Source organism: Acomys minous, assembly GCF_964271855.1.
Source record: "Acomys minous genome assembly, chromosome: 13".
Lineage (NCBI taxonomy): Eukaryota > Metazoa > Chordata > Mammalia > Rodentia > Muridae > Acomys > Acomys minous.
Window position 1 is genome coordinate 24004997 of NC_140495.1, and position 70084 is coordinate 24075080.

At 49.1% G+C, this 70084-nt stretch overlaps 4 protein-coding genes across 4 annotated transcripts; all 4 read right to left on the bottom strand.

Annotated features, from left to right (window-relative positions):
- Positions 1-13645: 13645 nt before the first annotated feature.
- LOC311580799 (proline-rich protein 23A3-like) lies at positions 13646-14446 on the bottom strand (the record flags this gene model as incomplete). The annotated part of the gene is made up of 1 exon (XM_084752514.1): positions 13646-14446. One exon carries the CDS (start codon positions 14444-14446, stop codon positions 13646-13648), a length of 801 nt encoding a protein of 266 aa, XP_084608640.1.
- A 32713-nt stretch (positions 14447-47159) lies between these two features.
- Positions 47160-47960, bottom strand: LOC311580800 (proline-rich protein 23A3-like; the record flags this gene model as incomplete). The annotated part of the gene is made up of 1 exon (XM_084752515.1): positions 47160-47960. One exon carries the CDS (start codon positions 47958-47960, stop codon positions 47160-47162), a length of 801 nt encoding a protein of 266 aa, XP_084608641.1.
- A 10205-nt stretch (positions 47961-58165) lies between these two features.
- LOC311580801 (proline-rich protein 23A3-like) lies at positions 58166-58966 on the bottom strand (the record flags this gene model as incomplete). The annotated part of the gene is made up of 1 exon (XM_084752516.1): positions 58166-58966. The coding sequence occupies one exon, from the start codon at positions 58964-58966 to the stop codon at positions 58166-58168; it is 801 nt and encodes a 266-aa protein (XP_084608642.1).
- Positions 58967-63772: 4806 nt separating this feature from the next.
- LOC311580802 (proline-rich protein 23A3-like) lies at positions 63773-64573 on the bottom strand (the record flags this gene model as incomplete). Its single annotated transcript, XM_084752517.1, has 1 exon — positions 63773-64573. One exon carries the CDS (start codon positions 64571-64573, stop codon positions 63773-63775), a length of 801 nt encoding a protein of 266 aa, XP_084608643.1.
- Positions 64574-70084: the final 5511 nt, after the last annotated feature.

The following is a 70084-nucleotide window of genomic DNA, read 5'->3' on the forward strand; positions in this document are numbered from 1 at the left end:
TGGAGGCCAGCAGAGGGCGTCGGATCTGCTGCAGCTGGGGCAGCAGGCAGCTTTGGAAGAGCAGTACAGGCTCTGCAGGGCTCTGCTTTTCTCATGCCCTAATTAATTTATTTCTCATTAGTGATTGTATCTCCTCCTTTATATCACGGGTTCAGTGTGGTCCTGTGCTAAGCTCTGGGCCCTGTGAGTGCTGGGATTAAAGGCTTCTCCACACTACATAGTTCCTAAGGAGTGGCTGTGTCCTGTAGATCTCCTCCACACAGACACAGCACACAGTCTCATACACTGAAACAACACACAGATTGAAACAGACAACACACACAATGAAAAATAACAACCACTACACACACAATCTGAAACTGGTTTCCTGCCCTCATCTACTTTGATGTATAAATTGTATTAAGTTATGAGTGAGACTGAATGTCCAAAGTTAGCTTGGTAAAGTCATGTAAAAAATGAGAAATGAAACTGTTCTGTTCCCTCCGCACCTCAGTAGACACAGTGTCTTTGTGGAACAGCCCTGGCTGTGTGGAACTCACTATGTAGATTAGGGTGGCCTAGAACTCAGAGATCTGCCTGCCTCTGCCTTTAGAATGCTGGGATTAATGTCATACACTAGCAGGCCTGGCCAGAGAGTTTTTGTGTTTGTTTTTGTTTTGTTTGTTTGTTTGGATTTTGGACACAAGATTTTTCTGTGTAGCCTTGGCTGCCCTAGACCAGGCTGGCCTAAAACTCACAGTGATCTGCCTGCCTCTGCCTCCCTAGTGCTGGGAGTAAAGGCATGTGCCACCATGCCTGGCTCAAGCTTGATTTCAGAGAGATTGCTCTCTTAAGCCTTTCATGTGCTGGGAACAAAGTCCAGAGTGGGTGGCCCAGATTATTTTCTTAAGAAATTTTCTCTTGTATTTTGTTGTATTTCTTTTTGTTTTTTTGAAATGGAGTTTTTTCTGTGTAGACCTGGCTGTCCTGGAATTCTCTCTGCGGACTAGGCTAGCTTCCATCTAGGAGATCTGCCTGTTTCTGCCTCCCAGGGCTGGGATTAAAGGCATGTGACAACACCCCAGACTTCCTAAAAAAACCCACAATATCAAAAAAAAAAAACCCCACACATTAATCACTTTTCAGCCTCATCCTTGCCCCTCCTTGTTGTCCTGTAAGTCCCACCTGTAGGCCCCGCCCCATTTATTTCTGAATTAATGGGATTAAGGAGGCCATCAGGTGTCCCAACTCAAGTCTAGTAACTAAATGTATCCTCTCCCACAGAGGCCTGTGAAGGCTGCCCAGGTAGCAGATAGGGATGCAAAGGCAGGCAGCACAGAGACAGCCCCTACTCCATCGTTAGAGGACAGGAGTGTTGACCAAGCTGCCCACATGCTACCTATGTGTAGGGCATCTATGTCTAGCCCATGTATGGTCTTTGGGTGGTGATTCAGTCTGTGTGAGGCCCCATGGGCCCAGATCCGTTGACTCTGTCCTCTTGTGGTGTCCTTGATTCCTCTGGCTCCCCCTGTCCTTCCTCCCACCTCTCCTCTAAACTACAGAGCTTGCCCTAGGGTTTGGCCTTGGGTCTCTGCCCCTGTTTCAGTGAGTTGCTAGAGGAAGCCTCTCAGAAGACACTTAGGCTCCTGTGGTCCAGCATAGTGACAGCTAGGCCTCTAATTGGGTCATTTCCACCCTGTGATCCTGTCATACCTTAAAGCATGTGCACCTGGAAAGGTTTCCCACTCTGCCGCAGAGTAGAAGTGTGAAGAAAACAGAATTATTTCACATGGTTAAGTCTTTCAAGGAATATTTTATTTAGAGTGAACAATTGACTCAAGGTCAGTGCACACGGGAAACAATTGTATCCTGATGTTAAGAGCACAAAACACAATTGTATCTTGATGTTAAGAGTACAAAACAATGTAGACTAAGACTCATGGAGCACTTTCCATGAGTCCAGTGGTAACAAGTCACTCTGTGAACTGAAGTCACAAGGGAATGCACATCCCAGTGCGTGGCTACAACAGTTGAGTTCTGCACCAAGTCCCATTCACATGAGGAGACTGAGCAGAGAAGAGCAATCCAGCAGGTCAAGAGAGGGCTGAGGAGAAGCTAAGAATCTACTTTTATACCTTCAGTGGTGGGACTCATCTTCTCCCACTGTGGTATCTCTAAGTTCACCTGGAGAGCACCTGGAACCCTCCAGAAGGACCAAGCCATGGGCAGGTCCTCATCCAGTCAAGGGAAAACACAAGAGACACTGGCAGCTTAGCAAACCCAGTGGTTCCTTGGGTTGGGAGAAAAGGGACACTGACAACTTCTACAGGGAACCGCCAAGACAAATGATGGCGCTCTAAAGTCTTTTGTTTTCACTTTTCTTTGTGTTCAGATGAAGCAGGAGATTTGTGTCTTCTGTCTTTCAAAGTCAGATTGTAAGGTCTAAGGTGAGCTCTAGTGTCTCCACTCTTCCTGAAGTCCTTGTCTTCTCCCAGGCATAGGGTGCAGCACGGAGCCTTGGATGCACCTTGGTGAGGTTGCTGGGTGCCTGGAGGAGCTCTGTCAATCCCATAGGGCAGCCAGGTCAGCAAGTGTCCAAGGTGCTGTGTTGGACCAGCAGTCTGTGGTTTTCTAGAAGAGGCGCCTCTGGGCCTTGCAGGGAGGGCGTGAAGGTCTCTGAGTGTCGTCAAGGGGCTGTGCTTGAGGCTCAGGAGGAGATGGAGGGAGAGGCTGCAGTGGAGAGCTGGGGAGAGGCCACAACGTGCTGCTATGGAGGCTCCAGATGGAGGAGGGAGCGTATCTCTGTGCACTAGGAGAGGCTGAAGGAGGCCAGGAACCTGGAGCTTGGCCCGGAAACAGAGGGCTAGACACCCCGGAATAGGTGAGAAGGAGCCCCAGGACCAGGCCAGTTGGAGCATTCATCCATGGCATGAGGAATCCTTCCTGGGAGTCTTGGTGTGGGTTAGAGGCGTTATCCAAGCACTCACTGTGTGATCCAGAGGCGTTCAAGGGGCCTGGCTGGATGAGGAAGACATGGTGGTGGGGCATGTTCATGAGAGCGGCCCCCTGGGGTCCAGCAGGCAAGAAACCTGGCTGTCCAGGATGGATGGAGGCCTGGAGAGCCTCTGGGATCAGCAGGATGTTGTGTCCTTGGAACGATGCTTGCAGGACCGTGGTGCGCTGAGGCTGGAGCAGCAGGCCCATGTTTTCCAGGTGTGGTTCAAAATTGTAACCAGCAGGCAGGACCATCCCGGAGCTGGGCTCTTGGTTGGCAGGCCGCTCAGGGGCTCCCAGGACTGGCTGTGCCGGGGGCTGAGGGCGCGCGGGCTCCTGGAGACGAGGGCGCTTGGCATGGCTGGGGCCTGGTGCCTGAGGTGCCCCCCAGGACGCCCTGTACTCCTCGGCACTTTGGCAGCAGGGCCACACTCTCCTCATGTTGGGGGTTCGCAGGGCCTGGAACAAGGCGAGGTGGAGGCTATAGACTTGTGAGCTCCAGTTCTTCCTTCAGGGACAGCTGTAGTTTGCCTTCTGCAAGAGAATCTGTGGACTCTCTGAGAAGGAGTGATGTGCTCTACGTTCTGGCCTGTTCTGGCGTCAGAGAGGACCTGACCTCTTTATATATAAGCCCGGCTTCGAAGACACTCCCTTCTGCTGGGCAGCGGGGCAGGAGGATAGGGTGTGCCGCTGTGTGTGAATGTGAGGGCGATTGTGTGGTAAAAGTGTTGGGCATTTTGATAACGGAGAGAAGAAATCCACCCTTGGATGTCCCTGTAGTTTTTCTTGCCTTTATTTTTGGCATCACACACAAAAAAGAACCTTTCGTACCACCCCCTACCACATTCTCATGACTTCTTTGGCCCTCCCCCATCCTGACAAGCTCTTCATGAGCAAAAGTCCATGGAAATGGAGATTCACAGAGTGAAACTTCAGGTGTCCCTTCGGGGCAAGCTTACCGTATTATCCAGACTATAAGAAGTGCTTTTTCCTTTGAAAAGTGTGTGTGAGTGTGTGTGTGTATGGGGAGGGAGTGACTTTGGTGCCCCATGTGGTCAGAGGCTGGTTTTCTACTATAAAAACTGGGTGGGTCTAATGGTCAAGTGCCCCTTCTTTTTTGTTTTGTTTTGTTTTCGAGACAGGTTTTCTCTGTGTTGCCTTGACTATTGTGAACTCGATCTGGAAACCAGGCTACCCTCGAACTCACAGCAATCTGCTTGGCTCTGCCTGGAATTAGAGTGCTGGGATTTAATCAATAGTCCTGGGATTAAAGACATGTACCACCCCGCCCTTTGGTCAGGTGTGTCTTAAGGTGTGAAATATGGTACTTTTTAAAGATAGTATCTATATTTTTCTTGTGTTGCTTGCGTTGTGTTTTTTAAATATTTTTTCTGATACATACATATATATATATACACACAGATATATATTTGTTTGTTTTTTGTTTTTAGAGACAGTGTTTCTCTGTGTCCTTGGCTGCTCTAGAGTTACTCTGTAGACCAGGTGGCCTCAAACTGGTTGCAATCTACAAGCCTCTGCCTCCCAAGTGCTGGGATTAAAGGCTTGTCTCACCACACCTGGTTTGTTTGCTTGTTTATTTGTTTTTTTAGACAGGATTTCTCTGTGGAGTTTTGTCAGGGCTAGAGTCATTTTGTAGAGGATGCTGGCCTGGAACTCACAGTGATATGGCTGCCTCTGCCTCCCAACAGCTGAGAATAGAGGAATGAGCCACCACACCTGGCTGAGACTTGATTTTGTATGCAATCAAAAGAGTCTCCATGTTATTTCAAGGTTTTGGAAAGCATTTGGTTCTTAGGCCCATATTTGGTAATGGGGGTTTGTGCCTGTGACTACAGGTCACTTGGAGGCCAGCAGAGGGCTTCGGATCTGCTGCAGCTGGGGCAGCAGGCAGCTTTGGAAGAGCAGTAAGGGCTCTGCAGGGCTCTGCTTTTCTCATGCCCTAATTACTTTATTTCTTAGTAGTGATTGTATCTGCTCCTTTATATCATGGCTTCAGTGTGGTTCTGTGATATAGATGTAGACCATGGAATGGTTCAATGAAGCTGTTGTGTGGTGTCCACCAGGGAAGCCTGCTGCTCCTCAGGGTGAAGCTGAAAGGCGTCTTTATAAGGTAGTCCTTGACTCTCCTGGGTCTCCAGGATCCCAGTCCAGCCTCCATCCGCTGTCAGAGAGGCTCTGAAGCACAGAAGCCATGTGTTGGGCTGACAAACTTCAGGCAACCATCTCATTCAGGCAGAGGGTGAACTGCTGAAGCCAACACGCAGGGTCAGTCCATGTAGACACTTTGCCAGAACAATAGACTCTGAGAGATTAGGTCTCTGTTTCAGTTGTAGGTCCTGCTGCTGTCTGCTTGTTGAGGTTTGCAGCTTGACTGGCACTTCCATCATGGAGTCGGTTGTGCTAAGCTCTGGGCCCTGTCACAAAGCTGGTTATCCTACTTGTCCCCTCCCATGCCAACATGTGGTGGGGAAAAGATTGAAAATGTCTTTTAGGAATTCTGAGGCATACACAGCAGAATTCTCTGTTCCAAGCCAGGTCTCCTTTGGTTGCTCTGGCCTGCCTGGACCTCACTATGTGAGCAGATGGCCTTGAACTCACAATGTGGTTTTCAGCCTCTGGTCCTGTGAGTGCTGGGATTAAAGGCTTCTCCACACTACATAGTTCCTAAGGGGTGGCTGTGTCCTGTAGCTCTCCTCTACACAGAAACCTACACAATCTCACACACACTGACACAACACACACATTGAAACAGACAATACAATGAAAAATAACACCCACCACACACACAGTCTGAAACTGGTTTACCCCCTCATCTACTTTGATGTATAAATTGTATTAAGTTATGAGTGAGATTGAATGTCCAAGCTTAGCTTGGTAAAGTCATGTAAAAAGTAAGAAGTGAAACTGTTCAGTTCCCTCCGCACCTCAGTAGACACAGTCTCTTTGTGGAACAGCCCTGGCTGTGTGAAACTCACTATGTAGATTAGGGTGGCCTAGAACTCAGAGATCTGCCTGCCTCTGCCTTTAGAATGCTGGCATTAATGTCATACACTAGCAGGCCTGGCCAGAGAGTTTTTGTGTTTGTTTGTTTGCTTGGAATTTGGGGTAAGGATTTGTCTGTGTAGCCTTGTCTGCCCTAGAGTCACTTTGTAGACCAGGCTGGCCTAAAACTCACAGTGATCTGCCTGCCTCTGCCTCCCTAGTGCTGGGAGTAAAGGCATGTGCCACCATGCCTGGCTCAAGCTTGATTTCAGAGAGATTGCTCTCTTAAGCCTTTCATGTGCTGGGAACAAAGTCCAGAATGTCTGGGCAAAACTATTTTCTTTTTCTTTTTCTAAATTATTTTCTTGAGAAACTTTCTCTTGTATTTGTTTTTGTTTTTTGAGGCATGATTACTCTGTGTAGACCTGGCTGTCCTGGAATTCTCTCTGTGGACTAGGCTAGCTTCAGTCTCAGAGATCTGCCTGTGCCTGCCTCCCAGGTCTGGGATTAGAGGCATGTGACAACACCCCAGACTTCCTAATAAAAAAAACAAAACAAAACAAAACCAACAAATTAATTTAATCACTTTTCAGCCTCATCCTTGCCCCTCCTTCTTGTCCTGTAAGTCCCATGTTTGTGCCCCTCCCCCATTTATTTCTGTGTTTATGGGATTAAGGAGTCCATCAAGGTGTCCCAACCCACCCTATCAACTCAAGTCTAGCAGGACTCGATGTATCCTCTCCCACAGAGGCCTGAGAAGGCTGCCCAGGTAGCAGATAGGGATGCAAAGGCAGGCAGCACAGAGACAGCCCCTACTCCAATGGTTAGAGGACAGGAGTGTTGACCAAGCTGCCCACATGCTACCTATGTGTAGGGCATCTATGTCTAGCCCATGTATGGTCCTTGGGGGGTGATTCAGCCTGTGTGAGGCCCCATGGGCCCAGATCCGTTGACTCTCTTGTGGTGTCCTTGATTCCTCTGGCTCCCCCTGTCCTTCCTCCCACCTCTCCTCTGAACTACAGAGCTTGGCCTAGGATTTGGCTGTGAGTCTCTGCCCCTGTTCCAGTGAGTTGCTGGAGGAAGCCTCTCAGAAGACACTTAGGCTCCTGTGGTCCAGCATAGTGACAGTTAGGCCTCTAATTGGGTCATTTCCACCCTGTGATCATGTCATACCTTAAAACATGTGGACCTGGAAAGGTTTCCCACTCTGCCGCAGAGTAGAAGTGTGAAGAAAACAGAATTATTTCACATGGTTAAGTCTTTCAAGGAATATTTTATTTAGAGTGAACAATTGATTCAAGGTCAGTGCACAAGGGAAACTATTGTATCTTGATATTAACAGCACAAAACAATGTAGAATAAGAGTCAGGTGAGCCCTTTCCATGAGTCCAGTGGTAACATGTCACTCTGTGAACTGAAGTCACAAGGGAATGCACATCCCAGTGTGTGGCTGAAACAGTTGAGTTTTGCCCCAAGTCCCATTCACATGAGGAGACTGAGCAGGGAAGAGCAATCCAGCAGGTCAAGAGAGGGCTGAGGAGAAGCTAAGAATCTACTTTTCATCTTCAGGGCTGGGACCCACCTTCTCCCACTGTGGTATCTCTAAGTTCACCTGGAGAGCACCTGGAATCCTCCAGAAGGACCAAGCCATGGGCAGGTCTTCATCCAGTCAAGGGAAAACACAAGAGACCCTGGCAGCTTAACAAACCCAGTGGTTCCTTGGGTTGGGAGAAAAGGGACACTGACAACTTCTACAGGGACCCGCCAAGACAAATGATGGCGCCCTAAAGGGCTTTGTTCTCATTTTTCTTTGTGTTCAGATGAAGCAGGAGATTTGTGTCTTCTGTCTTTCAAAGTCAGATTGTAAGGTCTAAGGTGAGCTCTAGTGTCTCCACTCTTCCTGAAGTCCTTGTCTTCTCCCAGGCATAGCGTGCAGCACGGAGCCTTGGATGCACCTTGGTGAGGTTGCTGGGTGTCTGGAGGAGCTCTGTCAATCCCATAGGGCAGCCAGGTCAGCAAGGGTCCAAGGTGCTGTGTTGGACCAGCAGTCCATGGTTTCCTAGGAGAGGTGCCTCTGGGCCTGGCAGAGAGGGCATGAAGATCTCTGAGTGTCATCAAGGGTCTGTGCTTGGGTCTCAGGAGGTGATGGAGGGAGAGGCTGCAGTGGAGAGCTGGGGAGAGGACACAGCGTGCTGCTTTGGAGGCTCCAGATGGAGGAGGGAGCATATAGCAGTGCACTAGGGGAGGCTGAAGGAGGCCCCCGGATCTGGGGCGTGGCCCGGATACAGAGGGCTAGACACCCCGGAATAGGAGAGAAGGATCCCGGGACCAGGCCAGCTGGAACATTCATCCATGGCATGAGGAATCCTCCTTGAGGGTCTTGGTGTGGGTTAGAGGTGTTTCCCAAGCATCCGCTGTGGGATCCAGATGCACTCAAGGGTCCTGGCTGGATGAGGAAGACGTGGTGGTTGGGCATGTTCAGGGGGACGGCCCCCTGTGGTGGAGGAAAGAAACCTGGCTGTCCAGGATGGATGGAGGCCTGGAGGTCCTCTGGGATCAGCATGATGTTGTGTCCTTGGAACGACGCTTGCAGGACCGTGATGGGCTGAGGCTGAAGCAGGAGGCCGAAGTTTTTCAGGTGTGGTTCAAAATTGTAACCAGCAGGCAGGAACACTCCACAGCTGGGCTCTTGGCCTGGGGGCCGCTCTGGGGCTTCCCGGACTGGCTGTGCCTGGGGCTGAGGGCGCGCGGGCTCCTGGAGGCGGGGGCGCTTGGCATGGCTGGGGCCTGGACCCTGAGGTGCCCCCCAGGACGCCCTGTCCTCCTCGGTGCATGGGCAGCGGGGCCACACTCTCTTCTTGTTGGGGGTTCAGAGGGCCTGGAACAAGGCGAGGTGGAGGCTATAGACTTGTGAGCTCCAGTTCTTCCTTCAGGGACAGCTGTAGTTTGCCTTCTGCAAGAGAATCTGTGGACTCCCTGAGAAGGAGAGATGTGTTCCAGGTGACGGCCTGATCTGGCGTCAGAGAGGACCGGACCTCTTTATATAAGCCTGGCCTCCAAGACACTCCATTCCGCCATGCAGCGGGGCAGGAGGATAGGGTGTGCCGCTGTGTGTGAATGTGAGGGCGATTCTCTGCTAAAAGTGTTGGGCGTTTTGATAATGGAGAGAAGAAATCCACCCTTGGATGTCCCTGTAGTTTGTCTTCCCTTTATTTTGGCATCACACACAGAAGAGAACCTTTCATCCCACCCCTTACCACATTCTGATAACTTCTTTAGCCCTCCCCCACCCTGACATGCTGTTCAAGAGCAAAAGTCCATGGAAATGGAGATTCACAGAGTGAAACTTCAGGTGTCCCTTAGGGGCAAGCTTACCGTATTATCCAGACTATAAGACGTGCTTTGTCTTTTCAAAAGTGTGTGTGAGTCTGTGTGTATGTGGAGGGAGTGATTTTGGTGCCCCATGTGGTCAGAGGCTGGTTTTTTACTATAAAAACTGGGTGGGTCTAATGGTCAAGTGCTTCTTAATTTTTTGTTTTGTTGTTGTTGTTTTCTTTCCAAGACTGGGTTTCTCTGTGTTGCCTTGACTATTCTGAACTCCCTCTGTAGACCAGGCTACCATGGAACTCAGAGCAATCTACTTGGCTGTGACTGGAGTTAGAGTTCTGAGATTAAATCCCTAGTGCTGGGATTAAAGGCGTGTCCCACCCCGCCCTGTGGTCAGGTGTGTCTTAAGGTGTGAACCACCATAGATTTTAAAGATAGTATTTAAATATTTCTGGCGTTGCTTTGCTTGTGTTTTTTAAAATGTTTCTTTCTGATATATGTATTTATTTGTTTGTTTGTTTTTTGTTTTTTGAGATAAGGTTTCTCTGTGTAGCCTTAGCTGCTCTAGAGTTACTCTACAGACCAGGCTGGCCTCAAATTCATTGCAATCTACCAGCCTCTGCCTCCCACGTGCTGGGATGATAGGCTTGTGTCACCATGCCTGGGTAGTTCTTTGTTTGTTTGTTTGTTTTGTTTTTTAAAGATTTGTTTATTTTATTTATTTCATATGAGTGCTGTATCTGCAGAAGAGGGTATCAGATTATATTAGATGGTTATGAGCCAAGATATGGTTGCTGGGAATTGAACTCAGGACCTCTGGAAGAGCAGACTTCACTCTTAACCACTGAGCCATCTCTCCAGCCCCTGTTTTTCGTTTTTTTTTTTTTTTAAAGACAGGATTTCTCTGTGTAGTTTTGTCAGTGCTAAAGTCATTTCGTAGACCAGGCTGGACTGGAACTGACAGCGACAGACCTGCCACTGCCTCCCAAGAGATGGGATTAGAGGAATGTGCCACCATATCCGGCTGCTACTTGATTTTGTATGTAATCAAAGGGTCTCCATTTTATATCAAGGATTTGGCAAGCATTTGGTTCTTAGGCCCATATTTGGTAATGTGGGTATGTGCCTGTGAGTGCAGTGCACTCTGCGGCCCGCAGAGGGCTCCGGATCTGCTGCAGCTGGGGCAGCAGGCAGCTATGGAAGAGCAGGAAGGGCTCTGCAGGGCTCTGCTTTTCTCATGCCCTAATTACTTTATTTCTTAGTAGTGATTGTATCTGCTCCTTTTTATCACGGGTTCAGTGTGATCCTGTGATATAGATGTAGACCATGGAATGGTTCAATGAAGCTGTTGTGTGGTGTCCACCAGGGAAGCCTGCTGCTCCTCAGGGTGAAGATGAAAGGTGTCTTTATAAGGTAGTCCTTGACTCTCCTGGGTCTCCAGGATCCCAGTCCAGCCTCCATCCGCTGTCAGAGAGGCTCTGAAGCACAGAAGCCATGTGTTGGGCTGACAAACTTCAGGCAACCATCCCATTCAGGCAGAGGGTGAACTGCTGAAGCCAACACGCAGGGTCAGTCCATGTAGACACTTTCCCAGAACAATACACTCTGAGAGATTAGGTCTCTGTTTCAGTTGTAGGTCCTGCTGCTGTCTGCTTGTTGAGGTTTGCAGCTTGACTGGCACTTCCATCATGGAGTCGGTTGTGCTAAGCTCTGGGCCCTGTCACAAAGCTAGTTATCGTACTTGTCCCCTCCCATGCCAACATGTGGTGGGGAAAAGATTTAAAATGTCTTTTAGGAATTCTGAGGCATACACAGCAGAATTCACTGTTCCAAACGAGGTCTCCTTTGGTTGCTCTGGCCTGCCTGGACCTCACTATGTGAGCAGATGGCCTGAACTCACAATGTGGTGTTCAGCCTCTGGCCCTGTGAGTGCTGGGATTAAAGGCTTCTCCACACTACATAGTTCCTAAGGGGTGGCTGTGTCCTGTAGCTCTCCTCTACACAGAAACCCACACAATCTCACACACACACTGACACAACACACAGATCGAAACAGACAATACAATGAAAAATAACACCCACCACACACACAATCTGAAACTGGTTTACCCCCTCATCTACTTTGATGTATAAATTGTATTAAGTTATGAGTGAGATTGAATGTCCAAGCTTAGCTTGGTAAAGTCATGTAAAAAGTAAGAAGTGAAACTGTTCAGTTCCCTCCGCACCTCAGTAGACACAGTCTCTTTGTGGAACAGCCCTGGCTGTGTGGAACTCACTATGTAGATTAGGGTGGCCTAGAACTCAGAGATCTGCCTGCCTCTGCCTTTAGAATGCTGGCATTAATGTCATACACTAGCAGGCCTGGCAAGAGAGTTTTTGTGTTTGTTTGTTTGCTTGGAATTTGGATACAGGATTTGTCTGTGTAGACTTGTCTGCCCTAGAGTCACTTTGTAGACCAGGCTGGCCTAAAACTCACAGTGATCTGCCTGCCTCTGCCTCCCTAGTGCTGGGAGTAAAGGCATGTGCCACCATGCCTGGCTCAAGCTTGATTTCAGAGAGATTGCTCTCTTAAGCCTTTCATGTGCTGGGAACAAAGTCTAGAATGTCTGGGCAAAACTATTTTCTTTTTCTTTTTCTAAATTATTTTCTTGAGAAACTTTCTCTTGTATTTGTTTTTGTTTTTTGAGGCATGATTACTCTGTGTAGACCTGGCTGTCCTGGAATACTCTCTGTGGACTAGGCTAGCTTCAGTCTCAGAGATCTGCCTGAGTCTGCCTCCCAGGGCTGGGATTTGAGGCATGTGACAACACCCCAGACTTCCTAAAAAAAAAAAAAAAAACGAACAAATTAATTTAATCACTTTTCAGCCTCATCCTTGCCCCTCCTTCTTGTCCTCTAAGTCCCATGTTTGTGCCCCTCCCCCATTTATTTCTGTGCTTATGGGATTAAGGAGTCCATCAAGGTGTCCCAACCCACCCTATCAACTCAAGTCTAGCAGGACTCGATGTATCCTCTCCCACAGAGGCCTGAGAAGGCTGCCTAGCTAGGGGATAGGGATGCAAAGGCAGGCAGCACAGAGACAGCCCCTACTCCAATGGTTAGAGGACAGGAGTGTTGACCAAGCTGCCCACATGCTACCTATGTGTAGGGCATCTATGTCTAGCCCATGTATGGTCTTTGGGTGGTGACTCAGTCTGTGTGAGGCCCCATGGGCCCAGATCCGTTGACTCTGTCTTCTTGTGGTGTCCTTGATTCCTCTGGCTCCCCCTGTCCTTCCTCCCACCTCTCCTCTAAACTACAGAGCTTGGCCTAGGGTTTGGCCTTGGGTCTCTGCACCTGTTTCAGTGAGTTGCTAGAGGAAGCCTCTCAGAAGACACTTAGGCTCCTGTGGTCCAGCATAGTGACAGCTAGGCCTCTAATTGTGTCATTTCCACCCTGTGATCCTGCCATACCTTAAAACATGTGCACCTGGAAAGTTTTCCCACTCTGCCGCAGAGTAGAAGTGTGAAGAAAACAGAATTATTTCACATGGTTAAGTTTTTCAAGGAATATTTTATTTAGCGTGAACAATAGACTCAAGGTCAGGGCACACAGGAAACAATTGGATCCTGATGTTAAGAGCACAAAACAATGTAGAATAAGAGTCACATGAGCACTTTCCATGAGTCCAGTGGTAACAAGTCACTCTGTGAACTGAAGTCACAAGGGAATGCACATCCCAGTGCGTGGCTGAAACAGTTGAGTTCTGCACCAAGTCCCATTCACATGAGGAGACTGAGCAGGGAAGAGCAATCCAGCAGGTCAAGAGAGGGCTGAGGAGAAGCTAAGAATCTACTTTTATACCTTCAGTGGTGGGACTCATCTTCTCCCACTGTGGTATCTCTAAGTTCACCTGGAGAGCACCTGGAACCCTCCAGAAGGACCAAGCCATGGGCAGGTCCTCATCCAGTCAAGGGAAAACACAAGAGACACTGGCAGCTTAGCAAACCCAGTGGTTCCTTGGGTTGGGAGAAAAGGGACACTGACAACTTCTACAGGGAACCGCCAAGGCAAATGATAGCGCTCTAAAGTCTTTTGTTTTCACTTTTCTTTGTGTTCAGATGAAGCAGGAGATTTGTGTCTTCTGTCTTTCAAAGTCAGATTGTAAGGTCTAAGGTGAGCTCTAGTGTCTCCACTCTTCCTGAAGTCCTTGTCTTCTCCCAGGCATAGGGTGCAGCACGGAGCCTTGGATGCACCTTGGTGAGGTTGCTGGGTGTCTGGAGGAGCTCTGTCAATCCCATAGGGCAGCCAGGTCAGCAAGTGTCCAAGGTGCTGTGTTGGGCCAGCAGTCCATGGTTTTCTAGAAGAGGCGCCTCTGGGCCTTGCAGGGAGGGCGTGAAGGTCTCTGAGTGTCGTCAAGGGGCTGTGCTTGAGGCTCAGGAGGTGATGGAGGGAGAGGCTGCAGTGGAGAGCTGGGGAGAGGACACAGCATGCTGCTTTGGAAGCTCCAGATGGAGGAGGGAGCATATATCAGTGCACTAGGAGAGGCTAAAGGAGGCCCCGGATCTGGGGCGTGGCCCGGATACAGAGGGCTAGACACCCCGGAATAGGAGAGAAGGAGTCCCGGGACCAGGCCAGCTGGAACATTCATCCATGGCATGAGGAATCGTCCTTGAGGGTCTTGGTGTGGGTTAGAGGTGTTTCCCAAGCACCCGCTGTGGGATCCAGATGCACTCAAGGGTCCTGGCTGGATGAGGAAGACATGGTGGTGGGGCATGTTCAGGGGGACGGGCCCCTGTGGTGGAGGAAAGAAACCTGGCTGACCAGGATGGATGGAGGCCTGGAGGTCCTCTGGGATCAGCATGATGTTGTGTCCTTGGAACGAAGCTAGCAGGACCGTGATGGGCTGAGGCTGAAGCAGGAGGCCGAAGTTTTCCAGGTGTGGTTCAAAATTGTAACCAGCAGGCAGGAACACTCCACAGCTGGGCTCTTGGCCGGGGTGCCGCTCTGGGGCTTCCCGGACTGGCTGTGCCTGGGGCTGAGGGCGCGCGGGCTCCTGGAGACGGGGGCGCTTGGCATGGCTGGGGCCTGGACCCTGAGGTGCCCCCCAGGACGCCCTGTCCTCCTCGGTGCATGGGCAGCGGGGCCACACTCTCTTCATGTTGGGGGTTCAGAGGGCCTGGAACAAGGCGAGGTGGAGGCTATAGACTTGTGAGCTCCAGTTCTTCCTTCAGGGACAGCTGTAGTTTGCCTTCTGCAAGAGAATCTGTAGACTCTCTGAGAAGGAGAGATGTGCTCCAGGTGACGGCCTGATCTGGCGTCAGAGAGGACCGGACCTCTTTATATAAGCCTGGCCTCCAAGACACTCCCTTCCGCCATGCAGCGGGGCAGGAGGATAGGGTGTGCCGCTGTGTGTGAATGTGAGGGCGATTGTGTCATAAAAGTGTTGGGTGTTTTGATAATGGAGAGAAGAAATCCACCCTTGGATATCCATGTAGTTTGTCTTCCCTTTATTTTGGCATCACACACAGAAGAGAACCTTTCATCCCACCCCTTACCACATTCTCATGACTTCTTTGGCCCTCCCCCACCCTGACAAGCTGTTCATGAGCAAAAGTCCATGGAAATGGAGATTCACAGAGTGAAACTTCAGGTGTCCCTTAGGGGCAAGCTTACCGTATTATCCAGACTATAAGAAGTGCTTTTTCCTTTGAAAAGTGTGTGTGAGTCTGTGTGTATGGGGAGGGAGTGATTTTGGTGCCCCATGTGGTCAGAGGCTGGTTTTTTACTATACAAACTTGGTGGGTCTAATGGTCAAGTGCTTCTTATTTTTTTGTTTTGTTGTTGTTGTTTTCTTTCTGAGACTGGGTTTCCCTGTGTTGCCTTGACTATTCTGAACTCGCTCTGTAGACCAGGCTACCATGGAACTCGCAGCAATCTACTTGGCTCTGACTAGAGTTAGAGTTCTGAGATTAAATTCCTAGTGCTGGGATTAAATCCCTAGTGCTGGGATTAAAGGGGTGTCCCACCCCGCCCCGTGGTCAGGTGTGTCTTAAGGTGTGAACCACCATAGATTTTAAAGATAATATTTAAATATTTTTTGTGTTGCTTTGCCTTGTGTTTTTTTTAAATGTTTCTTTCTGATATATGTATATATTTGTTTGTTTGTTTGTTTTTTGTTTTTTGAGATAAGGTTTCTCTGTGTAGCCTTAGCTGCTCTAGAGTTACTCTACAGACCAGGCTGGCCTCAAATTCATTGCAATCTACCAGCCTCTGCCTCCCACGTGCTGGGATGAAAGGCTTGTGTCGTCACCATGCCTGGCTAGTTCTTTGTTTGTATGTTTCATTTTTTGTTTTTGTTTTTTAAAGATTTGTTTATTTTATTTATTTCATATGAGTGCTTTACCAGCATAAGAGGGTATCAGATTACATTGAATGGTTATGAGCCAAGATATGGTTGCTGGGAATTGAACTCAGGACCTCTGGAAGAGGAGGCGTCACTCTTAACCACTGAGCCATCTGTCCAGCCCCTGTATTTCTTTTTCTTTTCTTTCTTTCTTTCTTTTTTTTTTTTTTTTTTTTTTTTTTTTAGACAGGATTTCTCTGTGTAGTTTTGTCAGTGCTAAAGTCATTTTGTAGACCAGGCTGGACTGGAACTGACAGCGACAGGCCTGCAACTGCCTCCCAAGAGCTGGGATGAGAGGAATGTGCCACCACACCTGGCTGAGACTTGATTTTGTATGTAATCAAAACAGTCTCCATTTTATATCAAGGTTTTGGCAAGCATTTGGCTCTTAGGCCCATATTTGGTAATGGAGGTTTGTGCCTGAGACTGCAGTGCACTCTGAGGCCAGAAGAGGGCTTGGGATCTGCTACAGCTGGGACAGCAGGCAGCTTTGGAAGAGCAGTACAGGCTCTGCAGGGCTCTGCTTTTCTCATGCCCTAATTACTTTATTTCTCATTAGTGATTGTATCTGCTCCTTTTTATCACAGGCTCAGTGTGGTTCTGTGATAGGGATGTAGACCATGGAATGGTTCAATGAAGCTGTTGTGTGGTGCCCACCAGGGAAGCCTGCTGCTCCTCAGGGTGAAGCTGAAAGGCGTCTTTATAAGGTAGTCCTTGACTCTCCTGGGTCTCCAGGATCCCAGTCCAGCCTCCATCCGCTGTCAGAGAGGCTCTGAAGCACAGAAGCCATGTGTTGGGCTGACAAACTTCAGGCAACCATCCCATTCAGGCAGAGGGTGAACTGCTGAAGCCAACAGACAGGGTCAGTCCATGTAGAGACTTTCCCAGAACAATACACTCTGAGAGATTAGGTCTCTGTTTCAGTTGTAGGTCCTGCTGCTGTCTGCTTGTTGAGGTTTGCAGCTTGACTGGCACTTCCATCATGGAGTCGGTTGTGCTAAGCTCTGGGCCCTGTCACAAAGCTAGTTATCCTACTTGTCCCCTCCCATGCCAACATGTGGTGGGGAAAAGATTTAAAATGTCTTTTAGGAATTCTGAGGCATACACAGCAGAATTCACTGTTCCAAGCGAGGTCTCCATTGGTTGCTCTGGCCTGCCTGGACCTCACCATGTGAGCAGATGGCCTTGAACTCACAATGTGGTGTTCAGCCTCTGGCCCTGTGAGTGCTGGGATTAAAGGCTTCTCCACACTATATAGTTCCTAAGGGGTGGCTGTGTCCTGTAGCTCTCCTCCACACAGACACAGCACGCAGTCTCTCACACACTGACACAACACACAGATTGAAACAGGCAATACAATGAAAAATAACACCCACCACACACACAATCTGAAACTGGTTTACCCCCTCATCTACTTTGATGTATAAATTGTATTAAGTTATGAGTGAGATTGAATGTCCAAGCTTAGCTTGGTAAAGTCATGTAAAAAGTAAGAAGTGAAACTGTTCAGTTCCCTCCGCACCTCAGTAGACACAGTCTCTTTGTGGAACAGCCCTGGCTGTGTGGAACTCACTATGTAGATTAGGGTGGCCTAGAACTCAGAGATCTGCCTGCCTCTGCCTTTAGAATGCTGGCATTAATGTCATACACTAACAGGCCTGGCCAGAGAGTTTTTGTGTTTATTTGTTTGCTTGGAATTTGGGGACAGGATTTGTCTGTGTAGCCTTGGCTGCACTAGAGTCACTTTGTAGACCAGGCTGGCCTAAAACTCACAGTGATCTGCCTGCCTCTGCTTCCCTAGTGCTGGGAGTAAAGGCATGTGCCACCATGCCTGGCTCAAGCTTGATTTCAGAGAGATTGCTCTCTTAAGCCTTTCATGTGCTGGGAACAAAGTCCAGAATGTCTGGGCAAAACTATTTTCTTTTTCTTTTTCTAAATTATTTTCTTGAGAAACTTTCTCTTGTATTTGTTTTTGTTTTTTGAGGCATGATTACTCTGTGTAGACCTGGCTGTCCTGGAATTCTCTCTGTGGACTAGGCTAGCTTCAGTCTCAGAGATCTGCCTGTGTCTGCCTCCCAGGTCTGGGATTAGAGGCATGTGACAACACCCCAGACTTCCTAATAAAAAACAAAACAAAACAAAACCAACAAATTAATTTAATCACTTTTCAGCCTCATCCTTGCCCCTCCTTCTTGTCCTGTAAGTCCCATGTTTGTGCCCCTCCCCCATTTATTTCTGTGTTTATGGGATTAAGGAGTCCATCAAGGTGTCCCAACCCACCCTATCAACTCAAGTCTAGCAGGACTCGATGTATCCTCTCCCACAGAGGCCTGAGAAGGCTGCCCAGGTAGCAGATAGGGATGCAAAGGCAGGCAGCACAGAGACAGCCCCTACTCCAATGGTTAGAGGACAGGAGTGTTGACCAAGCTGCCCACATGCTACCTATGTGTAGGGCATCTATGTCTAGCCCATGTATGGTCCTTGGGGGGTGATTCAGTCTGTGTGAGGCCCCATGGGCCCAGATCTGTTGACTCTGTCCTCTTGTGGTGTCCTTGATTCCTCTGGCTCCCCCTGTCCTTCCTCCCACCTCTCCTCTGAACTACAGAGCTTGGCCTAGGATTTGGCTGTGAGTCTCTGCCCCTGTTCCAGTGAGTTGCTGGAGGAAGCCTCTCAGAAGACACTTAGGCTCCTGTGGTCCAGCATAGTGACAGTTAGGCCTCTAATTGGGTCATTTCCACCCTGTGATCATGTCATACCTTAAAACATGTGGACCTGGAAAGGTTTCCCACTCTGCCGCAGAGTAGAAGTGTGAAGAAAACAGAATTATTTCACATGGTTAAGTCTTTCAAGGAATATTTTATTTAGAGTGAACAATTGATTCAAGGTCAGTGCACAAGGGAAACTATTGTATCTTGATATTAACAGCACAAAACAATGTAGAATAAGAGTCAGGTGAGCCCTTTCCATGAGTCCAGTGGTAACATGTCACTCTGTGAACTGAAGTCACAAGGGAATGCACATCCCAGTGTGTGGCTGAAACAGTTGAGTTTTGCCCCAAGTCCCATTCACATGAGGAGACTGAGCAGGGAAGAGCAATCCAGCAGGTCAAGAGAGGGCTGAGGAGAAGCTAAGAATCTACTTTTCATCTTCAGGGCTGGGACCCAACTTCTCCCACTGTGGTATCTCTAAGTTCACCTGGAGAGCACCTGGAATCCTCCAGAAGGACCAAGCCATGGGCAGGTCTTCATCCAGTCAAGGGAAAACACAAGACACCCTGGCAGCTTAGCAAACCCAGTGGTTCCTTGGGTTGGGAGAAAAGGGACACTGACAACTTCTACAGGGACCCGCCAAGACAAATGATGGCGCCCTAAAGGGCTTTGTTCTCATTTTTCTTTTTGTTCAGATGAAGCAGGAGATTTGTGTCTTCTGTCTTTCAAAGTCAGATTGTAAGGTCTAAGGTGAGCTCTAGTGTCTCCACTCTTCCTGAAGTCCTTGTCTTCTCCCAGGCATAGGGTGCAGCACGGAGCCTTGGATGCACCTTGGTGAGGTTGCTGGGTGTCTGGAGGAGCTCTGTCAATCCCATAGGGCAGCCAGGTCAGCAAGGGTCCAAGGTGCTGTGTTGGACCAGCAGTCCATGGTTTCCTAGGAGAGGTGCCTCTGGGCCTGGCAGAGAGGGCATGAAGATCTCTGAGTGTCGTCAAGGGGCTGTGCTTGGGTCTCAGGAGGAGATGGAGGGAGAGGCTGCAGTGGAGAGCTGGGGAGAGGACACAGCGTGCTGCTTTGGAGGCTCCAGATGGAGGAGGGAGCATATAGCAGTGCACTAGGAGAGGCTGAAGGAGGCCCCCGGATCTGGGGCGTGGCCCGGATACAGAGGGCTAGACACCCCGGAATAGGAGAGAAGGATCCCGGGACCAGGCCAGCTGGAACATTCATCCATGGCATGAGGAATCGTCCTTGAGGGTCTTGGTGTGGGTTAGAGGTGTTTCCCAAGCACCCGCTGTGGGATCCAGATGCACTCAAGGGTCCTGGCTGGATGAGGAAGACATGGTGGTGGGGCATGTTCAGGGGGACGGCCCCCTGTGGTGGAGGAAAAAAACCTGGCTGTCCAGGATGGATGGAGGCCTGGAGGTCCTCTGGGATCAGCATGATGTTGTGTCCTTGGAACGACGCTTGTAGGACCGTGATGGGCTTAGGCTGAAGCAGGAGGCCGAAGTTTTCCAGGTGTGGTTCAAAATTGTAACCAGCAGGCAGGAACACTCCACAGCTGGGCTCTTGGCCGGGGTGCCGCTCTGGGGCTTCCCGGACTGGCTGTGCCTGGGGCTGAGGGCGCGCGGGCTCCTGGAGACGGGGGCGCTTGGCATGGCTGGGGCCTGGACCCTGAGGTGCCCCCCAGGACGCCCTGTCCTCCTCGGTGCATGGGCAGCGGGGCCACACTCTCTTCATGTTGGGGGTTCGGAGGGCCTGGAACAAGGCGAGGTGGAGGCTATAGACTTGTGAGCTCTAGTTCTTCCTTCAGGGATAGCTGTAGTTTGCCTTCTGCAAGACAATCTGTGGACTCTCTGAGAAGGAGAGATGTGTTCCAGGTGACGGCCTGATCTGGCGTCAGAGAGGACCTGACCTCTTTATATAAGCCTGGCCTCCAAGACACTCCCTTCCGCCATGCAGCGGGGCAGGAGGATAGGGTGTGCCGCGGTGTGTGAATGTGAGTGTGATTGTGTCATAAAAGTGTTGGGTGTTTTGATAATGGAGAGAAATCCTCCCTTGGATGTCCTTATAGTTTTTCTTGCCTTTATTTTTGGCATCACACACACAAGAGAACCTTTCATCCCACCCCCTACCACACTGTGATAACTTCTTTGGCCCTCCCCCACCCTGACATGCTGTTTATGAGCAAAAGCCCATGGAAATGGAGATTCACAGAGTGAAACTTCAGGTGTCCCTTACTGGCAAGCTTACCGTATTATCCAGACTATAAGAAGTGCTTTTTCCTTTGAAAAGTGTGTGTGAGTGTGTGTGTGTATGGGGAGGGAGTGATTTTGGTGCCCCATGTGGTCAGAGGCTGGTTTTCTACTATAAAAACTGGGTGGGTCTAATGGTCAAGTGCTTCTTAGTTTTTTGTTTTGTTGTTGTTGTTTTCTTTCCGAGACTGGGTTTCTCTGCGTTGCCTTGACTATTCTGAACTTGCTCTGTAGACCAGGCTACCATGGAACTCCCAGCAATCTACTTGGCTGTGACTGGAGTTAGAGTTCTGAGATTAAATCCCTAGTGCTGGGATTAAATCCCTAGTGCTGGGATTAAAGGAGTGTCCCACCCCGTCCTGTGGTCAGGTGTGTCTTAAGGTGTGAACCACCGTAGATTTTAAAGATAGTATTTAAATATTTCTGGCGTTGCTTTGCCTTGTGTTTTTTAAAGTGTTTCTTTCTGATATATGTATATATTGTTTGTTTGTTTGTTTTTTGTTTTTTGAGATAAGGTTTCTCTGTGTAGCCTTAGCTGCTCTAGAGATACTCTACAGACCAGGCTGGACTCAAATTCATTGCAATCTACCAGCCTGTGCCTCCCACGTGCTGGGATGAAAGGCTTGTGTCATCACCATGCCTGGCTAGTTCTTTGTTTGTATGTTTCGTTTTTTGTTTTTGTTTTTTAAATATTTGTTTATTTTATTTATTTCATATGAGTGCTGTGTCTGCAGCAGAGGGTATCAGATTACATTTGATGGTTATGAGCCAAGATATGGTTGCTGGGAATTGAACTCAGGACCTCTGGAAGAGCAGACTTCACTCTTAACCACTGAGCCATCTCTCCAGCCCCTGTTTTTCGTTTTTTTTTTTTTTTTTTTTTTTTTGGACAGGATTTCTCTGTGTAGTTTTGTCAGTGCTAAAGTCATTTTGTAGACCAGGCTGGACTGGAACTGACAGCGACAGGCCTGCCACTGCCTCCCAAGAGCTGGGATTACAGGAATGTGCCACCACACCTGGCTGAGACTTGATTTTGTATGTAATCAAAACAGTCTCCATTTTATATCAAGGTTTGGAAAGCATTTGGTTCTTAGGCCCATATTTGGTGATGGAGGTTTGTGCCTGAGACTGCAGTGCACTCTGAGGCCAGAAGAGGGCTTGGGATCTGCTACAGCTGGGACAGCAGGCAGCTTTGGAAGAGCAGTACAGGCTCTGCAGGGCTCTGCTTTTCTCATGCCCTAATTACTTTATTTCTCATTAGTGATTGTATCTGCTCCTTTTTATCACAGGCTCAATGTGGTTCTGTGATATAGATGTAGACCATGGAATGGTTCAATGAAGCTGTTGTGTGGTACCCACCAGGGAAGCCTGCTGCTCCTCAGGGTGAAGCTGAAAGGCGTCTTTATAAGGTAGTCCTTGACTCTCCTGGGTCTCCAGGATCCCAGTCCAGCCTCCATCCGCTGTCAGAGAGGCTCTGAAGCACAGAAGCCATGTGTTGGGCTGACAAACTTAAGGCAACCATCCCATTCAGGCAGAGGGTGAACTGCTGAAGCCAACAGACAGGGTCAGTCCATGTAGAGACTTTCCCAGAACAATAGACTCTGAGAGATTAGGTCTCTGTTTCAGTTGTAGCTCCTGCTGCTGTCTGCTTGTTGAGGTTTGCAGCTTGACTGGCACTTCCATCATGGAGTCGGTTGTGCTAAGCTCTGGGCCCTGTCACAAAGCTGGTTATCCTACTTGTCCCCTCCCATGCCAACATGTGGTGGGGAAAAGATTTAAAATGTCTTTTAGGAATTCTGAGGCATACACAGCAGAATTCACTGTTCCAAGCGAGGTCTCCTTTGGTTGCTCTGGCCTGCCTTGGCCTCACTATGTGAGCAGATGGCCTTGAACTCACAATGTGGTGTTCAGCCTCTGGCCCTGTGAGTGCTGGGATTAAAGGCTTCTCCACACTACATAGTTCCTAAGGGGTGGCTGTGTCTTGTAGCTCTCCTCCACACAGACACAGCACGCAGTCTCTCACACACTGACACAACACACAGATTGAAACAGGCAATACAATGAAAAATAACACCCACCACACACACAATCTGAAACTGGTTTACCCCCTCATCTACTTTGATGTATAAATTGTATTAAGTTATGAGTGAGATTGAATGTCCAAGCTTAGCTTGGTAAAGTCATGTAAAAAGTAAGAAGTGAAACTGTTCAGTTCCCTCCGCACCTCAGTAGACACAGTCTCTTTGTGAACAGCCCTGGCTGTGTGGAACTCACTATGTAGATTAGGGTGGCCTAGAACTCAGAGATCTGCCTGCCTCTGCCTTTAGAATGCTGGCATTAATGTCATACACTAGCAGGCCTGGCCAGAGAGTTTTTGTGTTAATTTGTTTGCTTGGAATTTGGGGACAGGATTTGTCTGTGTAGCCTTGTCTGCCCTAGAGTCACTTTGTAGACCAGGCTGGCCTAAAACTCACAGTGATCTGCCTGCCTCTGCCTCCCTAGTGCTGGGAGTAAAGGCATGTGCCACCATGCCTGGCTCAAGCTTGATTTCAGAGAGATTGCTCTCTTAAGCCTTTCATGTGCTGGGAACAAAGTCCAGAATGTCTGGGCAAAACTATTTTCTTTTTCTTTTTCTAAATTATTTTCTTGAGAAACTTTCTCTTGTATTTGTTTTTGTTTTTTGAGGCATGATTACTCTGTGTAGACCTGGCTGTCCTGGAATTCTCTCTGTGGACTAGGCTAGCTTCAGTCTCAGAGATCTGCCTGTGTCTGCCTCCCAGGTCTGGGATTAGAGGCATGTGACAACACCCCAGACTTCCTAATAAAAAAAAAAAACAAAACAAAACCAACAAATTAATTTAATCACTTTTCAGCCTCATCCTTGCCCCTCCTTCTTGTCCTGTAAGTCCCATGTTTGTGCCCCTCCCCCATTTATTTCTGTGTTTATGGGATTAAGGAGTCCATCAAGGTGTCCCAACCCACCCTATCAACTCAAGTCTAGCAGGACTCGATGTATCCTCTCCCACAGAGGCCTGAGAAGGCTGCCCAGGTAGCAGATAGGGATGCAAAGGCAGGCAGCACAGAGACAGCCCCTACTCCAATGGTTAGAGGACAGGAGTGTTGACCAAGCTGCCCACATGCTACCTATGTGTAGGGCATCTATGTCTAGCCCATGTATGGTCCTTTGGCGGGTGATTCAGTCTGTGTGAGGCCCCATGGCCCCAGATCCGTTGACTCTGTCCTCTTGTGGTGTCCTTGATTCCTCTGGCTCCCCCTGTCCTTCCTCCCACCTCTCCTCTGAACTACAGAGCTTGGCCTAGGATTTGGCTGTGAGTCTCTGCCCCTGTTCCAGTGAGTTGCTGGAGGAAGCCTCTCAGAAGACACTTAGGCTCCTGTGGTCCAGCATAGTGACAGTTAGGCCTCTAATTGGGTCATTTCCACCCTGTGATCATGTCATACCTTAAAACATGTGGACCTGGAAAGGTTTCCCACTCTGCCGCAGAGTAGAAGTGTGAAGAAAACAGAATTATTTCACATGGTTAAGTCTTTCAAGGAATATTTTATTTAGAGTGAACAATTGATTCAAGGTCAGTGCACATATTAACAGCACAAAACAATGTAGAATAAGAGTCAGGTGAGCCCTTTCCATGAGTCCAGTGGTAACAAGTCACTCTGTGAACTGAAGTCACAAGGGAATGCACATCCCAGTGCGTGGCTGAAACAGTTGAGTTTTGCCCCAAGTCCCATTCACATGAGGAGACTGAGCAGGGAAGAGCAATCCAGCAGGTCAAGAGAGGGCTGAGGAGAAGCTAAGAATCTACTTTTCATCTTCAGGGCTGGGACCCACCTTCTCCCACTAAGGTATCTCTAAGTTCACCTGGAGAGCACCTGGAATCCTTCAGAAGGACCAAGCCATGGGCAGGTCCTCATCCAGTCAAGGGAAAACACAAGAGACCCTGGCAGCTTAGCAAACCCAGTGGTTCCTTGGGTTGGGAGAAAAGGGACACTGACAACTTCTACAGGGACCCGCCAAGACAAATGATGGCGCCCTAAAGGGCTTTGTTCTCATTTTTCTTTTTGTTCAGATGAAGCAGGAGATTTGTGTCTTCTGTCTTTCAAGTCAGATTGTAAGGTCTAAGGTGAGCTCTAGTGTCTCCACTCTTCCTGAAGTCCTTGTCTTCTCCCAGGCATAGGGTGCAGCACGGAGCCTTGGATGCACCTTGGTGAGGTGTCTGGGTGTCTGGAGGAGCTCTGTCAATCCCATAGGGCAGCCAGGTCAGCAAGGGTCCAAGGTGCTGTGTTGGACCAGCAGTCCATGGTGTCCTAGGAGAGGTGCCTCTGGGCCTGGCAGAGAGGGCATGAAGATCTCTGAGTGTTGTCAAGGGGCTGTGCTTGGGTCTCAGGAGGTGATGGAGGGAGAGGCTGCAGTGGAGAGCTGGGGAGAGGACACAGCGTGCTGCTTTGGAGGCTCCAGATGGAGGAGGGAGCATATAGCAGTGCACTAGGAGAGGCTAAAGGAGGCCCCCGGATCTGGGGCGTGGCCCGGATACAGAGGGCTAGACACCCCGGAATAGGAGAGAAGGATCCCGGGACCAGGCCAGCTGGAACATTCATCCATGGCATGAGGAATCCTCCTTGAGGGTCTTGGTGTGGGTTAGAGGTGTTTCCCAAGCACCCGCTGTGGGATCCAGATGCACTCAAGGGTCCTGGCTGGATGAGGAAGACATGGTGGTGGGGCATGTTCATGGGGACGGCCCCCGGTGGTGGAGGAAAGAAACCTGGCTGTCCAGGCCTGGAGGTCCTCTGGGATCAGCATGATGTTGTGTCCTTGGAACGACGCTTGTAGGACCGTGATGGGCTTAGGCTGAAGCAGGAGGCCGAAGTTTTCCAGGTGTGGTTCAAAATTGTAACCAGCAGGCAGGAACACTCCACAGCTGGGCTCTTGGCCGGGGTGCCGCTCTGGGGCTTCCCGGACTGGCTGTGCCTGGGGCTGAGGGCGCGCGGGCTCCTGGAGGCGGGGACGCTTGGCATGGCTGGGGCCTGGACCCTGGGGTGCCCCCCAGGACGCCCTGTCCTCCTCGGTGCATGGGCAGCGGGGCCACACTCTCTTCATGTTGGGGGTTCGGAGGGCCTGGAACAAGGCGAGGTGGAGGCTATAGACTTGTGAGCTCTAGTTCTTCCTTCAGGGACAGCTGTAGTTTGCCTTCTGCAAGACAATCTGTGGACTCTCTGAGAAGGAGAGATGTGTTCCAGGTGACGGCCTGATCTGGCGTCAGAGAGGACCTGACCTCTTTATATAAGCCTGGCCTCCAAGACACTCCCTTCCGCCATGCAGCGGGGCAGGAGGATAGGGTGTGCCGCTGTGTGTGAATGTGAGTGTGATTGTGTCATAAAAGTGTTGGGTGTTTTGATAATGGAGAGAAGAAATCCTCCCTTGGATGTCCATGTAGTTTGTCTTGCCTTTATTTTTGGCATCACACACACAAGAGAACCTTTCATCCCACCCCCTACCACATTCTCATGACTTCTTTGGCCCTCCCCCACCCTGACAAGCTGTTCATGAGCAAAAGTCCATGGAAATGGAGATTCACAGAGTGAAACTTCAGGTGTTCTTTACTGGCAAGCTTACCGTATTATCCAGACTATAAGACGTGCTTTTTCCTTTGAAAAGTGTGTGTGTGTATGGGGAGGGAGTGATTTTGGTGCCCCATGTGGTCAGAGGCTGGTTTTCTACTATAAAAACTGGGTGGGTCTAATGGTCAAGTGCTTCTTAGTTTTTTGTTTTGTTGTTGTTGTTTTCTTTCCGAGACTGGGTTTCTCTGTGTTGCCTTGACTATTCTGAACTTGCTCTGTAGACCAGGCTACCATGGAACTCCCAGCAATCTACTTGGCTGTGACTGGAGTTAGAGTTCTGAGATTAAATCCCTAGTGCTGGGATTAAATCCCTAGTGCTGGGATTAAAGGGGTGTCCCACCCCGCCCTGTGGTCAGGTGTGTCTTAAGGTGTGAACCACCGTAGATTTTAAAGATAGTATTTAAATATTTCTGGCGTTGCTTTGCCTTGTGTTTTTTAAAATGTTTCTTTCTGATATATGTATATATTTGTTTGTTTGTTTGTTTTTTGTTTTTTGAGATAAGGTTTCTCTGTGTAGCCTTAGGTGCTCTAGAGATACTCTACAGACCAGGCTGGCCTCAAATTCATTGCAATCTACCAGCCTCTGCCTCCCACGTGCTGGGATGATAGGCTTTTGTCACCATGCCTGGGTAGTTCTTTGTTTGTTTGTTTGTTTTCTTTTTTAAAGATTTGTTTATTTTATTTATTTCATATGAGTGCTGTATCTGCAGAAGAGGGTATCAGATTATATTAGATGGTTATGAGCCAAGATATGATTGCGGGGAATTGAACTCAGGACCTCTGGAAGAGCAGGCGGCACTCTTAACCACTGAGCCATCTCTCCAGCCCGTTTTTCGTTTTTTTTTTTTTTTTAAAGACAGGATTTCTCTGTGTAGTTTTGTCAGTGCTAAAGTCATTTGTAGACCAGGCTGGACTGGAACTGACAGCGACAGGCCTGCCACTGCCTCCCAAGAGATGGGATCAGAGGAATGTGCCACTATATCTGGCTGCTACTTGATTTTGTATATAATCAAAGGGTCTCCATTTTATATCAAGGATTTGGCAAGCATTTGGTTCTTAGGCCCATATTTGGTAATGTGGGTATGTGCCTGTGAGTGCAGTGCACTCTGTGGCCAGCAGAGGGCTTTGGATCTGCTGCAGCTGGGGCAGCAGGCAGCTTGGAAGAGCAGTAATCACTCTGCAGGGCTCTGCTTTTCTCATGCCCTAATTACTTTATTTCGTAGTAGTGATTGTATCTGCCCTTTATATCATGGCTTCAGTGTGGTCCTGTGATATAGATGTAGACCATGGAATGGTTCAATGAAGCTGTTGTGTGGTGTCCACCAGGGAAGCCTGCTGCTCCTCAGGGTGAAGCTGAAAAGCGTCTTTATAAGGTAGTCCTTGACTCTCCTGGGTCTCCAGGATCCCAGTCCAGCCTCCATCCACTGTCAGAGAGGCTCTGAAGCACAGAAGCCATGTGTTGGGCTGACAAACTTCAGGCAACCATCCCATTCAGGCATAGGGTGAACTGCTGAAGCCAACAGACAGGGTCAGTCCATGTAGAGACTTTCCCAGAACAATACACTCTGAGAGATTAGGTCTCTGTTTCAGTTGTAGGTCCTGCTGCTGTCTGCTTGTTGAGGTTTGCAGCTTGACTGGCACTTCCATCATGGAGTCTGTTGTGCTAAGCTCTGGGCCCTGTCACAAAGCTGGTTATCCTACTTGTCCCCTCCCATGCCAACATGTGGTGGGGAAAAGATTTAAAATGTCTTTTAGGAATTCTGAGGCATACACAGCAGAATTCTCTGTTCCAAGCCAGGTCTCCTTTGGTTGCTCTGGCCTGCCTGGACCTCACTATGTGAGCAGATGGCCTTGAACTCACAATGTGGTGTTCAGCCTCTGGTCCTGTGAGTGCTGGGATTAAAGGCTTCTCCACACTACATAGTTCCTAAGGGGTGGCTGTGTCCTGTAGCTCTCCTCCACACAGAAACCCACACAATCTCACACATAATGACACAACCCACAGATTGAAACTGACAATACAATGAAAAATAACACCCACCACACACCCAATCTGAAACTGGTTTACCCCCTCATCTACTTTGATGTATTAAGTTATGAGTGAGATTGAATGTCCAAGGTTAGCTTGGTAAAGTCATGTAAAAAGTAAGAAGTGAAACTGTTCAGTTCCCTCCGCACCTCAGTAGACACAGTCTCTTTGTGGAACAGCCCTGGCTGTGTGGAACTCACTATGTAGATTAGGGTGGCCTAGAACTCAGAGATCTGCCTGCCTCTGCCTTTAGAATGCTGGCATTAATGTCATACACTAGCAGGCCTGGCCAGAGAGTTTTTGTGTTTGTTTGTTTGCTTTGAATTTGGAGACAGGATTTGTCTGTGTAGCCTTGTCTGCCCTAGAGTCACTTTGTAGACCAGGCTGGCCTAAAACTCACAGTGATCTGCCTGCCTCTGCCTCCCTAGTGCTGAGAGTAAAGGCATGTGCCACCATGCCTGGCTCAAGCTTGATTTCAGAGAGATTGCTCTCTTAAGCCTTTCATGTGCTGGGAACAAAGTCTAGAATGTCTGGGCAAAACTATTTTCTTTTTCTAAATTATTTTCTTGAGAAACTTTCTTTTGTATTTGTTTGTTTGTTTTTTTTTTTTTTGAGACATCGTTACTCTGTGTAGACATGGCTGTCCTGGAATTCTCTCTGTGGACTAGGCTAGTTTCAGTGTCAGAGATCGGCCTGTTTCTGCCTCCCAGGGCTGGGATTAGAGGCATGTGACAACACCCCAGACTTCCTAAAAAAAAAAAAAACCCAACAAATTAATTTAATCACTTTTCAGCCTCATCCTTGCCCCTCCTTCTTGTCCTGTAAGTCCCACGTTTGTGCCCCTCTCCCATTTATTTCCAAGCTTATGGGATTAAGGAGTCCATCAAGGTGTCCCAACTCAAGTCTAGAAACTAAATATATCCTCTCCCACAGAGGCCTGAGAAGGCTGCACAGGTAGAAGATAGGGATGCAAAAGGAGGCAGCACAGAGACAGCCCCACTCCAATGGTTAGAGGACAGGAGTGTTGACCAAGCTGCCCACATGCTACATATGTGTAGGGCATCTATCTCTAGCCCATGTATGGTCTTTGGGTGGTGACTCAGTCTGTGTGAGGCCCCATGGGCCCAGATCCATTGACTCTGTCCTCTAGTGGTGTCCTTGATTCCTCTGGCTCCCCCTGTCCTTCCACCTCTTCTCTAAACTACAGAGCTAGGCCTAGGGTTTGGCCTTGGGTCTCTGCACCTGTTTCAGTGAGTTGCTAGAGGAAGCCTCTCAGAAGACACTTAGGCTCCTGTGGTCCAGCATAGTGACAGCTAGGCCTCTAATTGTGTCATTTCCACCCTGTAATCCTGCCATACCTTAAAACATGTGCACCAGGAAAGGTTTCCCACTCTGCCGCAGAGTAGAAGTGTGAAGAAAACAGAATTATTTCACATGGTTAAGTCTTCCAAGGAATATTTTATTTAGAGTGAACAATTGACTCAAGGTCAGTGCACACAGGCAACAACTGTATCCTGATGTTAAGAGCACAAAACAATGCAGGATAAGAATCACGTGAGCCCTTTCCATGAGTCCAGTGGTAACAAGTCACCCTGTGAACTGAAGTCAAAAGGGAATGCACATCCCAGTGCGTGGCTGCAACAGTTGAGTTTTGCCCCAAGTCCCATTCACATGAGGAGACTGAGCAGGGAAGAGCAATCCAGCAGGTCAAGAGAGGGCTGAGGAGAAGCTAAGAATCTACTTTTCATCTTCAGGTCTGGGATCCGTCTTCTCCCACTGTGGTATCTCTAAGTTGTCCTGGAGAGCACCTGGAACCCTTCAGAAGGACCAAGCCATGGGCAGGTCCTCATCCAGTCAAGGGAAAGCACAAGACACCCTGGCAGCTTAGCAAACCCAGTGGTTCCTTGGGTTGGGAGAAAAGGGACACTGACAACTTCTACAGAGAACCGCCAAGGCAAATGATGGCGCTCTAAAGGCTTTTGTTTTCACTTTTCTTTGTGTTCAGATGAAGCAGGAGATTTGAAACTGTGTCTTCTGTCTTTCAAAGGCAGATTGTAAGGTCTAAGGTGAGCTCTAGTGTCTCCACTCTTCCTGAAGTCCTTGTCTTCTCCCAGGCATAGGGTGCAGCACGGAGCCTTGGATGCACCTTGGTGAGGTTGCTGGGTGTCTGGAGGAGCTCTGTCAATCCCATAGGGCAGCCAGGTCAGCAAGGGTCCAAGGTGCTGTGTTGGGCCAGCAGTCCATGGTTTTCTAGAAGAGGCGCCTCTGGGCCTTGCAGGGAGGGCATGAAGGTCTCTGAGGTCTCTGAAGAGGCTGTGCTTGGGTCTCAGGAGGAGATGGAGGGAGAGGCTGCAGTGGAGAGCTGGGGAGAGGCCACAGCCTGTTGCTATGGAGGCTCCAGATGGAGGAGGGGGCATATATCAGTGCACTAGGAGAGGCTAAAGGAGGTCCCGGATCTGGGGCGTGGCCCGGATACAGAGGGCTAGACACCCCGAAATAGGAGAGAAGGATCCCGGGACCAGGCCAGCTGGAACATTCATCCATGGCATGAGGAATCCTCCTTGAGGGTCTTGGTGTGGGTTAGAGGTGTTTCCCAAGCACCCGCTGTGGGATCCAGATGCACTCAAGGGTCCTGGCTGGATGAGGAAGACATGGTGGTGGGGCATGTTCAGGGGGACGGGCCCCTGTGGTGGAGGAAAGAAACCTGGCTGTCCAGGATGGATGGAGGCCTGGAGGTCCTCTGGGATCAGCATGATGTTGTGTCCTTGGAACGAAGCTAGCAGGACCGTGATGGGCTGAGGCTGAAGCAGGAGGCCGAAGTTTTCCAGGTGTGGTTCAAAATTGTAACCAGAGGGCAGGAACACTCCACAGCTGGGCTCTTGGCCTGGGGGCCGCTCTGGGGCTTCCCGGACTGGCCGTGCCAGGGGCTGAGGGCGCGCGGGCTCCTGGAGGCGGGGGCGCTTGGCATGGCTGGGGCCTGGTCCCTGAGGTGCCACCCAGGACGCCCTGTCCTCCTCAGTGCATGGGCAGCGGGGCCACACTCTCTTCATGTTGGGGGTTCGGAGGGCCTGGAACAAGGCAAGATGGAGGCTATAGACTTGTGAGCTCTAGTTCTTCCTTCAGGGACAGCTGTAGTTTGCTTTCTGAAAGAGAATCTGTAGACTCTCTGAGAAGGAGAGATGTGTTCCAGGTGACGGCCTGATCTGGCGTCAGAGAGGACCTGACCTCTTTATATAAACCTGGCCTCCAAGACACTCCCTTCCGCCATGCAGCGGGGCAGGAGTATAGGGTGTGCCGCGGTGTGTGAATGTGAGTGTGATTGTGTGGTAAGTGTTGGGTGTTTTGATAATGGAGAGAAGAAATCTACCCTTGGATGTCCCTGTAGTTTGTCTTGCCTTTATTTTTGGCATCACACACAGAAGAGAACCTTTCATCCCACCCCTTACCACATTCTCATGACTTCTTTGGCCCTCCCCCACCCTGACAAGCTGTTTATGAGCAAAAGTCCATGGAAATGGAGATTCACAGAGTGAAACTTCAGGTGTTCCTTACTGGCAAGCTTACCGTATTATTCAGACTATAAGAAGTGCTTTTTCCTTTGAAAAGTGTGTGTGAGTGTGTGTGTGTGTATGGGGAGGGAGTGATTTTGGTGCCCCATGTGGTCAGAGGCTGGTTTTCTACTATAAAAACTGGGTGGGTCTATTTTTAATATGGGTCTTGTTTTTTGTTTTTTCTTTCTTCTTCTTTTTTTCTTTTTTTGTTTTTTGTTTTGATTTTGGAGACAGGGTTTCTCTGTGTTGCCTTGACTATTCTGAACCCGCTCTGGAAACCAGGCTACCCTCAAACTGTCAGTAATCCTCTTGGCTCTGCCTGGTGTTAGAGTTCTGGGATTAAAGACTTGTGCCACCTTGCCCTGTGGTCAGGTGTGTCATAAGGTGTGAACCATGGTAGATTTTAGAGATAGTAGGTAAAATTTTTTTATATTGCTTTATGTTGTATTTTTAAAATATTTTTCATATATATATATGTGAATATATATGTTTGTGTTTTTTGTTTTTGACACAGGGCCGCTCTAGAGTTTGTCTGCAGGCCAGGTTGGCCCTAACTCATTGCAATCTACCAACCTCTACCTCCCAGGTGCTGGGATTAAAGGGTTGTGTCAGCACACCTGGTTTGTTTTGGTTTGATTTTGTTTCTTTTTTTTAGACAGGATTTTTCTGTGTAGTTTTGTCAGTACTAGAGTCATTTTGCAGACGAGGCCGACCTGGAATTCACAGTGATATGCCTGACTCTGCCTCCCAAGAGCTGGGATTACAGGAATGTGCCACCACACCTGGCTGGGACTTGATTTTTTATGTAATCAAAAGAGTCTCCATTTTATTTCAAGGTTTTGGCAAGCATTTGGTTCTTAGGCCCATATTTGGTAATGGGGTTTGTGCCTGTGAGTGCAGTGCACTCTGAGGCCAGCAGAGGGCTTCGGATCTGCTGCAGCTGGGACAGCAGGAAGCTTTGGAAGAGCAGTACAGGCTCTGCAGGGCTCTGCTTTTCTCATGCCCTAATTACTTTATTTCTCATTAGTGATTGTATCTGCTCCTTTATATCACAGGCTCAGTGTGGTCCTGTGATAGAGATGTAGACCATGGAATGGTTCAATGAAGCTGTTGTGTGGTGTCCACCAGGGAAGCCTGCTGCTCCTCAGGGTGAAGCTGAAAGGCGTCTTTATAAGGTAGTCCTTGACTCTCCTGGGTCTCCAGGATCCCAGTCCAGCCTCCATCTTCTGTCAGATAGGGCTCTGAAGCACAGAAGCCATGTGTTGGGCTGACAAACTTCAGGCAACCATCCCATTCAGGCAGAGGGTGAACTGCTGAAGCCAACACGCAGGGTCAGTCCATGTAGACACTTTCCCAGAACAATAAACTCTGAGAGATTAGGTCTCTGTTTCAGTTGTAGGTCCTGCTGCTGTCTGCTTGTTGAGGTTTGCAGCTTGACTGGCACTTCCATCATGGAGTCTGTTGTGCTAAGCTCTGGGCCCTGTCACAAAGCTGGTTATCCTACTTGTCCCCTCCCATGCCAACATGTGGTGGGGAAAAGATTTAAAATGTCTTTTAGGAATTCTGAGGCATACACAGCAGAATTCTCTGTTCCAAGCCAGGTCTCCTTTGGTTGCTCTGGCCTGCCTGGACCTCACTATGTGAGCAGATGGCCTTGAACTCACAATGTGGTGTTCAGCCTCTGGTCCTGTGAGTGCTGGGATTAAAGGCTTCTCCACACTACATAGTTCCTAAGGGGTGGCTGTGTCCTGTAGCTCTCCTCCACACAGAAACCCACACAGTCTCACACACACTGACACAACACACAGATTGAAACAGGCAATACAATGGAAAATAATACCCACCACACACACAATCTGAAACTGGTTTACCCCTTATCTACTTTGATGTATAAATTGTATTAAGTTATGAGTAAGATTGAATGTCCAAGGTTAGCTTGGTAAAGTCATGTAAAAAGTAAGAAGTGAAACTGTTCAGTTCCCTCCGCACCTCAGTAGACACAGTGTCTTTGTGGAACAGCCCTGGCTGTGTGGAACTCACTATGTAGATTAGGGTGGCCTAGAACTCAGAGATCTGCCTGCCTCTGCCTTTAGAATGCTGGCATTAATGTCATACACTAGCAGGCCTGGCCAGAGAGTTTTTGTGTTTGTTTTTATTTTGTTTGTTTGCTTGGAATTTGGAGACAGGATTTGTCTGTGTAGCCTTGGCTGCCCTAGAGTCACTTTGTAGACCAGGCTGGCCTAAAACTCACAGTGATCTGCCTGCCTCCGCTTCCCTAGTGCTGAGAGTAAAGGCATGTGCCACCATGCCTGGCTCAAGCTTGATTTCAGAGAGATTGCTCTCTTAAGCCTTTCATGTGCTGGGCACAAAGTCTAGAATGTCTGGGCAAAACTATTTTCTTTTTCTAAATTATTTTCTTGAGAAACTTTCTCTTGTATTTGGTTTTGTTCTTTGAGGTATGGTTACTCTGTGTAGACCTGGCTGTCCTGGAATTCTCTCTGTGGACTAGGCTAGCTTCAGTCTCAGAGATCGGCCTGTTTCTGCCTCCCAGGGCTGGGATTAGAGGCATGTGACAACACCCCAGACTTCCTAATAAAAAAAAAACCCAACAAATTAATTTAATCACTTTTCAGCCTCATCCTTGCCCCTCCTTCCTGTCCTCTAAGTCCCACGTTTGTGCCCCTCCCCCATTTACTTCTGTGCTTATAGGATCAAGGAGTCCATCAGGTGTCCCAACTCAAGTCTAGTAACTAAATGTATCCTCTCCCACAGAGGCCTGAGAAGGCTGCCCAGGTAGAAGATAGGGATGGAAAGGCAGGCAGCACAGAGACAGCCCCTACTCCGATGGTTAGAGGACAGGAGTGTTGACCAAGCTGCCCACATGACACCTATGTGTAGGGCATCTATGTCTAGCCCATGTATGGTCTTTGGGTGGTGACTCAGCCTGTGTGAGGCCCCATGGGCCCAGATCCATTGACTCTGTCCTCTTGTGGTGTCCTTGATTCCTCTGGCTCCCCCTGTCCTTCCTCCCACCTCTCCTCTAAACTACAGAGCTTGGCCTAGGGTTTGGCCTTGGGTCTCTGCACCTGTTTCAGTGAGTTGCTGGAGGAAGCCTCTCAGAAGACACTTAGGCTCCTCTAGTCCAGCATAGTGACAGCTAGGCCTCTAATTGTGTCATTTCCACCCTGTGATCATGTCATACCTTAAAACATGTGCACCTGGAAAGGTTTCCCACTCTGCCGCAGAGGAGAAGTGTGAAGAAAACAGAATTATTTCACATGGTTAAGTCTTTCAAGGAATATTTTATTTAGAGTGAACAATAGACTCAAGGTCAGTGCACACGGGAAACAATTGGATCCTGATGTTAAGAGCACAAAATATTGTAGAATAAGAATCACATGAGCCCTTTCCATGAGTCCAGTGGTAACAAGTCACTCTGTGAACTAAAGTCACAAGGGAATGCACATCCCAGTGCGCGGGCTGCAACAGTTGAGTTCTGCACCAAGTCCCATTCACATGAGGAGACTGAGCAGGGAAGAGCAATAAAGCAGGGCAAGAGAGGGCTGAGGAGAAGCTAAGAATCTACTTTTATACCTTCAGTGGTGGGACTCATCTTCTCCCACTGTGGTATCTCTAAGTTCACCTGGAGAGCACCTGGAACCCTCCAGAAGGACCAAGCCATGGGCAGGTCCTCATCCAGTCATGGGAAAACACAAGAGACCCTGGCAGCTTAGCAAACCCAGTTGTTCCTTGGGTTTGGAGAAAAGGGACACAGACAACTTCTACAGGGAACCGCCAAAGCAAATGATGGCGCTCTAAAGTCTTTTGTTTTCACTTTTCTTTGTGTTCAGATGAAGCAGGAGATTTGTGTCTTCTGTCTTTCAAAGTCAGATTGTAAGGTCTAAGGTGAGCTCTAGTGTCTCCACTCTTCCTGAAGTCCTTGTCTTCTCCCAGGCATAGGGTGCAGCACGGAGCCTTGGATGCACCTTGGTGAGGTTGCTGGGTGTCTGGAGGAGCTCTGTCATTCCCATAGCGCAGCCAGGTCAGCAAGTGTCCAAGGTGCTGAGTTGGGCCAGCAGTCCATGGTTTTCTAGAAGAGGCGCCTCTGTGCCTTGCAGGGAGGGCGTGAAGGTCTCTGAGTGTCGTCAAGGGGCTGTGCTTGAGGCTCAGGAGGTGATGGAGGGAGAGGCTGCAGTGGAGAGCTGGGGAGAGGCCACAGCGTGCTGCTTTGGAGGCTCCAGATGGAGGAGGGAGCATATAGCAGTGCACTAGGAGAGGCTAAAGGAGGCCCCGGATCTGGGGCGTGGCCCGGATACAGAGGGCTATACACCCCGGAATAGGAGAGAAGGAGTCCCGGGACCAGGCCAGCTGGAACATTCATCCATGGCATGAGGAATCCTCCTTGAGGGTCTTGGTGTGGGTTAGAGGTGTTTCCCAAGCACCCTCTGTGGGATCCAGATGCACTCAAGGGTCCTGGCTGGATGAGGAAGACATGGTGGTGGGGAATGTTCAGGGGGACGGGCCCCTGTGGTGGAGGAAAGAAACCTGGCTGTCCAGGATGGATGGAGGCCTGGAGGTCCTCTGGGATCAGCATGATGTTGTGTCCTTGGAACGAAGCTAGCAGGACCGTGATGGGCTGAGGCTGAAGCAGGAGGCCGAAGTTTTTCAGGTGTGGTTCAAAATTGTAACCAGCAGGCAGGAACACTCCACAGCTGGGCTCTTGGCCTGGGGGCCGCTCTGGGGCTTCCCGGACTGGCCGTGCCAGGGGCTGAGGGCGTGCGGGATCCAGGAGACGGGGGCGCTTGGCATGGCTGGGGCCTGGTGCCTGAGGTGCCCCCCAGGACGCCTTGTCCTCCTCGGTGCATGGGCAGCGGGGCCACACTCTCTTCATGTTGGTGGTTCGGAGGGCCTGGAACAAGGCGTGGTGGAGGCTATAGACTTGTGAGCTCCAGTTCTTCCTTCAGGGACAGCTGTAGTTTGCCTTCTGCAAGACAATCTGTGGACTCTCTGAGGAGCAGTGATGTGTTCCAGGTGACGGCCTGATCTGGCGTCAGAGAGGACCGGAACTCTTTATATAAGCCTGGCCTCCAAGACACTCCCTTCCACCATGCAGCGGGGCAGGAGGATAGGGTGTGCCGCTGTGTGTGAATGTGAGTGTGATTGTGTCATAAAAGTGTTAGGTGTTTTGATAATGGAGAGAAGAAATCCTCCCTTGGATGTCCATGTAGTTTTTCTTGCCTTTATTTTTGGCATCACACACAGAAGAGAACCTTTCATCCCACCCCCTACCATATTCTCATGACTTCTTTGGCCCTCCCCCACCCTGACAAGCTGTTCATGAGCAAAAGTCCATGGAAATGGAGATTCACAGAGTGAAACTTCAGGTGTTCCTTATTGGCAAGCTTACCGTATTATCCAGACTATAAGAAGTGCTTTTTCCTTTGAAAAGTGTATGTGAGTGTGTGTGTGTATGGGGAGGGAGTGATTTTGGTGCCCCATGTGGTCAGAGGCTGGTTTTCTACTATAAAAACTGGGTGGGTCTAATGGTCAAGTGCTTCTTAGTTTTTTGTTTTGTTGTTGTTGTTTTCTTTCCGAGACTGGGTTTCTCTGTGTTGCCTTGACTATTCTGAACTTGCTCTGTAGACCAGGCTACCATGGAACTCGTAGCAATCTACTTGGCTCTGACTGGAGTTAGAGTTCTGAGATTAAATCCCTAGTGCTGGGATTAAAGGGGTGTCCCACCCCGCCCTGTGGTCAGGTGTGTCTTAAGGTGTGAACCACCGTAGATTTTAAAGATAGTATTTAAATATTTCTGGCGTTGCTTTGCCTTGTGTTTTTTAAAATGTTTCTTTCTGATATATGTATATATTGTTTGTTTGTTTGTTTTTTGTTTTTTGAGATAAGGTTTCTCTGTGTAGCCTTAGCTGCTCTAGAGTTACTCTACAGACCAGGCTGGCCTCAAATTCATTGCAATCTACCAGCCTCTGCCTCCCACGTGCTGGGATGAAAGGCTTGTGTCGTCACCATGCCTGGCTAGTTCTTTGCTTGTATGTTTCGTTTTTTGTTGTTGTTTTTTTAAAGATTTGTTTATTTTATTTATTTCATATGAGTGCTGTGTCTGCCGCAGAGGGTATCAGATTACATTAGATGGTTATGAGCCACGATATGGTTGCTGGGAATTGAACTCAGGACCTCTGGAAGAGCAGACTTCACTCTTAACCACTGAGCCATCTCTCCAGCCCCTGTTTTTTGTTTTTTGTTTTGTTTTTTTTTTTGACAGGATTTCTCTGTGTAGTTTTGTCAGTGCTAAAGTCATTTTGTAGACCAGGCTGGACTGGAACTGACAGCGACAGGCCTGCCACTGCCTCCCAAGAGCTGGGATTACAGGAATGTGCCACCACACCTGGCTGAGACTTGATTTTGTATGTAATCAAAACAGTCTCCATTTTATATCAAGGTTTGGAAAGCATTTGGTTCTTAGGCCCATATTTGGTGATGGAGGTTTGTGCCTGAGACTGCATGCACTCTGAGGCCAGAAGAGGGCTTCGGATCTGCTACAGCTGGGACAGCAGGCAGCTTTGGAAGAGCAGTACAGGCTCTGCAGGGCTCTGCTTTTCTCATGCCCTAATTACTTTATTTCTCATTAGTGATTGTATCTGCTCCTTTTTATCACAGGCTCAGTGTGGTCCTGTGATAGAGATGTAGACCATGGAATGGTTCAATGAAGCTGTTGTGTGGTGCCCACCAGGGAAGCCTGCTGCTCCTCAGGGTGAAGCTGAAAGGCGTCTTTATAAGGTAGTCCTTGACTCTCCTGGGTCTCCAGGATCCCAGTCCAGCCTCCATCCGCTGTCAGAGAGGCTCTTAAGCACAGAAGCCATGTGTTGGGCTGACAAACTTCAGGCAACCATCCCATTCAGGCAGAGGGTGAACTGCTGAAGCCAACACGCAGGGTCAGTCCATGTAGAGACTTTCCCAGAACAATACACTCTGAGAGATTAGGTCTCTGTTTCAGTTGTAGGTCCTGCTGCTGTCTGCTTGTTGAGGTTTGCAGCTTGACTGGCACTTCCATCATGGAGTCTGTTGTGCTAAGCTCTGGGCCCTGTCACAAAGCTGGTTATCCTACTTGTCCCCTCCCATGCCAACATGTGGTGGGGAAAAGATTGAAAATGTCTTTTAGGAATTCTGAGGCATACACAGCAGAATTCACTGTTCCAAGCCAGGTCTCCTTTGGTTGCTCTGGCCTGCCTGGACCTCACAATGTGAGCAGATGGCCTTGAACTCACAATGTGGTGTTCAGCCTCTGGCCCTGTGAGTGCTGGGATTAAAGGCTTCTCCACACTACATAGTTCCTAAGGGGTGGCTGTGTCCTGTAGCTCTCCTCCACACAGACACAGCACGCAGTCTCTCACACACTGACACAACACACAGATTGAAACAGGCAATACAATGAAAAATAACACCCACCACACACACAATCTGAAAATGGTTTACCCCCTCATCTACTTTGATGTATAAATTGTATTAAGTTATGAGTGAGATTGAATGTCCAAGGTTAGCTTGGTAAAGTCATGTAAAAAGTAAGAAGTGAAACTGTTCAGTTCCCTCTGCACCTCAGTAGACACAGTGTCTTTGTGGAACAGCCCTGGCTGTGTGGAACTCACTATGTAGATTAGGGTGGCCTAGAACTCAGAGATCTGCCTGCCTCTGCCTTTAGAATGCTGGCATTAATGTCATACACTAGCAGGCCTGGCCAGAGAGTTTTTGTGTTTATTTGTTTGCTTGGAATTTGGGGACAGGATTTGTCTGTGTAGCCTTGGCTGCCCTAGAGTCACTTTGTAGACCAGGCTGGCCTAAAACTCACAGTGATCTGCCTGCCTCTGCCTCCCTAGTGCTGGGAGTAAAGGCATGTGCCACCATGCCTGGCTCAAGCTTGATTTCAGAGAGATTGCTCTCTTAAGCCTTTCATGTGCTGGGAACAAAGTCCAGAATGTCTGGGCAAAACTATTTTCTTTTTCTAAATTATTTTCTTGAGAAACCTTCTCTTGTATTTGGTTTTGTTCTTTGAGGCATGGTTACTCTGTGTAGACCTGGCTGTCCTGGAATTCTCTCTGTGGACTAGGCTAGCTTCAGTCTCAGAGATCGGCTTGTTTCTGCCTCCCAGGGCTGGGATTAGAGGCATGTGACAACACCCCAGACTTCCTAATAAAAAAAAAACCCAACAAATTAATTTAATCACTTTTCAGCCTCATCCTTGCCCCTCCTTCTTGTCCTGTAAGTCCCACGTTTGTGCCCCTCCCCCATTTATTTCTGTGCTTATGGGATTAAGGAGTCCATCAGGTGTCCCAACTCAAGTCTAGCAACTAAATGTATCCTCTCCCACAGAGGACTGAGAAGGCTGCCCAGGTAGAAGATAGGGATGCAAAGGCAGGCAGCACTGAGACAGCCCCTACTCCAATGGTTAGAGGACAGGAGTGTTGACCAAGCTGTCCACATGACACGTATGTGTAGGGCATCTATGTCTAGCCCATGTATGGTCTTTGGGTGGTGATTCAGCCTGTGTGAGGCCCCATGGGCCCAGATCCGTTGACTCTGTCCTCTTGTGGTGTCCTTGATTCCTCTTGCTCCCCCTGTCCTTCCTCCCACCTCTCCTCTAAACTACAGAGCTTGGCCTAGGGTTTGGCCTTGGGTCTCTGCACCTGTTTCAGTGAGTTGCTGGAGGAAGCCTCTCAGAAGACACTTAGGCTCCTCTAGTCCAGCATAGTGACAGTTAGGCCTCTAATTGTGTCATTTCTACCCTGTAATCCTGCCATACCTTAAAACATGTGGACCTGGAAAGGTTTCCCATTCTGCCGGAGAGTAGAAGTGTGAAGAAAACAGAATTATTTCACATGGTTAAGTCTTTCAAAGAATATTTTATTTAGAGTGAACAATAGACTCAAGGTCAGGGCACACGGGAAACTATTGTATCTTGATATTAACAGCACAAAACAATGTAGAATAAGAGTCAGGGGAGCCCTTTCCATGAGTCCAGTGGTAACAAGTCACTCTGTGAACTGAAGTCACAAGGGAATGCACATCCCAGTGCGTGGCTGAAACAGTTGAGTTTTGCCCCAAGTCCCATTCACATGAGGAGACTGAGCAGGGAAGAGCAATCCAGCAGGTCAAGAGAGGGCTGAGGAGAAGCTAAGAATCTACTTTTCATCTTCAGGGCTGGGACCCACCTTCTCTCACTGTGGTATCTCTAAGTTCACCTGGAGAGCACCTGGAATCCTCCAGAAGGACCAAGCCATGGGCAGGTCTTCATCCAGTCAAGGGAAAACACAAGAGACCCTGGCAGCTTAACAAACCCAGTGGTTCCTTGGGTTGGGAGAAAAGGGACACTGACAACTTCTACAGGGACCCGCCAAGACAAATGATGGCGCCCTAAAGGGCTTTGTTCTCATTTTTCTTTTTGTTCAGATGAAGCAGGAGATTTGTGTCTTCTGTCTTTCAAGTCAGATTGTAAGGTCTAAGGTGAGCTCTAGTGTCTCCACTCTTCCTGAAGTCCTTGTCTTCTCCCAGGCATAGGGTGCAGCACGGAGCCTTGGATGCACCTTGGTGAGGTGTCTGGGTGTCTGGAGGAGCTCTGTCAATCCCATAGGGCAGCCAGGTCAGCAAGGGTCCAAGGTGCTGTGTTGGACCAGCAGTCCATGGTTTCCTAGGAGAGGTGCCTCTGGGCCTGGCAGAGAGGGCATGAAGATCTCTGAGTGTCATCAAGGGTCTGTGCTTGGGTCTCAGGAGGTGATGGAGGGAGAGGCTGCAGTGGAGAGCTGGGGAGAGGACACAGCGTGCTGCTTTGGAGGCTCCAGATGGAGGAGGGAGCATATAGCAGTGCACTAGGAGAGGCTAAAGGAGGCCCCCGGATCTGGGGCGTGGCCCGGATACAGAGGGCTAGACACCCCGGAATAGGAGAGAAGGATCCCGGGACCAGGCCAGCTGGAACATTCATCCATGGCATGAGGAATCCTCCTTGAGGGTCTTGGTGTGGGTTAGAGGTGTTTCCCAAGCACCCGCTGTGGGATCCAGATGCACTCAAGGGTCCTGGCTGGATGAGGAAGACATGGTGGTGGGGCATGTTTAGGGGGATGGCCCCCTGTGGTGGAGGAAAGAAACCTGGCTGTCCAGGATGGATGGAGGCCTGGAGGTCCTCTGGGATCAGCATGATGTTGTGTCCTTGGAACGACGCTTGTAGGACCGTGATGGGCTTAGGCTGAAGCAGGAGGCCGAAGTTTTCCAGGTGTGGTTCAAAATTGTAACCAGCAGGCAGGAACACTCCACAGCTGGGCTCTTGGCCGGGGTGCCGCTCTGGGGCTTCCCGGACTGGCTGTGCCTGGGGCTGAAGGCGCGCGGGCTCCTGGCGGCGGGGGCGCTTGGCATGGCTGGGGCCTGGACCCTGAGGTGCCCCCCAGGACGCCCTGTCCTTCTCGGTGCATGGGCAGCGGGGCCACACTCTCTTCATGTTGGGGGTTCGGAGGGCCTGGAACAAGGCGAGGTGGAGGCTATAGACTTGTGAGCTCTAGTTCTTCCTTCAGGGATAGCTGTAGTTTGCCTTCTGCAAGACAATCTGTGGACTCTCTGAGAAGGAGAGATGTGTTCCAGGTGACGGCCTGATCTGGCGTCAGAGAGGACCTGACCTCTTTATATAAGCCTGGCCTCCAAGACACTCCCTTCCGCCATGCAGCGGGGCAGGAGGATAGGGTGTGCCGCTGTGTGTGAATGTGAGTGTGATTGTGTCATAAAAGTGTTGGGTGTTTTGATAATGGAGAGAAGAAATCCACCCTTGGATGTCCCTGTAGTTTGTCTTGCCTTTATTTTTGGCATCACACACAGAAGAGAACCTTTCATCCCACCCCCTACCACATTCTCATGACTTCTTTGGCCCTCCCCCACCCTGACAAGCTGTTCATGAGCAAAAGTCCATGGAAATGGAGATTCACAGAGTGAAACTTCAGGTGTCCCTTACAGGCAAGCTTACCGTATTATCCAGACTATAAGACGTGCTTTGTCTTTTCAAAAGTGTGTGTGAGTCTGTGTGTATGTGGAGGGAGTGATTTTGGTGCCCCATGTGGTCAGAGGCTGGTTTTTTACTATAAGAACTTGGTGGGTCTAATGGTCAAGTGTTTCTTATTTTTTGTTTTGTTGTTGTTGTTTTCTTTCTGAGACTGGGTTTCTCTGTGTTGCCTTGACTATTCTGAACTCGCTCTGTAGAGCAGGCTACCATGGAACTCGCAGCAATCTACTTGGCTGTGACTAGAGTTAGAGTTCTGAGATTAAATCCCTAGTGCTGGGATTAAAGGAGTGTCCCACCCCGTCCTGTGGTCAGGTGTGTCTTAAGGTGTGAACCACCGTAGATTTTAAAGATAGTATTTAAATATTTCTGGCGTTGCTTTGCCTTGTGTTTTTTAAAATGTTTCTTTCTGATATATGTATATATTTGTTTGTTTGTTTGTTTTTTGTTTTTTGAGATAAGGTTTCTCTGTGTAGCCTTAGCTGCTCTAGAGTTACTCTACAGACCAGGCTGGCCTCAAATTCATTGCAATCTACCAGCCTCTGCCTCCCACGTGCTGGGATGATAGACTTGTGTCACCCTGCCTGGGTAGTTCTTTGTTTGTTTGTTTGTTTTCTTTTTTAAAGATTTGTTTATTTTATTTATTTCATATGAGTGCTGTATCTGCAGAAGAGGGTATCAGATTATATTAGATGGTTATGAGCCAAGATATGATTGCGGGGAATTGAACTCAGGACCTCTGGAAGAGCAGGCGGCACTCTTAACCACTGAGCCATCTCTCCAGCCCCTGTTTTTCGTTTTTTTTTTTTTTTAAAGACAGGATTTCTCTGTGTAGTTTTGTCAGTGCTAAAGTCATTTTGTAGACCAGGCTGGACTGGAACTGACAGCGACAGGCCTGCCACTGCCTCCCAAGAGATGGGATTAGAGGAATGTGCCACCATATCTGGCTGCTACTTGATTTTGTATGTAATCAAAGGGTCTCCATTTTATATCAAGGATTTGGCAAGCATTTGGTTCTTAGGCCCATATTTGGTAATGTGGGTATGTGCCTGTGAGTGCAGTGCACTCTGCGGCCAGCAGAGGGCTTTGGATCTGCTGCAGCTGGGGCAGCAGGCCGCTTGAAAGAGCAGTAATCGCTCTGCAGGGCTCTGCTTTACTCATGCCCTAATTACTTTATTTTGTAGTAGTGATTGTATCTGCCCTTTATATCATGGCTTCAGTGTGGTCCTGTGATATAGATGTAGACCATGGAATGGTTCAATGAAGCTGTTGTGTGGTACCCACCAGGGAAGCCTGCTGCTCCTCAGGGTGAAGCTGAAAGGCGTCTTTATAAGGTAGTCCTTGACTCTCCTGGGTCTCCAGGATCCCAGTCCAGCCTCCCTCCGCTGTCAGAGAGGCTCTGAAGCACAGAAGCCATGTGTTGGGCTGACAAACTTAAGGCAACCATCCCATTCAGGCAGAGGGTGAACTGCTGAAGCCAACAGACAGGGTCAGTCCATGTAGAGACTTTCCCAGAACAATAGACTCTGAGAGATTAGGTCTCTGTTTCAGTTGTAGGTCCTGCTGCTGTCTGCTTGTTGAGGTTTGCAGCTTGACTGGCACTTCCATCATGGAGTCGGTTGTGCTAAGCTCTGGGCCCTGTCACAAAGCTGGTTATCCTACTTGTCCCCTCCCATGCCAACATGTGGTGGGGAAAAGATTTAAAATGTCTTTTAGGAATTCTGAGGCATACACAGCAGAATTCACTGTTCCAAGCGAGGTCTCCTTTGGTTGCTCTGGCCTGCCTTGGCCTCACCATGTGAGCAGATGGCCTTGAACTCACAATGTGGTGTTCAGCCTCTGGCCCTGTGAGTGCTGGGATTAAAGGCTTCTCCACACTACATAGTTCCTAAGGGGTGGCTGTGTCTTGTAGCTCTCCTCCACACAGACACAGCACGCAGTCTCTCACACACTGACACAACACACAGATTGAAACAGGCAATACAATGAAAAATAACACCCACCACACACACAATCTGAAACTGGTTTACCCCCTCATCTACTTTGATGTATAAATTGTATTAAGTTATGAGTGAGATTGAATGTCCAAGCTTAGCTTGGTAAAGTCATGTAAAAAGTAAGAAGTGAAACTGTTCAGTTCCCTCCGCACCTCAGTAGACACAGTCTCTTTGTGGAACAGCCCTGGCTGTGTGGAACTCACTATGTAGATTAGGGTGGCCTAGAACTCAGAGATCTGCCTGCCTCTGCCTTTAGAATGCTGGCATTAATGTCATACACTAGCAGGCCTGGCCAGAGAGTTTTTGTGTTAATTTGTTTGCTTGGAATTTGGGGACAGGATTTGTCTGTGTAGCCTTGTCTGCCCTAGAGTCACTTTGTAGACCAGGCTGGCCTAAAACTCACAGTGATCTGCCTGCCTCTGCCTCCCTAGTGCTGGGAGTAAAGGCATGTGCCACCATGCCTGGCTCAAGCTTGATTTCAGAGAGATTGCTCTCTTAAGCCTTTCATGTGCTGGGAACAAAGTCCAGAATGTCTGGGCAAAACTATTTTCTTTTTCTTTTTCTAAATTATTTTCTTGAGAAACTTTCTCTTGTATTTGTTTTTGTTTTTTGAGGCATGATTACTCTGTGTAGACCTGGCTGTCCTGGAATTCTCTCTGTGGACTAGGCTAGCTTCAGTCTCAGAGATCTGCCTGTGTCTGCCTCCCAGGTCTGGGATTAGAGGCATGTGACAACACCCCAGACTTCCTAATAAAAAAAAAAAACAAAACAAAACCAACAAATTAATTTAATCACTTTTCAGCCTCATCCTTGCCCCTCCTTCTTGTCCTGTAAGTCCCATGTTTGTGCCCCTCCCCCATTTATTTCTGTGTTTATGGGATTAAGGAGTCCATCAAGGTGTCCCAACCCACCCTATCAACTCAAGTCTAGCAGGACTCGATGTATCCTCTCCCACAGAGGCCTGAGAAGGCTGCCCAGGTAGCAGATAGGGATGCAAAGGCAGGCAGCACAGAGACAGCCCCTACTCCAATGGTTAGAGGACAGGAGTGTTGACCAAGCTGCCCACATGCTACCTATGTGTAGGGCATCTATGTCTAGCCCATGTATGGTCCTTTGGCGGGTGATTCAGTCTGTGTGAGGCCCCATGGCCCCAGATCCGTTGACTCTGTCCTCTTGTGGTGTCCTTGATTCCTCTGGCTCCCCCTGTCCTTCCTCCCACCTCTCCTCTGAACTACAGAGCTTGGCCTAGGATTTGGCTGTGAGTCTCTGCCCCTGTTCCAGTGAGTTGCTGGAGGAAGCCTCTCAGAAGACACTTAGGCTCCTGTGGTCCAGCATAGTGACAGTTAGGCCTCTAATTTGGTCATTTCCACCCTGTGATCATGTCATACCTTAAAACATGTGGACCTGGAAAGGTTTCCCACTCTGCCGCAGAGTAGAAGTGTGAAGAAAACAGAATTATTTCACATGGTTAAGTCTTTCAAGGAATATTTTATTTAGAGTGAACAATTGATTCAAGGTCAGTGCACATATTAACAGCACAAAACAATGTAGAATAAGAGTCAGGTGAGCCCTTTCCATGAGTCCAGTGGTAACAAGTCACTCTGTGAACTGAAGTCACAAGGGAATGCACATCCCAGTGCGTGGCTGAAACAGTTGAGTTTTGCCCCAAGTCCCATTCACATGAGGAGACTGAGCAGGGAAGAGCAATCCAGCAGGTCAAGAGAGGGCTGAGGAGAAGCTAAGAATCTACTTTTCATCTTCAGGGCTGGGACCCACCTTCTCCCACTGTGGTATCTCTAAGTTCACCTGGAGAGCACCTGGAATCCTCCAGAAGGACCAAGCCATGGGCAGGTCCTCATCCAGTCAAGGGAAAACACAAGAGACCCTGGCAGCTTAGCAAACCCAGTGGTTCCTTGGGTTGGGAGAAAAGGGACACTGACAACTTCTACAGGGACCCGCCAAGACAAATGATGGCGCCCTAAAGGGCTTTGTTCTCATTTTTCTTTTTGTTCAAATGAAGCAGGAGATTTGTGTCTTCTGTCTTTCAAGTCAGATTGTAAGGTCTAAGGTGAGCTCTAGTGTCTCCACTCTTCCTGAAGTCCTTGTCTTCTCCCAGGCATAGGGTGCAGCACGGAGCCTTGGATGCACCTTGGTGAGGTTGCTGGGTGTCTGGAGGAGCTCTGTCAATCCCATAGGGCAGCCAGGTCAGCAAGGGTCCAAGGTGCTGTGTTGGACCAGCAGTCCATGGTGTCCTAGGAGAGGTGCCTCTGGGCCTGGCAGAGAGGGCATGAAGATCTCTGAGTGTTGTCAAGGGGCTGTGCTTGGGTCTCAGGAGGTGATGGAGGGAGAGGCTGCAGTGGAGAGCTGGGGAGAGGACACAGCGTGCTGCTTTGGAGGCTCCAGATGGAGGAGGGAGCATATAGCAGTGCACTAGGAGAGGCTAAAGGAGGCCCCCGGATCTGGGGCGTGGCCCGGATACAGAGGGCTAGACACCCCGGAATAGGAGAGAAGGATCCCGGGACCAGGCCAGCTGGAACATTCATCCATGGCATGAGGAATCCTCCTTGAGGGTCTTGGTGTGGGTTAGAGGTGTTTCCCAAGCACCCGCTGTGGGATCCAGATGCACTCAAGGGTCCTGGCTGGATGAGGAAGACATGGTGGTGGGGCATGTTCATGGGGACGGCCCCCTGTGGTGGAGGAAAGAAACCTGGCTGTCCAGGATGGATGGAGGCCTGGAGGTCCTCTGGGATCAGCATGATGTTGTGTCCTTGGAACGACGCTTGTAGGACCGTGATGGGCTTAGGCTGAAGCAGGAGGCCGAAGTTTTCCAGGTGTGGTTCAAAATTGTAACCAGCAGGCAGGAACACTCCACAGCTGGGCTCTTGGCCTGGGTGCCGCTCTGGGGCTTCCCGGACTGGCTGTGCCTGGGGCTGAGGGCGCGCGGGCTCCTGGAGGCGGGGACGCTTGGCATGGCTGGGGCCTGGACCCTGGGGTGCCCCCCAGGACGCCCTGTCCTCCTCGGTGCATGGGCAGCGGGGCCACACTCTCTTCATGTTGGGGGTTCGGAGGGCCTGGAACAAGGCGAGGTGGAGGCTATAGACTTGTGAGCTCTAGTTCTTCCTTCAGGGACAGCTGTAGTTTGCCTTCTGCAAGACAATCTGTGGACTCTCTGAGAAGGAGAGATGTGTTCCAGGTGACGGCCTGATCTGGCGTCAGAGAGGACCTGACCTCTTTATATAAGCCTGGCCTCCAAGACACTCCCTTCCGCCATGCAGCGGGGCAGGAGGATAGGGTGTGCCGCTGTGTGTGAATGTGAGTGTGATTGTGTCATAAAAGTGTTGGGTGTTTTGATAATGGAGAGAAGAAATCCTCCCTTGGATGTCCATGTAGTTTGTCTTGCCTTTATTTTTGGCATCACACACACAAGAGAACCTTTCATCCCACCCCCTACCACATTCTCATGACTTCTTTGGCCCTCCCCCACCCTGACAAGCTGTTCATGAGCAAAAGTCCATGGAAATGGAGATTCACAGAGTGAAACTTCAGGTGTTCTTTACTGGCAAGCTTACCGTATTATCCAGACTATAAGACGTGCTTTTTCCTTTGAAAAGTGTGTGTGTGTATGGGGAGGGAGTGATTTTGGTGCCCCATGTGGTCAGAGGCTGGTTTTCTACTATAAAAACTGGGTGGGTCTAATGGTCAAGTGCTTCTTAGTTTTTTGTTTTGTTGTTGTTGTTTTCTTTCCGAGACTGGGTTTCTCTGTGTTGCCTTGACTATTCTGAACTTGCTCTGTAGACCAGGCTACCATGGAACTCCCAGCAATCTACTTGGCTGTGACTGGAGTTAGATTTCTGAGATTAAATCCCTAGTGCTGGGATTAAATCCCTAGTGCTGGGATTAAAGGGGTGTCCCACCCCGCCCTGTGGTCAGGTGTGTCTTAAGGTGTGAACCACCGTAGATTTTAAAGATAGTATTTAAATATTTCTGGCGTTGCTTTGCCTTGTGTTTTTTAAAATGTTTCTTTCTGATATATGTATATATTTGTTTGTTTGTTTGTTTTTTGTTTTTTGAGATAAGGTTTCTCTGTGTAGCCTTAGCTGCTCTAGAGTTACTCTACAGACCAGGCTGGCCTCAAATTCATTGCAATCTACCAGCCTCTGCCTCCCACGCGCTGGGATGATAGGCTTTTGTCACCATGCCTGGGTAGTTCTTTGTTTGTTTGTTTGTTTTCTTTTTTAAAGATTTGTTTATTTTATTTATTTCATATGAGTGCTGTATCTGCAGAAGAGGGTATCAGATTATATTAGATGGTTATGAGCCAAGATATGATTGCGGGGAATTGAACTCAGGACCTCTGGAAGAGCAGGCGGCACTCTTAACCACTGAGCCATCTCTCCAGCCCGTTTTTCGTTTTTTTTTTTTTTTTTTTAAAGACAGGATTTCTCTGTGTAGTTTTGTCAGTGCTAAAGTCATTTGTAGACCAGGCTGGACTGGAACTGACAGCGACAGGCCTGCCACTGCCTCCCAAGAGATGGGATCAGAGGAATGTGCCACTATATCTGGCTGCTACTTGATTTTGTATATAATCAAAGGGTCTCCATTTTATATCAAGGATTTGGCAAGCATTTGGTTCTTAGGCCCATATTTGGTAATGTGGGTATGTGCCTGTGAGTGCAGTGCACTCTGTGGCCAGCAGAGGGCTTTGGATCTGCTGCAGCTGGGGCAGCAGGCAGCTTGGAAGAGCAGTAATCACTCTGCAGGGCTCTGCTTTTCTCATGCCCTAATTACTTTATTTCGTAGTAGTGATTGTATCTGCCCTTTATATCATGGCTTCAGTGTGGTCCTGTGATATAGATGTAGACCATGGAATGGTTCAATGAAGCTGTTGTGTGGTGTCCACCAGGGAAGCCTGCTGCTCGTCAGGGTGAAGCTGAAAGGCGTCTTTATAAGGTAGTCCTTGACTCTCCTGGGTCTCCAGGATCCCAGTCCAGCCTCCATCCACTGTCAGAGAGGCTCTGAAGCACAGAAGCCATGTGTTGGGCTGACAAACTTCAGGCAACCATCCCATTCAGGCAGAGGGTGAACTGCTGAAGCCAACAGACAGGGTCAGTCCATGTAGAGACTTTCCCAGAACAATACACTCTGAGAGATTAGGTCTCTGTTTCAGTTGTAGGTCCTGCTGCTGTCTGCTTGTTGAGGTTTGCAGCTTGACTGGCACTTCCATCATGGAGTCGGTTGTGCTAAGCTCTGGGCCCTGTCACAAAGCTAGTTATCCTACTTGTCCCCTCCCATGCCAACATGTGGTGGGGAAAAGATTGAAAATGTCTTTTAGGAATTCTGAGGCATACACAGCAGAATTCTCTGTTCCAAGCCAGGTCTCCTTTGGTTGCTCTGTCCTTCCTGGACCTCACTATGTGAACAGATGGCCTTGAACTCACAATGTGGTGTTCAGCCTCTGGCCCTGTGAGTGCTGGGATTAAAGGCTTCTCCACACTACATAGTTCCTAAGGGGTGGCTGTGTCTTGTAGCTCTCCTCCACACAGAAACCCACACAATCTCACACATAATGACACAACCCACAGATTGAAACTGACAATACAATGAAAAATAACACCCACCACACACCCAATCTGAAACTGGTTTACCCCCTCATCTACTTTGATGTATAAATTGTATTAAGTTATGAGTGAGATTGAATGTCCAAGGTTAGCTTGGTAAAGTCATGTAAAAAGTAAGAAGTGAAACTGTTCAGTTCCCTCCGCACCTCAGTAGACACAGTCTCTTTGTGGAACAGCCCTGGCTGTGTGGAACTCACTATGTAGATTAGGGTGGCCTAGAACTCAGAGATCTGCCTGCCTCTGCCTTTAGAATGCTGGCATTAATGTCATACACTAGCAGGCCTGGCCAGAGAGTTTTTGTGTTTGTTTGTTTGCTTTGAATTTGGAGACAGGATTTGTCTGTGTAGCCTTGTCTGCCCTAGAGTCACTTTGTAGACCAGGCTGGCCTAAAACTCACAGTGATCTGCCTGCCTCTGCCTCCCTAGTGCTGAGAGTAAAGGCATGTGCCACCATGCCTGGCTCAAGCTTGATTTCAGAGAGATTGCTCTCTTAAGCCTTTCATGTGCTGGGAACAAAGTCTAGAATGTCTGGGCAAAACTATTTTCTTTTTCTAAATTATTTTCTTGAGAAACTTTCTTTTGTATTTGTTTGTTTGTTTTTTTTTTTTTTTTGAGACATCGTTACTCTGTGTAGACATGGCTGTCCTGGAATTCTCTCTGTGGACTAGGCTAGTTTCAGTGTCAGAGATCGGCCTGTTTCTGCCTCCCAGGGCTGGGATTAGAGGCATGTGACAACACCCCAGACTTCCTAAAAAAAAAAAAACCCAACAAATTAATTTAATCACTTTTCAGCCTCATCCTTGCCCCTCCTTCTTGTCCTGTAAGTCCCACGTTTGTGCCCCTCTCCCATTTATTTCCAAGCTTATGGGATTAAGGAGTCCATCAAGGTGTCCCAACTCAAGTCTAGAAACTAAATATATCCTCTCCCACAGAGGCCTGAGAAGGCTGCACAGGTAGAAGATAGGGATGCAAAAGGAGGCAGCACAGAGACAGCCCCTACTCCAATGGTTAGAGGACAGGAGTGTTGACCAAGCTGCCCACATGCTACATATGTGTAGGGCATCTATCTCTAGCCCATGTATGGTCTTTGGGTGGTGACTCAGTCTGTGTGAGGCCCCATGGGCCCAGATCCATTGACTCTGTCCTCTAGTGGTGTCCTTGATTCCTCTGGCTCCCCCTGTCCTTCCACCTCTTCTCTAAACTACAGAGCTTGGCCTAGGGTTTGGCCTTGGGTCTCTGCACCTGTTTCAGTGAGTTGCTAGAGGAAGCCTCTCAGAAGACACTTAGGCTCCTGTGGTCCAGCATAGTGACAGCTAGGCCTCTAATTGTGTCATTTCCACCCTGTAATCCTGCCATACCTTAAAACATGTGCACCAGGAAAGGTTTCCCACTCTGCCGCAGAGTAGAAGTGTGAAGAAAACAGAATTATTTCACATGGTTAAGTCTTCCAAGGAATATTTTATTTAGAGTGAACAATTGACTCAAGGTCAGGGCACACAGGCAACAACTGTATCCTGATGTTAAGAGCACAAAACAATGCAGGATAAGAATCACGTGAGCCCTTTCCATGAGTCCAGTGGTAACAAGTCACCCTGTGAACTGAAGTCAAAAGGGAATGCACATCCCAGTGCGTGGCTGCAACAGTTGAGTTTTGCCCCAAGTCCCATTCACATGAGGAGACTGAGCAGGGAAGAGCAATCCAGCAGGTCAAGAGAGGGCTGAGGAGAAGCTAAGAATCTACTTTTCATCTTCAGGTCTGGGATCCGTCTTCTCCCACTGTGGTATCTCTAAGTTGTCCTGGAGAGCACCTGGAACCCTTCAGAAGGACCAAGCCATGGGCAGGTCCTCATCCAGTCAAGGGAAAGCACAAGACACCCTGGCAGCTTAGCAAACCCAGTGGTTCCTTGGGTTGGGAGAAAAGGGACACTGACAACTTCTACAGAGAACCGCCAAGGCAAATGATGGCGCTCTAAAGGCTTTTGTTTTCACTTTTCTTTGTGTTCAGATGAAGCAGGAGATTTGAAACTGTGTCTTCTGTCTTTCAAAGGCAGATTGTAAGGTCTAAGGTGAGCTCTAGTGTCTCCACTCTTCCTGAAGTCCTTGTCTTCTCCCAGGCATAGGGTGCAGCACGGAGCCTTGGATGCACCTTGGTGAGGTTGCTGGGTGTCTGGAGGAGCTCTGTCAATCCCATAGGGCAGCCAGGTCAGCAAGGGTCCAAGGTGCTGTGTTGGGCCAGCAGTCCATGGTTTTCTAGAAGAGGCGCCTCTGGGCCTTGCAGGGAGGGCATGAAGGTCTCTGAGGTCTCTGAAGAGGCTGTGCTTGGGTCTCAGGAGGAGATGGAGGGAGAGGCTGCAGTGGAGAGCTGGGGAGAGGCCACAGCCTGTTGCTATGGAGGCTCCAGATGGAGGAGGGGGCATATATCAGTGCACTAGGAGAGGCTAAAGGAGGTCCCGGATCTGGGGCGTGGCCCGGATACAGAGGGCTAGACACCCCGAAATAGGAGAGAAGGATCCCGGGACCAGGCCAGCTGGAACATTCATCCATGGCATGAGGAATCCTCCTTGAGGGTCTTGGTGTGGGTTAGAGGTGTTTCCCAAGCACCCGCTGTGGGATCCAGATGCACTCAAGGGTCCTGGCTGGATGAGGAAGACATGGTGGTGGGGCATGTTCAGGGGGACGGGCCCCTGTGGTGGAGGAAAGAAACCTGGCTGTCCAGGATGGATGGAGGCCTGGAGGTCCTCTGGGATCAGCATGATGTTGTGTCCTTGGAACGAAGCTAGCAGGACCGTGATGGGCTGAGGCTGAAGCAGGAGGCCGAAGTTTTCCAGGTGTGGTTCAAAATTGTAACCAGAGGGCAGGAACACTCCACAGCTGGGCTCTTGGCCTGGGGGCCGCTCTGGGGCTTCCCGGACTGGCCGTGCCAGGGGCTGAGGGCGCGCGGGCTCCTGGAGGCGGGGGCGCTTGGCATGGCTGGGGCCTGGTCCCTGAGGTGCCACCCAGGACGCCCTGTCCTCCTCGGTGCATGGGCAGCGGGGCCACACTCTCTTCATGTTGGGGGTTCGGAGGGCCTGGAACAAGGCAAGATGGAGGCTATAGACTTGTGAGCTCTAGTTCTTCCTTCAGGGACAGCTGTAGTTTGCTTTCTGAAAGAGAATCTGTAGACTCTCTGAGAAGGAGAGATGTGTTCCAGGTGACGGCCTGATCTGGCGTCAGAGAGGACCTGACCTCTTTATATAAACCTGGCCTCCAAGACACTCCCTTCCGCCATGCAGCGGGGCAGGAGTATAGGGTGTGCCGCGGTGTGTGAATGTGAGTGTGATTGTGTGGTAAGTGTTGGGTGTTTTGATAATGGAGAGAAGAAATCCACCCTTGGATGTCCCTGTAGTTTGTCTTGCCTTTATTTTTGGCATCACACACAGAAGAGAACCTTTCATCCTACCCCTTACCACATTCTCATGACTTCTTTGGCCCTCCCCCACCCTGACAAGCTGTTTATGAGCAAAAGTCCATGGAAATGGAGATTCACAGAGTGAAACTTCAGGTGTTCCTTACTGGCAAGCTTACCGTATTATTCAGACTATAAGAAGTGCTTTTTCCTTTGAAAAGTGTGTGTGAGTGTGTGTGTGTGTATGGGGAGGGAGTGATTTTGGTGCCCCATGTGGTCAGAGGCTGGTTTTCTACTATAAAAACTGGGTGGGTCTATTTTTAATATGGGTCTTGTTTTTTGTTTTTTCTTTCTTCTTCTTTTTTTCTTTTTTTGTTTTTTGTTTTGATTTTGGAGACAGGGTTTCTCTGTGTTGCCTTGACTATTCTGAACCCGCTCTGGAAACCAGGCTACCCTCAAACTGTCAGTAATCCTCTTGGCTCTGCCTGGTGTTAGAGTTCTGGGATTAAAGACTTGTGCCACCTTGCCCTGTGGTCAGGTGTGTCATAAGGTGTGAACCATGGTAGATTTTAGAGATAGTAGGTAAAATTTTTTTATATTGCTTTATGTTGTATTTTTAAAATATTTTTCATATATATATATGTGAATATATATGTTTGTGTTTTTTGTTTTTGACACAGGGCCGCTCTAGAGTTTGTCTGCAGGCCAGGTTGGCCCTAACTCATTGCAATCTACCAACCTCTACCTCCCAGGTGCTGGGATTAAAGGGTTGTGTCAGCACACCTGGTTTGTTTTGGTTTGATTTTGTTTCTTTTTTTTAGACAGGATTTTTCTGTGTAGTTTTGTCAGTACTAGAGTCATTTTGCAGACGAGGCCGACCTGGAATTCACAGTGATATGCCTGACTCTGCCTCCCAAGAGCTGGGATTACAGGAATGTGCCACCACACCTGGCTGGGACTTGATTTTTTATGTAATCAAAAGAGTCTCCATTTTATTTCAAGGTTTTGGCAAGCATTTGGTTCTTAGGCCCATATTTGGTAATGGGGTTTGTGCCTGTGAGTGCAGTGCACTCTGAGGCCAGCAGAGGGCTTCGGATCTGCTGCAGCTGGGACAGCAGGAAGCTTTGGAAGAGCAGTACAGGCTCTGCAGGGCTCTGCTTTTCTCATGCCCTAATTACTTTATTTCTCATTAGTGATTGTATCTGCTCCTTTATATCACAGGCTCAGTGTGGTCCTGTGATATAGATGTAGACCATGGAATGGTTCAATGAAGCTGTTGTGTGGTGTCCACCAGGGAAGCCTGCTGCTCCTCAGGGTGAAGCTGAAAGGCGTCTTTATAAGGTAGTCCTTGACTCTCCTGGGTCTCCAGGATCCCAGTCCAGCCTCCATCTTCTGTCAGATAGGGCTCTGAAGCACAGAAGCCATGTGTTGGGCTGACAAACTTCAGGCAACCATCCCATTCAGGCAGAGGGTGAACTGCTGAAGCCAACACGAAGGGTCAGTCCATGTAGACACTTTCCCAGAACAATAAACTCTGAGAGATTAGGTCTCTGTTTCAGTTGTAGGTCCTGCTGCTGTCTGCTTGTTGAGGTTTGCAGCTTGACTGGCACTTCCATCATGGAGTCTGTTGTGCTAAGCTCTGGGCCCTGTCACAAAGCTGGTTATCCTACTTGTCCCCTCCCATGCCAACATGTGGTGGGGAAAAGATTTAAAATGTATTTTAGGAATTCTGAGGCATACACAGCAGAATTCTCTGTTCCAAGCCAGGTCTCCTTTGGTTGCTCTGGCCTGCCTGGACCTCACTATGTGAGCAGATGGCCTTGAACTCACAATGTGGTGTTCAGCCTCTGGTCCTGTGAGTGCTGGGATTAAAGGCTTCTCCACACTACATAGTTCCTAAGGGGTGGCTGTGTCCTGTAGCTCTCCTCCACACAGAAACCCACACAGTCTCACACACACTGACACAACACACAGATTGAAACAGGCAATACAATGGAAAATAATACCCACCACACACACAATCTGAAACTGGTTTACCCCTTATCTACTTTGATGTATAAATTGTATTAAGTTATGAGTAAGATTGAATGTCCAAGGTTAGCTTGGTAAAGTCATGTAAAAAGTAAGAAGTGAAACTGTTCAGTTCCCTCCGCACCTCAGTAGACACAGTGTCTTTGTGGAACAGCCCTGGCTGTGTGGAACTCACTATGTAGATTAGGGTGGCCTAGAACTCAGAGATCTGCCTGCCTCTGCCTTTAGAATGCTGGCATTAATGTCATACACTAGCAGGCCTGGCCAGAGAGTTTTTGTGTTTGTTTTTATTTTGTTTGTTTGCTTGGAATTTGGAGACAGGATTTGTCTGTGTAGCCTTGGCTGCCCTAGAGTCACTTTGTAGACCAGGCTGGCCTAAAACTCACAGTGATCTGCCTGCCTCCGCTTCCCTAGTGCTGAGAGTAAAGGCATGTGCCACCATGCCTGGCTCAAGCTTGATTTCAGAGAGATTGCTCTCTTAAGCCTTTCATGTGCTGGGAACAAAGTCTAGAATGTCTGGGCAAAACTATTTTCTTTTTCTAAATTATTTTCTTGAGAAACTTTCTCTTGTATTTGGTTTTGTTCTTTGAGGCATGGTTACTCTGTGTAGACCTGGCTGTCCTGGAATTCTCTCTGTGGACTAGGCTAGCTTCAGTCTCAGAGATCGGCCTGTTTCTGCCTCCCAGGGCTGGGATTAGAGGCATGTGACAACACCCCAGACTTCCTAATAAAAAAAAAACCCAACAAATTAATTTAATCACTTTTCAGCCTCATCCTTGCCCCTCCTTCTTGTCCTCTAAGTCCCACGTTTGTGCCCCTCCCCCATTTACTTCTGTGCTTATAGGATCAAGGAGTCCATCAGGTGTCCCAACTCAAGTCTAGTAACTAAATGTATCCTCTCCCACAGAGGCCTGAGAAGGCTGCCCAGGTAGAAGATAGGGATGGAAAGGCAGGCAGCACAGAGACAGCCCCTACTCCGATGGTTAGAGGACAGGAGTGTTGACCAAGCTGCCCACATGACACCTATGTGTAGGGCATCTATGTCTAGCCCATGTATGGTCTTTGGGTGGTGACTCAGCCTGTGTGAGGCCCCATGGGCCCAGATCCATTGACTCTGTCCTCTTGTGGTGTCCTTGATTCCTCTGGCTCCCCCTGTCCTTCCTCCCACCTCTCCTCTAAACTACAGAGCTTGGCCTAGGGTTTGGCCTTGGGTCTCTGCACCTGTTTCAGTGAGTTGCTGGAGGAAGCCTCTCAGAAGACACTTAGGCTCCTCTAGTCCAGCATAGTGACAGCTAGGCCTCTAATTGTGTCATTTCCACCCTGTGATCATGTCATACCTTAAAACATGTGCACCTGGAAAGGTTTCCCACTCTGCCGCAGAGGAGAAGTGTGAAGAAAACAGAATTATTTCACATGGTTAAGTCTTTCAAGGAATATTTTATTTAGAGTGAACAATAGACTCAAGGTCAGTGCACACGGGAAACAATTGGATCCTGATGTTAAGAGCACAAAATATTGTAGAATAAGAATCACATGAGCCCTTTCCATGAGTCCAGTGGTAACAAGTCACTCTGTGAACTAAAGTCACAAGGGAATGCACATCCCAGTGCGCGGGCTGCAACAGTTGAGTTCTGCACCAAGTCCCATTCACATGAGGAGACTGAGCAGGGAAGAGCAATAAAGCAGGGCAAGAGAGGGCTGAGGAGAAGCTAAGAATCTACTTTTATACCTTCAGTGGTGGGACTCATCTTCTCCCACTGTGGTATCTCTAAGTTCACCTGGAGAGCACCTGGAACCCTCCAGAAGGACCAAGCCATGGGCAGGTCCTCATCCAGTCATGGGAAAACACAAGAGACCCTGGCAGCTTAGCAAACCCAGTTGTTCCTTGGGTTTGGAGAAAAGGGACACAGACAACTTCTACAGGGAACCGCCAAAGCAAATGATGGCGCTCTAAAGTCTTTTGTTTTCACTTTTCTTTGTGTTCAGATGAAGCAGGAGATTTGTGTCTTCTGTCTTTCAAAGTCAGATTGTAAGGTCTAAGGTGAGCTCTAGTGTCTCCACTCTTCCTGAAGTCCTTGTCTTCTCCCAGGCATAGGGTGCAGCACGGAGCCTTGGATGCACCTTGGTGAGGTTGCTGGGTGTCTGGAGGAGCTCTGTCATTCCCATAGCGCAGCCAGGTCAGCAAGTGTCCAAGGTGCTGAGTTGGGCCAGCAGTCCATGGTTTTCTAGAAGAGGCGCCTCTGTGCCTTGCAGGGAGGGCGTGAAGGTCTCTGAGTGTCGTCAAGGGGCTGTGCTTGAGGCTCAGGAGGTGATGGAGGGAGAGGCTGCAGTGGAGAGCTGGGGAGAGGCCACAGCGTGCTGCTTTGGAGGCTCCAGATGGAGGAGGGAGCATATAGCAGTGCACTAGGAGAGGCTAAAGGAGGCCCCGGATCTGGGGCGTGGCCCGGATACAGAGGGCTATACACCCCGGAATAGGAGAGAAGGAGTCCCGGGACCAGGCCAGCTGGAACATTCATCCATGGCATGAGGAATCCTCCTTGAGGGTCTTGGTGTGGGTTAGAGGTGTTTCCCAAGCACCCTCTGTGGGATCCAGATGCACTCAAGGGTCCTGGCTGGATGAGGAAGACATGGTGGTGGGGAATGTTCAGGGGGACGGGCCCCTGTGGTGGAGGAAAGAAACCTGGCTGTCCAGGATGGATGGAGGCCTGGAGGTCCTCTGGGATCAGCATGATGTTGTGTCCTTGGAACGAAGCTAGCAGGACCGTGATGGGCTGAGGCTGAAGCAGGAGGCCGAAGTTTTTCAGGTGTGGTTCAAAATTGTAACCAGCAGGCAGGAACACTCCACAGCTGGGCTCTTGGCCTGGGGGCCGCTCTGGGGCTTCCCGGACTGGCCGTGCCAGGGGCTGAGGGCGTGCGGGATCCAGGAGACGGGGGCGCTTGGCATGGCTGGGGCCTGGTGCCTGAGGTGCCCCCCAGGACGCCTTGTCCTCCTCGGTGCATGGGCAGCGGGGCCACACTCTCTTCATGTTGGTGGTTCGGAGGGCCTGGAACAAGGCGTGGTGGAGGCTATAGACTTGTGAGCTCCAGTTCTTCCTTCAGGGACAGCTGTAGTTTGCCTTCTGCAAGACAATCTGTGGACTCTCTGAGGAGCAGTGATGTGTTCCAGGTGACGGCCTGATCTGGCGTCAGAGAGGACCGGAACTCTTTATATAAGCCTGGCCTCCAAGACACTCCCTTCCACCATGCAGCGGGGCAGGAGGATAGGGTGTGCCGCTGTGTGTGAATGTGAGTGTGATTGTGTCATAAAAGTGTTAGGTGTTTTGATAATGGAGAGAAGAAATCCTCCCTTGGATGTCCATGTAGTTTTTCTTGCCTTTATTTTTGGCATCACACACAGAAGAGAACCTTTCATCCCACCCCCTACCATATTCTCATGACTTCTTTGGCCCTCCCCCACCCTGACAAGCTGTTCATGAGCAAAAGTCCATGGAAATGGAGATTCACAGAGTGAAACTTCAGGTGTTCCTTATTGGCAAGCTTACCGTATTATCCAGACTATAAGAAGTGCTTTTTCCTTTGAAAAGTGTATGTGAGTGTGTGTGTGTATGGGGAGGGAGTGATTTTGGTGCCCCATGTGGTCAGAGGCTGGTTTTCTACTATAAAAACTGGGTGGGTCTAATGGTCAAGTGCTTCTTAGTTTTTTGTTTTGTTGTTGTTGTTTTCTTTCCGAGACTGGGTTTCTCTGTGTTGCCTTGACTATTCTGAACTTGCTCTGTAGACCAGGCTACCATGGAACTCGCAGCAATCTACTTGGCTCTGACTGGAGTTAGAGTTCTGAGATTAAATCCCTAGTGCTGGGATTAAAGGGGTGTCCCACCCCGCCCTGTGGTCAGGTGTGTCTTAAGGTGTGAACCACCGTAGATTTTAAAGATAGTATTTAAATATTTCTGGCGTTGCTTTGCCTTGTGTTTTTTAAAATGTTTCTTTCTGATATATGTATATATTGTTTGTTTGTTTGTTTTTTGTTTTTTGAGATAAGGTTTCTCTGTGTAGCCTTAGCTGCTCTAGAGTTACTCTACAGACCAGGCTGGCCTCAAATTCATTGCAATCTACCAGCCTCTGCCTCCCACGTGCTGGGATGAAAGGCTTGTGTCGTCACCATGCCTGGCTAGTTCTTTGCTTGTATGTTTCGTTTTTTGTTGTTGTTTTTTTAAAGATTTGTTTATTTTATTTATTTCATATGAGTGCTGTGTCTGCCGCAGAGGGTATCAGATTACATTAGATGGTTATGAGCCACGATATGGTTGCTGGGAATTGAACTCAGGACCTCTGGAAGAGCAGACTTCACTCTTAACCACTGAGCCATCTCTCCAGCCCCTGTTTTTTGTTTTTTGTTTTGTTTTTTTTTTTGACAGGATTTCTCTGTGTAGTTTTGTCAGTGCTAAAGTCATTTTGTAGACCAGGCTGGACTGGAACTGACAGCGACAGGCCTGCCACTGCCTCCCAAGAGCTGGGATTACAGGAATGTGCCACCACACCTGGCTGAGACTTGATTTTGTATGTAATCAAAACAGTCTCCATTTTATATCAAGGTTTGGAAAGCATTTGGTTCTTAGGCCCATATTTGGTGATGGAGGTTTGTGCCTGAGACTGCATGCACTCTGAGGCCAGAAGAGGGCTTCGGATCTGCTACAGCTGGGACAGCAGGCAGCTTTGGAAGAGCAGTACAGGCTCTGCAGGGCTCTGCTTTTCTCATGCCCTAATTACTTTATTTCTCATTAGTGATTGTATCTGCTCCTTTTTATCACAGGCTCAGTGTGGTCCTGTGATAGAGATGTAGACCATGGAATGGTTCAATGAAGCTGTTGTGTGGTGCCCACCAGGGAAGCCTGCTGCTCCTCAGGGTGAAGCTGAAAGGCGTCTTTATAAGGTAGTCCTTGACTCTCCTGGGTCTCCAGGATCCCAGTCCAGCCTCCATCCGCTGTCAGAGAGGCTCTTAAGCACAGAAGCCATGTGTTGGGCTGACAAACTTCAGGCAACCATCCCATTCAGGCAGAGGGTGAACTGCTGAAGCCAACACGCAGGGTCAGTCCATGTAGAGACTTTCCCAGAACAATACACTCTGAGAGATTAGGTCTCTGTTTCAGTTGTAGGTCCTGCTGCTGTCTGCTTGTTGAGGTTTGCAGCTTGACTGGCACTTCCATCATGGAGTCTGTTGTGCTAAGCTCTGGGCCCTGTCACAAAGCTGGTTATCCTACTTGTCCCCTCCCATGCCAACATGTGGTGGGGAAAAGATTGAAAATGTCTTTTAGGAATTCTGAGGCATACACAGCAGAATTCACTGTTCCAAGCCAGGTCTCCTTTGGTTGCTCTGGCCTGCCTGGACCTCACAATGTGAGCAGATGGCCTTGAACTCACAATGTGGTGTTCAGCCTCTGGCCCTGTGAGTGCTGGGATTAAAGGCTTCTCCACACTACATAGTTCCTAAGGGGTGGCTGTGTCCTGTAGCTCTCCTCCACACAGACACAGCACGCAGTCTCTCACACACTGACACAACACACAGATTGAAACAGGCAATACAATGAAAAATAACACCCACCACACACACAATCTGAAAATGGTTTACCCCCTCATCTACTTTGATGTATAAATTGTATTAAGTTATGAGTGAGATTGAATGTCCAAGGTTAGCTTGGTAAAGTCATGTAAAAAGTAAGAAGTGAAACTGTTCAGTTCCCTCTGCACCTCAGTAGACACAGTGTCTTTGTGGAACAGCCCTGGCTGTGTGGAACTCACTATGTAGATTAGGGTGGCCTAGAACTCAGAGATCTGCCTGCCTCTGCCTTTAGAATGCTGGCATTAATGTCATACACTAGCAGGCCTGGCCAGAGAGTTTTTGTGTTTATTTGTTTGCTTGGAATTTGGGGACAGGATTTGTCTGTGTAGCCTTGGCTGCCCTAGAGTCACTTTGTAGACCAGGCTGGCCTAAAACTCACAGTGATCTGCCTGCCTCTGCCTCCCTAGTGCTGGGAGTAAAGGCATGTGCCACCATGCCTGGCTCAAGCTTGATTTCAGAGAGATTGCTCTCTTAAGCCTTTCATGTGCTGGGAACAAAGTCCAGAATGTCTGGGCAAAACTATTTTCTTTTTCTAAATTATTTTCTTGAGAAACCTTCTCTTGTATTTGGTTTTGTTCTTTGAGGCATGGTTACTCTGTGTAGACCTGGCTGTCCTGGAATTCTCTCTGTGGACTAGGCTAGCTTCAGTCTCAGAGATCGGCTTGTTTCTGCCTCCCAGGGCTGGGATTAGAGGCATGTGACAACACCCCAGACTTCCTAATAAAAAAAAAACCCAACAAATTAATTTAATCACTTTTCAGCCTCATCCTTGCCCCTCCTTCTTGTCCTGTAAGTCCCACGTTTGTGCCCCTCCCCCATTTATTTCTGTGCTTATGGGATTAAGGAGTCCATCAGGTGTCCCAACTCAAGTCTAGCAACTAAATGTATCCTCTCCCACAGAGGGCTGAGAAGGCTGCCCAGGTAGAAGATAGGGATGCAAAGGCAGGCAGCACTGAGACAGCCCCTACTCCAATGGTTAGAGGACAGGAGTGTTGACCAAGCTGTCCACATGACACCTATGTGTAGGGCATCTATGTCTAGCCCATGTATGGTCTTTGGGTGGTGATTCAGCCTGTGTGAGGCCCCATGGGCCCAGATCCGTTGACTCTGTCCTCTTGTGGTGTCCTTGATTCCTCTTGCTCCCCCTGTCCTTCCTCCCACCTCTCCTCTAAACTACAGAGCTTGGCCTAGGGTTTGGCCTTGGGTCTCTGCACCTGTTTCAGTGAGTTGCTGGAGGAAGCCTCTCAGAAGACACTTAGGCTCCTCTAGTCCAGCATAGTGACAGTTAGGCCTCTAATTGTGTCATTTCCACCCTGTAATCCTGCCATACCTTAAAACATGTGGACCTGGAAAGGTTTCCCATTCTGCCGGAGAGTAGAAGTGTGAAGAAAACAGAATTATTTCACATGGTTAAGTCTTTCAAAGAATATTTTATTTAGAGTGAACAATAGACTCAAGGTCAGGGCACACGGGAAACTATTGTATCTTGATATTAACAGCACAAAACAATGTAGAATAAGAGTCAGGGGAGCCCTTTCCATGAGTCCAGTGGTAACAAGTCACTCTGTGAACTGAAGTCACAAGGGAATGCACATCCCAGTGTGTGACTGAAACAGTTGAGTTTTGCCCCAAGTCCCATTCACATGAGGAGACTGAGCAGGGAAGAGCAATCCAGCAGGTCAAGAGAGGGCTGAGGAGAAGCTAAGAATCTACTTTTCATCTTCAGGGCTGGGACCCACCTTCTCCCACTGTGGTATCTCTAAGTTCACCTGGAGAGCACCTGGAATCCTCCAGAAGGACCAAGCCATGGGCAGGTCTTCATCCAGTCAAGGGAAAACACAAGAGACCCTGGCAGCTTAACAAACCCAGTGGTTCCTTGGGTTGGGAGAAAAGGGACACTGACAACTTCTACAGGGACCCGCCAAGACAAATGATGGCGCCCTAAAGGGCTTTGTTCTCATTTTTCTTTTTGTTCAGATGAAGCAGGAGATTTGTGTCTTCTGTCTTTCAAGTCAGATTGTAAGGTCTAAGGTGAGCTCTAGTGTCTCCACTCTTCCTGAAGTCCTTGTCTTCTCCCAGGCATAGGGTGCAGCACGGAGCCTTGGATGCACCTTGGTGAGGTGTCTGGGTGTCTGGAGGAGCTCTGTCAATCCCATAGGGCAGCCAGGTCAGCAAGGGTCCAAGGTGCTGTGTTGGGCCAGCAGTCCATGGTTTCCTAGGAGAGGTGCCTCTGGGCCTGGCAGAGAGGGCATGAAGATCTCTGAGTGTCATCAAGGGTCTGTGCTTGGGTCTCAGGAGGTGATGGAGGGAGAGGCTGCAGTGGAGAGCTGGGGAGAGGACACAGCGTGCTGCTTTGGAGGCTCCAGATGGAGGAGGGAGCATATAGCAGTGCACTAGGAGAGGCTAAAGGAGGCCCCCGGATCTGGGGCGTGGCCCGGATACAGAGGGCTAGACACCCCGGAATAGGAGAGAAGGATCCCGGGACCAGGCCAGCTGGAACATTCATCCATGGCATGAGGAATCCTCCTTGAGGGTCTTGGTGTGGGTTAGAGGTGTTTCCCAAGCACCCGCTGTGGGATCCAGATGCACTCAAGGGTCCTGGCTGGATGAGGAAGACATGGTGGTGGGGAATGTTCAGGGGGACGGCCCCCTGTGGTGGAGGAAAGAAACCTGGCTGTCCAGGATGGATGGAGGCTTGGAGGTCCTCTGGGATCAGCATGATGTTGTGTCCTTGGAACGACGCTTGTAGGACCGTGATGGGCTTAGGCTGAAGCAGGAGGCCGAAGTTTTCCAGGTGTGGTTCAAAATTGTAACCAGAGGGCAGGAACACTCCACAGCTGGGCTCTTGGCCTGGGTGCCGCTCTGGGGCTTCCCGGACTGGCTGTGCCTGGGGCTGAGGGCCCGCGGGCTCCTGGAGGCGGGGGCGCTTGGCATGGCTGGGGCCTGGTCCCTGAGGTGCCCCCCAGGACGCCCTGTCCTCCTTGGTGCATGGGCAGCGGGGCCACACTCTCTTCATGTTGGGGGTTCGGAGGGCCTGGAACAAGGCGAGGTGGAGGCTATAGACTTGTGAGCTCCAGTTCTTCCTTCAGGGACAGCTGTAGTTTGCCTTCTGCAAGACAATCTGTGGACTCTCTGAGAAGGAGAGATGTGTTCCAGGTGACGGCCTGATCTGGCGTCAGAGAGGACCTGACCTCTTTATATAAGCCTGGCCTCCAAGACACTCCCTTCCGCCATGCAGCGGGGCAGGAGGATAGGGTGTGCCGCTGTGTGTGAATGTGAGTGTGATTGTGTCATAAAAGTGTTGGGTGTTTTGATAATGGAGAGAAATCCTCCCTTGGATGTCCTTATAGTTTTTCTTGCCTTTATTTTTGGCATCACACACACAAGAGAACCTTTCATCCCACCCCCTACCACACTCTGATAACTTCTTTGGCCCTCCCCCACCCTGACATGCTGTTTATGAGAAAAAGTCCATGGAAATGGAGATTCACAGAGTGAAACTTCAGGTGTTCCTTACAGGCAAGCTTACCGTATTATCCAGACTATAAGAAGTGCTTTTTCCTTTGAAAAGTGTATGTGAGTGTGTGTGTGTATGGGGAGGGAGTGATTTTGGTGCCCCATGTGGTCAGAGGCTGGTTTTCTACTATAAAAACTGGGTGGGTCTAATGGTCAAGTGCTTCTTAGTTTTTTGTTTTGTTGTTGTTTTCTTTCCGAGACTGGGTTTCTCTGCTTTGCCTTGACTATTCTGAACTTGCTCTGTAGACCAGGCTACCATGGAACTCCCAGCAATCTACTTGGCTGTGACTGGAGTTAGAATTCTGAGATTAAATCCCTAGTGCTGGGATTAAATCCCTAGTGCTGGGATTAAAGGAGTGTCCCACCCCGTCCTGTGGTCAGGTGTGTCTTAAGGTGTGAACCACCGTAGATTTTAAAGATAGTATTTAAATATTTCTGGCGTTGCTTTGCCTTGTGTTTTTTAAAATGTTTCTTTCTGATATATGTGTATATTGTTTGTTTTTTTGTTTTTTGTTTTTTGAGATAAGGTTTCTCTGTGTAGCCTTAGCTGCTCTAGAGATACTCTACAGACCAGGCTGGCCTCAAATTCATTGCAATCTACCAGCCTCTGCCTCCCACGTGCTGGGATGAAAGGCTTGTGTCGTCACCATGCCTGGTTAGTTCTTTGTTTGTATGTTTCGTTTTTTTGTTTTTTTTTTTAAAGATTTGTTTATTTTATTTATTTCATATGAGTGCTGTGTCTGCAGCAGAGGGTATCAGATTACATTTGATGGTTATGAGCCAAGATATGGTTGCTGGGAATTGAACTCAGGACCTCTGGAAGAGCAGACTTCACTCTTAACCACTGAGCCATCTCTCCAGCCCCTGTTTTTCGTTTTTTTTTTTTTTTTTTTTTGGAACGGATTTCTCTGTGTAGTTTTGTCAGTGCTAAAGTCATTTTGTAGACCAGGCTGGACTGGAACTGACAGCGACAGGCCTGCCACTGCCTCCCAAGAGATGGGATTAGAGGAATGTGCCACCATATCTGGCTGCTACTTGATTTTGTATGTAATCAAAGGGTCTCCATTTTATATCAAGGATTTGGCAAGCATTTGGTTCTTAGGCCCATATTTGGTAATGGAGGTTTGTGCCTGAGACTGCAGTGCACTCTGAGGCCAGAAGAGGGCTTCGGATCTGCTACAGCTGGGACAGCAGGCAGCTTTGGAAGAGCAGTACAGGCTCTGCAGGGCTCTGCTTTTCTCATGCCCTAATTACTTTATTTCTCATTAGTGATTGTATCTGATCCTTTTTGTCACAGGCTCAGTGTGGTTCTGTGATAGAGATGTAGACCATGGAATGGTTCAATGAAGCTGTTGTGTGGTGTCCACCAGGGAAGCCTGCTGCTCCTCAGGGTGAAGCTGAAAGGCGTCTTTATAAGGTAGTCCTTGACTCTCCTGGGTCTCCAGGATCCCAGTCCAGCCTCCATCCGCAGTCAGAGAGGCTCTGAAGCACAGAAGCCATGTGTTGGGCTGACAAACTTCAGGCAACCATCCCATTCAGGCAGAGGGTGAACTGCTGAAGCCAACACGCAGGGTCAGTCCATGTAGACACTTTGCCAGAACAATAGACTCTGAGAGATTAGGTCTCTGTTTCAGTTGTAGGTCCTGCTGCTGTCTGCTTGTTGAGGTTTGCAGCTTGACTGGCACTTCCATCATGGAGTCTGTTGTGCTAAGCTCTGGGCCCTGTCACAAAGCTGGTTATCCTACTTGTCCCCTCCCATGCCAACATGTGGTGGGGAAAAGATTGAAAATGTCTTTTAGGAATTCTGAGGCATACACAGCAGAATTCTCTGTTCCAAGCCAGGTCTCCTTTGGTTGCTCTGGCCTGCCTGGACCTCACTATATGAGCAGATGGCCTTGAACTCACAATGTGGTTTTCAGCCTCTGGTCCTGTGAGTGCTGGGATTAAAGGCTTCTCCACACTACATAGTTCCTAAGGGGTGGCTGTGTCCTGTAGCTCTCCTCTACACAGAAACCTACACAATCTCACACACACTGACACAACACACACATTGAAACAGACAATACAATGAAAAATAACACCCACCACACACACAGTCTGAAACTGGTTTACCCCCTCATCTACTTTGATGTATAAATTGTATTAAGTTATGAGTGAGATTGAATGTCCAAGGTTAGCTTGGTAAAGTCATGTAAAAAGTAAGAAGTGAAACTGTTCAGTTCCCTCCGCACCTCAGTAGACACAGTCTCTTTGTGGAACAGCCCTGGCTGTGTGGAACTCACTATGTAGATTAGGGTGGCCTAGAACTCAGAGATCTGCCTGCCTCTGCCTTTAGAATGCTGGCATTAATGTCATACACTAACAGGCCTGGCCAGCGAGTTTTTGTGTTTATTTGTTTGCTTGGAATTTGGGGACAGGATTTGTCTGTGTAGCCTTGTCTGCCCTAGAGTCACTTTGTAGACCCGGCTGGCCTAAAACTCACAGTGATCTGCCTGCCTCTGCCTCCCTAGTGCTGGGAGTAAAGGCATGTGCCACCATGCCTGGCTCAAGCTTGATTTCAGAGAGATTGCTCTCTTAAGCCTTTCATGTGCTGGGAACAAAGTCCAGAATGTCTGGGCAAAACTATTTTCTTTTTCTTTTTCTAAATTATTTTCTTGAGAAACTTTCTCTTGTATTTGGTTTTGTTTTTTGAGGGATGATTACTCTGTGTAGACCTGGCTGTCCTGGAATTCTCTCTGTGGACTAGGCTAGCTTCAGTCTCAGAGATCTGCCTGTGTCTGCCTCCCAGGTCTGGGATTAGAGGCATGTGACAACACCCCAGACTTCCTAATAAAAAACAAAACCAAACAAAACCAACAAATTAATTTAATCACTTTTCAGCCTCATCCTTGCCCCTCCTTCTTGTCCTGTAAGTCCCATGTTTGTGCCCCTCCCCCATTTATTTCTGTGCTTATGGGATTAAGGAGTCCATCAAGGTGTCCCAACCCACCCTATCAACTCAAGTCTAGCAGGACTCGATGTATCCTCTCCCACAGAGGCCTGAGAAGGCTGCCCAGGTAGCAGATAGGGATGCAAAGGCAGGCAGCACAGAGACAGCCCCTACTCCAAAGGTTAGAGGACAGGAGTGTTGACCAAGCTGCCCACATGCTACCTATGTGTAGGGCATCTATGTCTAGCCCATGTATGGTCTTTGGGGGGTGATTCAGTCTGTGTGAGGCCCCATGGGCCCAGATCCGTTGACTCTGTCCTCTTGTGGTGTCCTTGATTCCTCTGGCTCCCCCTGTCCTTCCTCCCACCTCTCCTCTGAACTACAGAGCTTGGCCTAGGATTTGGCTGTGAGTCTCTGCACCTGTTCCAGTGAGTTGCTGGAGGAAGCCTCTCAGAAGACACTTAGGCTCCTGTGGTCCAGCATAGTGACAGGTAGGCCTCTAATTGTGTCATTTCCACCCTGTGATCATGTCATACCTTAAAACATGTGGACCTGGAAAGGTTTCCCACTCTGCCGCAGAGTAGAAGTGTGAAGAAAACAGAATTATTTCACATGGTTAAGTCTTTCAAGGAATATTTTATTTAGACTGAACAATTGATTCAAGGTCAGTGCACAAGGGAAACTATTGTATCTTGATATTAACAGCACAAAACAATGTAGAATAAGAGTCAGGTGAGCCCTTTCCATGAGTCCAGTGGTAACATGTCACTCTGTGAACTGAAGTCACAAGGGAATGCACATCCCAGTGTGTGGCTGAAACAGTTGAGTTTTGCCCCAAGTCCCATTCACATGAGGAGACTGAGCAGGGAAGAGCAATCCAGCAGGTCAAGAGAGGGCTGAGGAGAAGCTAAGAATCTACTTTTCATCTTCAGGGCTGGGACCCACCTTCTCCCACTGTGGTATCTCTAAGTTCACCTGGAGAGCACCTGGAATCCTCCAGAAGGACCAAGCCATGGGCAGGTCCTCATCCAGTCAAGGGAAAACACAAGACACCCTGGCAGCTTAGCAAACCCAGTGGTTCCTTTGGTTGGGAGAAAAGGGACACTGACAACTTCTACAGGGACCCGCCAAGACAAATGATGGCGCCCTAAAGGGCTTTGTTCTCATTTTTCTTTTTGTTCAGATGAAGCAGGAGATTTGTGTCTTCTGTCTTTCAAGTCAGATTGTAAGGTCTAAGGTGAGCTCTAGTGTCTCCACTCTTCCTGAAGTCCTTGTCTTCTCCCAGGCATAGGGTGCAGCACGGAGCCTTGGATGCACCTTGGTGAGGTTGCTGGGTGTCTGGAGGAGCTCTGTCAATCCCATAGGGCAGCCAGGTCAGCAAGGGTCCAAGGTGCTGTGTTGGACCAGCAGTCCATGGTTTCCTAGGAGAGGCGCCTCTGGGCCTGGCAGAGAGGGCATGAAGGTCTCTGAGTGTCGTCAAGGGGCTGTGCTTGGGTCTCAGGAGGAGATGGAGGGAGAGGCTGCAGTGGAGAGCTGGGGAGAGGACACAGCGTGCTGCTTTGGAGGCTCCAGATGGAGGAGGGAGCATATAGCAGTGCGCTAGGAGAGGCTAAAGGAGGCCCCCGGATCTGGGGCGTGGCCCGGATACAGAGGGCTAGACACCCCGGAATAGGAGAGAAGGATCCCGGGACCAGGCCAGCTGGAACATTCATCCATGGCATGAGGAATCCTCCTTGAGGGTCTTGGTGTGGGTTAGAGGTGTTTCCCAAGCACCCGCTGTGGGATCCAGATGCACTCAAGGGTCCTGGCTGGATGAGGAAGACATGGTGGTGGGGAATGTTCAGGGGGACGGGCCCCTGTGGTAGAGGAAAGAAACCTGGCTGTCCAGGATGGATGGAGGCCTGGAGGTCCTCTGGGATCAGCATGATGTTGTGTCCTAGGAACGATGCTTGCAGGACCGTGATGGGCTGAGGCTGAAGCAGGAGGCCGAAGTTTTCCAGGTGTGGTTCAAAATTGTAACCAGCAGGCAGGAACACTCCACAGCTGGGCTCTTGGCCTGGGGGCCGCTCTGGGGCTTCCCGG